This window comes from Chenopodium quinoa, unplaced genomic scaffold (genome assembly GCF_001683475.1).
Source record: "Chenopodium quinoa cultivar QQ74 unplaced genomic scaffold, ASM168347v1, whole genome shotgun sequence".
NCBI classification, from domain to species: Eukaryota; Viridiplantae; Streptophyta; class Magnoliopsida; order Caryophyllales; family Amaranthaceae; genus Chenopodium; species Chenopodium quinoa.
Genome location: NW_018742556.1, coordinates 1,891,416 through 1,963,504, shown reverse-complemented (window position 1 = coordinate 1,963,504; position 72,089 = coordinate 1,891,416). Strand labels below are relative to the sequence as shown.

General features: G+C 33.9%; 6 protein-coding genes across 6 annotated transcripts; 2 read left to right on the top strand and 4 right to left on the bottom strand.

Moving 5' to 3' along the window:
- Positions 1–20,762: 20,762 nt before the first annotated feature.
- Positions 20,763–28,061, bottom strand: LOC110720501 (ATPase 7, plasma membrane-type-like). The gene is made up of 21 exons (XM_021899537.1): positions 27,965–28,061; positions 27,744–27,863; positions 27,351–27,449; positions 26,695–26,832; positions 26,419–26,553; positions 25,294–25,473; positions 24,987–25,193; positions 24,764–24,883; positions 24,563–24,682; positions 24,308–24,430; positions 24,114–24,218; positions 23,779–23,923; positions 23,509–23,673; positions 23,181–23,419; positions 23,040–23,072; positions 22,805–22,886; positions 22,546–22,706; positions 21,812–22,024; positions 21,472–21,654; positions 21,170–21,354; positions 20,763–21,041 (listed from the first exon to the last, which is right to left on the bottom strand). Exons 1-21 carry the CDS (start codon positions 28,013–28,015, stop codon positions 21,005–21,007), a joined length of 2,841 nt encoding a protein of 946 aa, XP_021755229.1. The 5' UTR covers positions 28,016–28,061; the 3' UTR covers positions 20,763–21,004.
- A 6,118-nt stretch (positions 28,062–34,179) lies between these two features.
- Positions 34,180–40,067, bottom strand: LOC110720500 (probable WRKY transcription factor 12). Its single transcript, XM_021899536.1, has 4 exons — positions 39,555–40,067; positions 39,163–39,251; positions 38,274–38,435; positions 34,180–34,658 (listed from the first exon to the last, which is right to left on the bottom strand). Exons 1-4 carry the CDS (start codon positions 39,924–39,926, stop codon positions 34,493–34,495), a joined length of 789 nt encoding a protein of 262 aa, XP_021755228.1. The 5' UTR covers positions 39,927–40,067; the 3' UTR covers positions 34,180–34,492.
- A 7,752-nt stretch (positions 40,068–47,819) lies between these two features.
- LOC110720499 lies at positions 47,820–52,799 on the bottom strand. Its single transcript, XM_021899535.1, has 5 exons — positions 52,215–52,799; positions 50,900–51,310; positions 50,288–50,380; positions 49,690–49,829; positions 47,820–48,449 (listed from the first exon to the last, which is right to left on the bottom strand). Exons 1-5 carry the CDS (start codon positions 52,650–52,652, stop codon positions 48,011–48,013), a joined length of 1,521 nt encoding a protein of 506 aa, XP_021755227.1. The 5' UTR covers positions 52,653–52,799; the 3' UTR covers positions 47,820–48,010.
- A 2,569-nt stretch (positions 52,800–55,368) lies between these two features.
- LOC110720497 (ribosome production factor 2 homolog) lies at positions 55,369–59,879 on the top strand. The gene is made up of 7 exons (XM_021899534.1): positions 55,369–55,601; positions 55,810–55,886; positions 55,974–56,177; positions 58,429–58,674; positions 58,765–59,007; positions 59,156–59,221; positions 59,349–59,879. Exons 2-7 carry the CDS (start codon positions 55,818–55,820, stop codon positions 59,475–59,477), a joined length of 957 nt encoding a protein of 318 aa, XP_021755226.1. The 5' UTR covers positions 55,369–55,601; positions 55,810–55,817; the 3' UTR covers positions 59,478–59,879.
- A 2,326-nt stretch (positions 59,880–62,205) lies between these two features.
- LOC110720495 (ELMO domain-containing protein C-like) lies at positions 62,206–67,315 on the top strand. The gene is made up of 9 exons (XM_021899532.1): positions 62,206–62,777; positions 63,543–63,652; positions 64,036–64,104; positions 64,287–64,402; positions 64,482–64,536; positions 65,671–65,791; positions 66,365–66,412; positions 66,508–66,602; positions 66,903–67,315. The coding sequence occupies exons 1-9, from the start codon at positions 62,696–62,698 to the stop codon at positions 67,002–67,004; spliced, it is 798 nt and encodes a 265-aa protein (XP_021755224.1). The 5' UTR covers positions 62,206–62,695; the 3' UTR covers positions 67,005–67,315.
- Positions 67,316–69,295: 1,980 nt separating this feature from the next.
- On the bottom strand, positions 69,296–71,670 carry LOC110720496 (nucleoside diphosphate kinase 1-like). Its single transcript, XM_021899533.1, has 4 exons — positions 71,491–71,670; positions 71,186–71,234; positions 70,368–70,599; positions 69,296–69,646 (listed from the first exon to the last, which is right to left on the bottom strand). The coding sequence occupies exons 1-4, from the start codon at positions 71,539–71,541 to the stop codon at positions 69,532–69,534; spliced, it is 447 nt and encodes a 148-aa protein (XP_021755225.1). The 5' UTR covers positions 71,542–71,670; the 3' UTR covers positions 69,296–69,531.
- Between the last annotated feature and the right edge of the window lie 419 nt (positions 71,671–72,089).

Below are 72,089 nucleotides of genomic sequence, written 5' to 3'. Positions count from 1 at the left end.
AGAGTTTTCTAGGGCTTAAGGAGAAAACTAATGAAAAACTAACTGTCTAAAAGTTAATTACAAAAGGGTATTTATACCCCCAAAAGATAATATTTCGGAAAAATAAGAAAATACGCGTTCTTGAGCTTTGCCCGGTCTGACCGGGCGGACCTCGCCCGATCGGGCGGAGGAAGGCTGCGTAAAATACGACAGTTTTCCTTCTTTGCCCGGTCTGACCGGGCGCACCTCGCCCGGTCGGGCGCGCGTAACACGTTTCCAAAATTGCATCTCATAACTTGATTTCTTCATCGCCCGGTCTGACCGGGCGAAGCCTGCCCGATCGGGCGCGCGTTGCACCGTTCAGAATTGGGCTTCTTCCTGTGAACTCCTCATTGCCCGGTCTGCCCGGGCAAGCCATGCCCGGTCGGGCACTCCACATAAATTGCAGTTCTTGGCTATCAACTCTTCCGAATCTACTAAAAACACGTCCAATTGCCTAGAAACGCTTCATATTCCTGAAAAGCTTACTAAAACAATCGAATACACTAAAGAAGAGATTGTTAGCAAGAAATGGCTCCGTAGAGCTCAAAACCATATAAAATTACTAAGTAAAACCGGGGAAAACCATTGTATAAAACACGTATATCAAATTCCCCCAAGCTAAACCTTTGCTTGTCCCTAAGCAAAGCAATGAATAAATAAATCAATACTTCACCCCAAAAGCAATTCAAATCAATAAATACGATTAAAGGTAAACTCGACAGTTATGCATCAAAGTCAACCAATCAAATCCATCTGACTACTCATCCTGTCTGACAATAGTCACATAGAGTAAACCACAAGAGCATATAGAATTCAAGACTAGTGTTCACACACTCAACTCTCATTTATGTGGCGAGTAAAAGATATACTCGATCGCTCTCCATCCAACTCCTTTAAATGTGAACAATGCCCTCCCAAACTCACGCACTCGTGTGTTTAAAGAAAACAAGCACTCAACCTAGCAGTCGACTCGAAATATATCAAATCATTCTTTGCATTGGAAAACAACTAATTTCACATTCACACAACTCTATGCACAAAGGTCAGAAGGTCTTCAAAGCTTGTAATGTAAGGCTAGGATAAAAGGTAGGAAATATTTGGGAAAATGTAAGAGTAAAGCTATGCTTAAGGGAGCCAAAATCCTAATAAATAAAACCAAGGTCAAAATGAATTAATGACCAAATCATCTCCAACACAACTCAACTCTACCAAAAATTCACCAAACATCCAATTATATTAAAAATTTCCAACACTTAAAATTTCACTCATATATACAAAATATAAAATTATAGAACTTGAGTGAACAAACAAACTTTGAACTCTCCTTTTTTTTCTTGAGCAGCCTTCAATTAGAACACTTGAACATTGAAACAATTTTTTCTTTTGCTCTTTCTTTTTCTTTTCTCTCACATTGGAATTTTTTTTTTTTTTCTTTGCACAATAAATTTTCAATTTTTTTTCTTTTTTTCAATCCACAACAATAAGAACAAATAAGAAACTTCTCAAATCCACCCAAAATTGTGCAAATTACATGCACACTACAACTCCCTCGCCTCACTCACTATTAGCTCCCCCAAGCTAAGCTTGGGACTAGTAACCAATGGGGCTTAAATAGGCTTGTAATGTGGCAAAATAAACAATAAAAGGGCACAAGCAACAACATGGGTAGCAAGAAGGGAACAAATGTATCTAATATCGTCTGAAGGCCACCTAGAGGAACAAATGCCTTCGTCCTCCTCAATGTGCATATTAATGAGTCATGCAAACATTACTCAAAGTTATAAACCAATACTCAACTTCATTGACATACCAGGAACTAACACACATTCCTAACCAAATCAACTAGTCAAGCACTATATTTACAAGTAGTTGGGCAAAATTGACTCATGTTAAGACATCCAAGTAATCAAACATCAAATCATGGCTAACCTATCCACAATACTCGTCATCATATACCAAGAATTAAAACAATTTTCATGAATGGGGCACAGGGAAGCATGATTTATTATTCATTGGATCGTATTTTTTGTATGTTTTTTTTTTTTTTTTTTTTTTTAAAAAACAACTAAAATAACTACACTAAAATAAAACAAGAAAGATAAGAGAGATAAGGAGAGAGAGAGTACCACATGTACGAAGCAACTCCCCCAAGCTAAATGCGGCAATGGCCTCATTGCAGCTTAAGGAGAGCATAGGAATCTCGACGGCTCCTCAAAAAGAATCGGGTTGCCTCCCGCAAGCGCTTGTTTAGAAGGTCATTAGCTTGACCGTATTCATCCTCATTGAGTTTGTGGTGAGGAAGAGAATGTGATATCTGACTTTTCTTCAATAGGATCTCCCGCTCGATAGTGCTTCACCCTTTGTCCATTGACTTTGAAGGTGCCCCCGGTGTTGTTCCATAATTCAATGGTGCCATAAGGATATGCTTTGTAGACCGTGAAAGGGCCCGACCATCTTGACCTGAGTTTCCCTGGAAATAGTTTCAACCTTGAATTGAATAGAAGGACTTGCTCTCCTTCTTTCACAGAATTTGGAGGGGGAAGTTTCTCTATTACCTCTACTTTGGCTTTGTCCACCTCAATCCCTTTGTTTGAAACTACATGGCCTAAAACGATTCCCTGTTGTACCATAAAATGGCACTTCTCCCAGTTCAATATCAGATTGACATCCTGGCATCTATGGAGCACCTTTGTTAGATTATCAAGGCAAATATCGAAAGATGAACCATAAACAGAAAAATCATCCATAAAAACTTCCATAGAATTTTCTATGAGACCTGAGAAAATAGCCATCATACACCGTTGGAACGTGGCTGGGGCATTACACAGTCCGAATGGCATTCTGCGATATGCGAAGGTGCCATATGGACATGTGAATGTAGTCTTTTCCTGATCACAAGGGCGGATGGGGATTTGAAAAAAACCGGAATATCCATCCAAGTAACAGAAAAAGGAATGGTTAGCCAATCGTTCGAGCATTTGATCAATGAAAGGCAAGGGGAAATGATCTTTACGGGTGGCTTTATTTAATTGTCTGTAATCAATGCACATCCGCCACCCTGTAACAGTTCTTGTGGCAACAGGCTCGCCTTTGTCATTCTTGACAACTGTCATACCTCCTTTCTTTGGTACTACTTGTACAGGACTAACCCACTTACTATCTGAGATAGGGTAGATTATTCCTGCAGCAAGCAATTTGAGAACCTCTTTCTTGACTACCTCCATCATAGTTGGATTTAGCCTTCTTTGAGGTTCTCTAGAGGAGGCATGATCGTCCTCAAGAATGATCTTATGCATACAAAAAGAGGGATTAATACCCTTGATATCATCAATGGTATACCCAATAACATTTCTATATTTTCTTAAAACAGCGAGAAGTTTCTCTAATTCAATGTTATTAAGCTCAGCATTAACAATAACAGGGTATGTATTTTTGGGACCAAGATATGCATATTTAAGATTAGATGGAAGGGGTTTCAACTCTACCTCGGGAGGCGTTGAACTCTCCCCAACACTCGATGTACTAAGGACTTCCTTGACTGGAGCGATGATTGGATTAGCTTTTGCGTCTTCTAGTAGCCTCGTGTACTCCCTTACTTCCCAATCTTCATCATGGATACTTCCTATCAACACCGTTTCAAGAGCATCTTCCTTTTTGATCAGGGGAAGTTGTTCTTGTTGTAGATCATCGAGGACATCCACTTGACAAATAGTCTCACCCATAGACGGATTTCCCATAGCATTCAGTAATGAATACTCCATTTTCTCATCCCCTACTTCAAATGTTATTTTCCCATTCTTCATGTCAATAATTGCACCTGCAGTAGCTAAGAATGGTCTACCAAGAATAATAGGGACATGGGCATCTTCTTCCATTTCCATAACAACAAAATCACATGGAATAAAGAATTTACCAACTCGCAATGGAACATCTTCAAGTATACCGAGGGGAAATTTAACTGACCTGTCTGCAAGTTGCAGAGATATCCTTGTAGGCTTTAGCTCACCCATTTGAAGCTTTTCGCAGATGGAGAGCGGCATAAGGCTTACACTTGCACCAAGATCGCATAGCGCTCTATTGATCTCTATATCTCCCAGCTTCACTGGGATTGAATAGCTGCCTGGATCACCTAGTTTCTTAGGAAGAGTGTTTTGCAGAATGGCACTACATTCTGCAGTTAGAGAAACAGTAGCATTCTCTGCAAGCTTTTTCTTGTTAGATAGCATGTCTTTCAAAAACTTTGCATAAGAAGGCATTTCAGAAATTGCATCCAAGAACGGTATATTAATGTGAAGTTTCTTAAGGATGTCTAGAAATTTACCGTACTTTTTCTCTAACTTAGCCTGGGCTAACCTCTGTGGAAAAGGGACGCTTGGAATGTATTCCCGTGGCTTTTCTTGAACATCATTCCTTGGAATTGGGCTGTCTGGATCTCGCGCCCGGTCGGGCAGTGATTGCCCGGTCTGACCGGGCGAAGAAGAGCTGCTTATGTTCTTTTGTTTGTCTGGAATTTCTTCGTGCGCCCGATCGGGCGGACTTTGCCCGGTCTGACCGGGCGAAGAAGAAATTCGCACATTCCCCTGTTTTTCGTCGACTGCTTCTCGCGCCCGATCGGGCGGACCTTGCCCGGTCTGACCGGGCGAAGAAGAATTTTGCAAAATCCCCTGTTTTTCACTCATTCCCTCAATATCTATCGTTGATGGTTCCCTTACGGGAAGGCCTTCCAACTGTTTTCCACTCCTTAAAATTACAGCATTCATGTGCCCCTTTTGTGGTTGCTCTGTTTGGCCAGGAAACGTACCCGGTGTTTTTGAAGATTGGCCGACTTGATGAGCAAGTTGGCTTATTTGATTTTCCATGAGCTTACTCTGGGCTTGTAACTGTTGGATGGAATTATTTGTGGTGTTGATGAAGTTCTCCATCATTAGTTCGAGATTGGATTTTTGAGGGGGTGGTTGCATGGGTTGCATGGGTTGTTGTACTAGGGGTGGTCTTGGTTGGAAACCAGGTGGATTATAATTGTTGTTTCGAGGTGGGGGCGGAGGTGGATTTTGCTGAGCTTGGGTGTTTTTGTATGAGAAGTTTGGGTGATTCTTCCAACCTTCATTATAAGTATTAGAATGGGGATCGTATGGTCTTTTAGGGTTGGAATTGTAGAAGGCATTGGCTTCCTCAATTGATACCTCATTCGAATTTCGTGGGCAATTAGGTGCGATGTGACCTTGAGTATTACACATTTGACAAGTTTCTAGCACATTATTGGAAGATCCAGTTTGTAGTCTATCGAACTTGCTTGAAAGTGCCTGCACAGAACTAGTTAAAAGAGTTAGAGCATCAACATCTAATTTACCTCCTTTCTTGACATTATTTCGGCCGCCTGGGTGATAGTTGTCATTGGCTGACATCTTCTCAACCAGCTCCTTTGCTTCGGTTGGATTTTTAGTTAGAAGGGAGCCTCCAGATGCGGCGTCGATATAGATCCGGAACTCATGGGTTAGACCATTATAGAATGTTTGGATTAACATCCATTCAGGTATGCCATGATGGGGGCACTGTCTCTGTAACCTCTTGAATCTCCTCCATGCGTCATATAAGGATTCTTCATCTGATTGCCTGAAAGTGGATAGCTCGTTCCTTAATCTTGCAGTCTTTTCTTGTCCCAAGAACTTGACCAGAAAAGCTTTTACTAGTTTATCCCATGTATCAAAGGAACCAGAACCCTCATCTCTTAACCATTCCTTCGCCCTATCCCGTAATGAGAATGGAAAAAGGCGAAGTCTAAGAGCATCATCTGTAACACCATTCAGCTTCATAGTGTCACACTTTTCCAAGAAACCATCTATATGATTCACTGGGCAATCAAGAGGTGTGCCAGCAAATGAATCATTGGATATGAATTGAATAAATTGCGGTTTCAATTCAAAATTCTGAGCGGTGATAGGTGGTCTAATAATGCTAGAAAGGAGTCCGGTTGTTGTGTCAGGGATACCGTACTCCAAAAGAGACTTTGTTGCTTGGTCTTCCATATTTCTGTTACCTGCTCTTCTTCTACCTCTTCGTCTTCTTGCAGTCGCTTCAATTTCTGAATCGAGAGGCACTAAGTCGTCTGACCCTGAGTGACGTGTTTGCATACAACAAAGAACTAGGCAAAGAACATCAAAAACACAGGAGACAATAGCCGAAGCAACAAACAACGCTTAGTATAAACGAATCACGAAAAATCAATATGAAACCGTTAGTCCCCGGCAACGGCGCCAAAATTTGATAGGCTTATCGCGTACCTAACAAAAATAACCTAACTATTCCTTCTAACTGTGTAGTAGGGCAAGTAAGGATCGAATCCCAAGAGACTATGGTTCATTCAATTAATCAGACTCAATTAATCACTAAGCACGTGACCAATCAATAATGGATGATAATAATCAACTAATTTATTAAATAACACAATTAACTAGAGGAAATATTAATCAATAAACTAAAGCATCCAAGATCAAGCATCACCACGATTATGATTGATAAACTAATAAATCTACCCCCAATATATAAATCAATTGACAAGAAGAAAAGCAATCCCTAATAATAATACCAAAGGTCTCTTCCGAGTTATCAATGGCTTCCCAAATTAACTATCAAGCCTACTTCCGTGGAATCAAGCGAATAAGGGACATTAAACACCATGCCTAGATTCCTAATTATTCAATCATCTACTTCCGTGATGATCTTCAAACCCTTAATTGAAATAACCTAATCCCGTTAATACCCAACTTCCGTTGCAATAAGAACAAAGGGATGATAACAATACTAATTATCCCTAATCTAGTATTGGCATAAACACAATCAATTAAGCATGTCAATTGGGATTATTATTGGGGAATTTAAAGATCTACTTTATACATCAATCATAATCGGGCTTAGCAAGATCCCGGATTAAGGAAACTACTCACAAATCATAATTAAATCAAAAACAAGATCTAATAGAGAACACATAATTAAAGAACTATAAAATAAATAAAAGAGATGGAAAGTAAGAAATACCAAATACTTCAATTGATGATCTTGAATTCTTGAGGAACAATTAATAAAACTAGGATTAAAGATTGAAATTGCTTAAGAAAATAAAACTAGGGTTCTTGAGAGTTTTCTAGGGCTTAAGGAGAAAACTAATGAAAAACTAACTGTCTAAAAGTTAATTACAAAAGGGTATTTATACCCCCAAAAGATAATATTTCGGAAAAATAAGAAAATACGCGTTCTTGAGCTTTGCCCGGTCTGACCGGGCGGACCTCGCCCGATCGGGCGGAGGAAGGCTGCGTAAAATACGACAGTTTTCCTTCTTTGCCCGGTCTGACCGGGCGCACCTCGCCCGGTCGGGCGCGCGTAACACGTTTCCAAAATTGCATCTCATAACTTGATTTCTTCATCGCCCGGTCTGACCGGGCGAAGCCTGCCCGATCGGGCGCGCGTTGCACCGTTCAGAATTGGGCTTCTTCCTGTGAACTCCTCATTGCCCGGTCTGCCCGGGCAAGCCATGCCCGGTCGGGCACTCCACATAAATTGCAGTTCTTGGCTATCAACTCTTCCGAATCTACTAAAAACACGTCCAATTGCCTAGAAACGCTTCATATTCCTGAAAAGCTTACTAAAACAATCGAATACACTAAAGAAGAGATTGTTAGCAAGAAATGGCTCCGTAGAGCTCAAAACCATATAAAATTACTAAGTAAAACCGGGGAAAACCATTGTATAAAACACGTATATCACAATCAAAGGAAAAACAGAAGAAATTTGTACGAACTATAATTATTGTCTTTGACTGTGAAAACAAGGAAGCTTTAGACTTTAATTAAGGCATTTGACCCCACATAAATATGTACATACATATTAAACATACATACTACGGAGTATGTAGGATGGATTCAATCTAAGTATATATTCTAGGGATCAAATTTCATAGAGCTTAATTAAAGGTTTTCGTTATTTTTCTCCCTGACCATAACCACACTTAACCCGATAATCAATGTTTGTAGTAATGATTATTTTATTAAATTAAACTAATTGACAATAGAAAAAAATAACACGACCCAAATCAAAATCTACCTTAATGACTCGATTGTCATATCTAATAAGTCAAAAATTGTAAAAATAAATGACCAAACAATCATTGAAATTGTGAATCTAGTAGATAAGTATGTGAACAAGATCATCTTTATTCAAAAGCATCATATATGTCCATATTATAGAAGCCAAAAAAATTTTATTCCATGTTGTTAGAGAATATACCTTGAATATTCATTTACAAAAGTGTATCCGAAATTGCAACATTATTAATGCATGTTAGTGTTTTCATACATACATAAGTATATATGTAACACTTAGAACTACATAAGGATAAAATTCATTTAAATAAAATAGTATAAATTAAATTGAAATTTTATGATAAAAATACGCGTCAATCAATTTGAGTAATTATTGATTTTAGGGCTTGTTCACATTTACTGAACTGAATATTTTATGAGAAAGAGAAATTAAGAGCTGAACTAAATTGAAATAAACTGATTGGAGCTGAATTGAACTGACATGAAATTAAGTAAATATGAACATATCCTTATTTATTTCTTAATCTTTACTTTTTTTAGCTTTTTATCTAAACCCTTTAGGGCTAAAATTATCATTTTCCTACATAAATACCTTATACTACAGGACAATAGCAAGTACTCTATATACTTTAATAAAGTTTAAATTTCTTCACATAACTCATTGCACAACTTAAAAGGTAAACATATAGAAAGTTGAAATCTACATGCCCAAATCACAAAAGGTAAACATATAGAAAGTTGAAATCTACATGCCCAAATCACACGGTTAAACTCTCATAATTATTGTTAAGAAAGAAGTTAAACTTATGATTACAAACACTTAATTTAGACAAATTAAATCAAAGATTATCTAACCAAATCATCATTTTTTAAAACATTTGAACTCAAAATATTCTTGTACAGAATCAAGAGTAAAATAAATGCAATAACAATGAGTAAATAGAACATTCTAATTTTTTTTTGAAGAAGAAAATAGAACATTCTATAGAACATTCTAATTGTAATTATTTTGTTATAACTTCTTTCAGACAAATGACACATCCATGATCCATTGTATCTTGGATTAGGGGTCCTCTTTTGCGGCTAATTAATTACATATGGTAAACTTTTTGACTAATAATTTTATGTTACGCATAAAGTGAGATATAATCACTTTAATAATAATAAATTTACACCAAAGTATGCTCCAATTCCTCCGAAGGTGTAGTCAAACCATTAAATCATGCATATATATTAAGATACATGCCATAAAAATGTGAAATACTCCAAAAAAGTTGTTGTCCAATACATGTAATAAGATTGACCATATTAGAGATTATAATTTTTTTTTGAAAGTTAACAATCCTCTTGAAACTTAACATTCCAAACCAATGGCAACAAGATGGTGCAGTGCAACCATGCATGTAGACACAGAAAAGGGATTTGTTAAACGTCGCCCGCAAATCTCCACATAAAGCCCACAAATATTTTTACTTTGACTCTTTTGCCCTTTTTCTAATTTTTACCGAAACCGTAATTCACTCTCACGAAGAATGTGGAGCTGGAGTGGATCGCCGAGGGACACCGAAGAGCCGTCATCGTCGCCGGAAAGCGAGATAATCCGGGGGAAAAATTACGAAAAGTAGGGGTGGCGTCTGGTAGGAACGCCGCCACCATGGTTGTGGCGTCCTGGCCAGACGCCGCCACCATGGCTGTGGCGTCCTGGCCAGACGCCACCCCTACTTTTTGTAATTTTTTTTTTTTTTTTTTTTAATTTGTTATTTTTTTTATTTATTTTTTTTCTTTTTTTTTTTGTAATTTTATTTAAACTTTTTGTAATTTTTTTTAAATTTTATTTAAAGTTTTTGTTTTTTGTAATTAAACATTAACACAAAAAATTCTGATTTAAAAAAAATATATACATTAAAAATAAAAACATTAACACATAAAACAAAAATATTAAACATTAACAAAAGAATTCTGATTTTCCAAAAAAAAAATATTAGACAAAAAAAAAAAAAAAAAAAAAAAAGTGGTAGGGCGCCTGGCCAGGACGCCCAGCCCCTGGTGGTGGCGTCTGCTCCGGCCGCCGGGACCAGGGGGCTGGCGTCTGACCTGGACGCCCAGCCACGGCGGTGGCGCCTCTGGAAAACGCCACAACCGTGGCTAGGCGTCCAGGTCAGACGCCAGCCCCCTGGTTCCGGCGGCCGGAGCAGACGCCACCACCAGGGGCTGGGCGTCTTGGCCAGGCGCCCCACCTCTTCTGTTTTTTTTTTTAAAAAAAATTTTTAAAAAAAAACCTGCCACCGTGAGCCGTCCTTCCCTCCGCCGCTGTGGCCGCCAAGTCCTTGCCTTGCCGCCTCAACATTGCCGTATTTTCGGGTGATTAGAGTGTGGGTATGGGTTAGATTTTTTTATTTTAGGTTTAGGGCAATAAGGTAAATTCAATATAAATTTGTGGACTTTATGTGGAGATTTGCGGGCGATGTTTAGCGATCCACAAAAATAAATGACACAAATGGTGAAGATGTGCAACAGATACCAAAGCACATTTGCTTCATGCTCAAATAATTCCTACTTAGATATGGAGTATCACGATACTTAGACCTTGTTGATAATTGACTTAAATGGACATTTTTTTCATCAAATTATATAGATGCTTAAATAGCTAGGTTTTTATATGGTTATCAATTGACTTCTTGACTATTTATATACCAATTATGTAATTTAGATCTGCTATCATCTTATTAGGTTCTTTACCTCAACAGTTGTTTATTTACTCGCTATATATCTTTAGAATTATATGCGACATTAAGCCAATAATATCAACTAACCACTTGACTATAACATCAAAAATATATCAGGTGAACCAACAAACACCTGCACAACAATAACGTGAGACCTATATATGTTTTACGTATATATTTCAAACTTAAAAGTATGAGGTAATTCAAAAGTCAAACGGAAAAGAAGCTTAAATTTGAAAATTCATCACAAAACTTTCAATTTTCATCAATTAAATAATATACGTAATTACGTAGTACTTTCAATGTTAATAATTTATTCTCTTTCTAGTTACATTTTTCGATTATGGCAAATGCATTACAATTGCATTTATAGAATAGTACAATAGAAGACTTACAAATGTACTCAATGGAGCAAATGTCATCTAACCTTATTGGTTAAAGTCTTTGAAGCTAGTACATAAACATGTAATCAAATCCCGTCTATATAATTATGGCACATCACTGCCTGCACCAAAAAAGCAAATGCATTCAATAGATAATTATGAAATCTAATTGAGTTAAATAGCAATGTTGGAACTTGGATAGTCTTCCCGTTGGGTAAAAGGCACTATTAGCGTAACAGTACCACGAAATTCGAAATGTCATATATAGTCCACTGGAATCAACCATATAACTAGCATGCAAATGCTGCGAACCATCAACATAATTATTTATTATTACCAATTTTTAAAACTAACTTAACAAATTAATTGAAGACAACCATATAGTTGACATGCATTCATGCAAATATGCTTTATTTTGTATAAATTACTTCAATTTTACTATTTTATGGTTTTATATATGAAGGTATATCCCATGGTAAGTTATTTATTACTTATCCGTGTAAGTGTATACATGTGTTCTTACAAATCGTTTTTGAACAATTATATTGCAATATAATAAAATACTCGATAATTAAGTTGTTTTAGATGATAGCTATATGGTTGTACAGAATAAATTATACATACATTCACTTTAAAAGTCATTTATAAAGAAACGAAAAATTATACATACATTCACTTTAAAAGTCATTTATAAAGAAACGAAAAATGTACACTCTATATTCCTAAACTTTATAATATTGTATTTTATCTCAAAATTTAATCCAAATAAGAAAATCATATCAAATAAATGATGTTAGTTTTGAAACTTAAAGCAAGTTCTCTCGATCATGAAACATTGTATGCCCTTTTCAATTAAACTTCACATGATAAAATATAGCAGCCACAAATCCAAATAGTAGTGAATCAAACATGCTTAAAACCCACTTCAAATAGAGATAAGATGTTGCAAAATAGGACAATTGAATTTGACAAATCATAATCATTCAATGTTCTTCAAAAAAAATAAAAAAAAATAAAAATAAAAAATCATAATCATTCAATGTGGATACTTTTTATTACTAAAAATATCAAGGTATAAATCTTTGGTAAGAAGACAAAACTATTATTATGATATATATAAACATTTAAGTAACTACTATACCAATATTATTTTCACAATGATTAAAAACTTGAATAAAAATAAAGACTTATACAATAATAATTCGACTTCATTTGCTAAGAACCAATAACTCATTTTTCTATTTGTTAACAATGAATTGCTATAGAATATAGATGATGTATACAAAAGAAATTATTTTTAATTTAAGTTTTTAGAAGATAGATAGCAATTAAGGGTATTTTGACGATTGAACAATTTGCAAAGTAAACTTAATGGCCATTTAAAGATGATTAAAGCCTACAAGTTCCTAAAGAATAAGGGATTCTTTGAAAAACAACAGTTATTTAGTTTGCATTAATCAAGGATATTTAAAAAATCAAATCACTATGACAATTAGAAATTTTTTAATAACCAATAACCATTATTTTGCTAGTTTTAAACCATCATTTTTCCACTAATAAAGCCACACATAGAAATAGATCTATGTATATAATTTTCCGTACACTTTTTAACCTACTTCCTTAATAACATTAAGAAATTCTATACCACCACTCTAACAAGGACAAAACGTCAATTTCAAATTATGTTTGCATCATTTTCAATGAGAGGCATTATTGCTTTAGTAACAAAGTTAACAACACGTTTTGAAACGCACTATCCATGAGACAACACATGCAAAGTTCTTTCAAACTTATAAATAATTAGCAAAGCAAAGTTAAATTTAGCAAAAGCAAGTTGAGAAGTACCTCATTCCAAAAATTCAAAAATCTAAAAATTGCATCAAATCATACTCTCGAAAGAAGATCAGTATATGTTTCATAAACATCTAATATTCTTATTTAAATATCTTTATCTATGATAAAGAAAACAACTATATTCTTTATATAAATACTGAAAACTTCAAAAAAAATCACCCCTTTTCAATTATCATAGATTCCCTGTACAATGTATGACCTACCATTACTTGTGAGTTAATACACTAAGAAGTGGAAATTTAATACACACGGATCGACTATGAGACTCAAAGGCTATAAGTAAACACTAAGAACATTTGTGGTAAACCTTAGCTATATTGATAGAAAGAGTGCACACAACTATAATGACCAAATTTCCATGGCTACATTTGGATAAGTTGCAATCAAGTAGCCCCCCTTATGGCCAGCCAAAATGCAACTTATCTACTAGTAAAAGAGCAAAAGTATCAATCATTCTAACTTTAGCTATTTTGCACATTTATCATACTATTTCTAGGATCTATACACCAAATATAATATATATGACATACGTGGCAAAAGTTGGGGTCAAAATTATTCTTATAGGCCCAATATAAAAGGAGTGTACTCCAAAAATAAAGGAGAGAAAAAAAAAAACTAAAAATATATAAAAAAAAAAAAAAAAAAAAAGTTAAATAGTGCACTAACTATAACTGACGTCATGCTAAGAACATAATTTTTCCTTTTTAATATATCCATACATTGAAGATGAATGATTACAAGGTTTGACCAAAATCCTTTGCCAACTATAAACTATTGTACGGCATAATATATTTTTCATTAGTTTTGTTTTGTTCTTCTCCGACCAAGTTATATATTAAAAGAAAAAGAAGGGAGTATTGACAATAAGAGTCGAAAAAAAGAAAAACATACAAAATAAACAATGTATAAATTCCATTGAAAACTTGACTAGACCAATTGGAAGGGAGTGTTTTTTATAAGCCAAAAAGCTTGAGTGTTAAAGAACCTTAAGAATAAAAAAAACAACAACTATGCTTTTACTGGAATTGTTTTCTTCACTTGTTTGCTTTTCACCAGCTAATGGCTTTTTATTATTGATAGGGTTTGGCACTTAGGCCAGAACCTAGTTAGGACGGAATATACACAAAAACTGAAAAATAATAAGCCTTGTATGAACCGATTTAATAAGTTTTTTAATTGAAATAGTAGACTATAATAATTTTGAAAGAAAAGTGATTTTATTTTTAAAATTAAGGTAAGTTCTAAGTGTATTAATTTTGAATTAATGGTCATTATTTTTTTGTAGGTGCATAATAATTAACCCTAAATTCTTTTTTAGATACATTTTGCTTGTATTTCCATTTCAGTTATTTGGACATGATTTTATTATTATTCTAGATCATAGCTAACATATGTAATCAAAATTTTATTGCCATGTGAAAAAATGGAGACAAATGTTTTTTCATAGACCATTATGGAGTACCTTCACCAATGAAATAATAGAAAAGTGTATTTTGATCCAAGGTGCATTGCTTTTAAATTTGTGTTTTGGGGTCTTATCAAGCAAAATAAAGGCAAAACTCCAATGGTTTTGAGATAGGGTTTCTATGGCTTGTAACAAAATAAAATCTGGTTCCATTTAATAATACTCCCCAATTCATAACAATTAGGACCACAATGCTTCATTGTTCAATCTAAGTTAAAGTATAATGATAGGACAAACAATAACGTGAGCCATTTATATTTTAGGACATGTGACAATCTTTTCAAGCATCTCAAATAGAAAATGTGACTATTATATATATTATCTTTAATTATAAGTGGATGGAATACTTTTTAGGCTTCAATAATAATCACCAATTCAAAAATTAGGCCACAATGCTTCATTGTTTCAATCTAAGTAAAAATATAATGATAGAACAACCAATAGCACGAACCATTTGTATTTTAGGACATGTGACAATCTTTTCAGACATCTTACAAAAAAAAACGTGACTATAATATTGGTTTTAATTATAAGTGAATAGAATACTTTTTAAGCATGGGGAGGTTTTATTTTTTTATTTTTTTATTTTAAATAAAAAATTATTGAGGAAGTGAAAATAATTTGTGATGATTGATGCTTAGCTTTTTAGGTGTTTTCTGCTTATGCCACCAATTGTCTTGTTCATCTGATCTCCCACTTTAATACCACTTCATAGCTTTAATTGAGGCCTTTGCTTTTAAGCTTAATGATCTTTTAGTTACAAAACGGTGAGCTTTAGCTAATTAAACCCTTTCTATTTGAAGCTGTTAACTATATATATTGAGTTTCAACTATCATACTTTTGCAGCTCCATATTTGGGTACAGGGAGCTTTCAAGACATACAAAAGATGCAATGCAATTCAATTTGTAGGTTAGTTAAAGTTTGAAAAAGGATAATGGATAAGAATACTTTAAAGTTTGTACCTTTTCCATTTTATAAGTATTATTGCTATATTTTAATTGACTTCTATCATTCTATGCTATTCACATTCATACGCTTAGTTCGTTTTGAACACCCATGGTAATTTGTAAATAAACAGAAGTTAACGATTTGTAATGTCATTGGACTTGCAGAGATTGATACTTTTTTCAATAAAAAATAATTGTCGAATTTTTACCTACTAAGAATTATACAGTAGATGTTAATACTCAATAAATGTTGTGTATTGTCAAGTGTAATTCTCTACGTGGTGTAGTATTTATGAAATGGAGGACGGATTAAACTTTTAACTCAACAATAAATTAGGGGATATAGGGAGCGTCTTACTACTTACTAATGCCTTTGGTGTAAATTATTATGGTTTGTGTTATTTAAATGATGCTTTTTTCTTAGATTTTCTTGCATGTGTTCTTGTATAGGAATGAAAAGGCACATGATGAATTTTGGTGCATATAGTTTGATAAAATTCATACTCAATAATCATGGTGTGAGTGCTCACCCTGTGTTCATTACTGATTGGTATGTAAGGATTAATAAATATATTTAGTGTTTAATTGTAGATTAAATGTAGTATATATTCAAATATTGACTTATTACTCAAGCCATTAAATCTAAACTGTTTTGTGTGTCATGTTTCAAAGTTTTTAATAGGTGGTTAGGTTTAACTACTCATAGTATTTCAAGTTTATATTTATGGACGATTGTGCTTTTGTCTCAATTTGAAAGGATTTAGAGAATCAAGCACTTAGGTGAATTGAGTCCTAAAAATTAAGCACTTAGGTGACTTGAGTCCGACGCCTTCCTATTTTATTTAAATGAAATAAAATTTTAACTACCAATACAATAACTTGGAATTATCTATTGGTGAAAACAGAATCTAACCATTTAAGTTGATATTGCCATACCCGAGGAAGCGAAATTGGGGGGTGTCACCACCTCACCAACAAATGTAGCTAGATTCTGCGTACCTTGACAATAACTCCTGAAAGGAAGCACTGAAGAATTGGTAAAAGGTCAAGACTAAAATTATATCATTAACAAGAAAATTAGGCCATGACTCAATTGACTTGTTCCATAAAACACATGCAACCAAAATCGGCAACAGATATGTTTATACGTGCAAAATCCGCAAATAAAAATTAAAATTAATAATGTATTAGAAATGACATCACTTGAAATTGGCTACCACCAAAAGTGCAGATTTGCCTCAATTTTGGACAAAACTTAACTGAAATGTTGCTATCAATTTCAACCTCCACCAACGGCCGCAAATCTTGTATTTAATCTCTTTTTTCCCCTTCTTTAGAATTAAAGGTAAGGAAATTAATCGATACATATAACCCTGCGTTGCGTGTCTCGATCATACACATAACACATGTAATGGAGCATAAAAATCAATTTTAGACTTCAATAAACTTAAGTTTTTAACTGATTAACATGCTGATATTGAGTTAAGCTACATCTACATTTCAAATACTAATCTTGCTATTAAATTACGGTTATGATTGTGTTGATATTTTTATAGTATAGAGTCAAAGGTGAAAATACAAAATTAAAAAGATTCCAAATAAGAAGAACAAAAACAACAGGATATAGGCAGTCGTCACATATACGAGAAGTCCATAACCTTTGAAAAAGCAAATAGTAGTGTGGAATTTTTAATGGCAAGTTAGATAATGACGCCTATTCTGTCTATTGTAGTAGGAGGGTGAGTATTGCACCACACACACTAGCTTAGCAGAAATGATAACGTGTTCATACTCGTTTGTTAATTTTAGTCTATTTGATTAGAGCTTCAACTATAACTTTGACTATTAACTTCTAACTATTTGTTTATCAAGCTAACTCCTCTAGTTTCAAAACATTTTAAAATTATACGCAAGATCTCAATGAAGGAGGATTAATATTGTTGAAATAAGTTAATTAGAACAAGTATATTTTTGGATGTTGTGTGAATGTCATCATGTATATAACACTTATGCGGTATACTATGTTGCAGCAACCATGAGCGATCTAGTTCAAACACATTAGAAAATAAAAATAAAATAAAATAAAAATAACTATAAGTAATAACTCACCGTTTGTTATAATATCAACCAAAATCAATATAATTGGGGTCGTTTCTTATCTTAGTATATATTACACGAAGAGACACTTTATTAGGTTGGGGTGAAGTAGTGATATAGCTCCATACATCACCTTGTCGTTTAGGTTTTGGTTTTAAATTACACGAAACTCATTATAGAGACTCTCATTAACTTTTTACATTATTAGAAAAAAAAAATACTAATAAATAATTAAGTCACACCTTGTTAGAGGCAGGGATACAAATAATTGAACCCTAAAATCATTTTATTGAAAAAATATGTTACTAAATACACAAATCAAAGTCCTTTTATATTAGTTTCACTTAGGAGCCCTGTACCATCGACCACCCTTCGCATGCTCCTAACCACACCTTCACCTTGTTTTCCAAATGTAGTTGTTCAGCTCAATATCTCTATTGGTTTATAAACTTAGAATGTTTCCGAGTGTAACATGGTTGAAGGACTATAATATCCAAAAGTATTAGAGTAAAGTTATCCACCATTCCAACTCTTATCAATCAAACAAAATCCTTGAGTCCTCCTTAAAAAAAAAAAAAAAAAAAAAAAAATCCTCTCTCTCTCAAAAAAGAAAAAGAAAAAAGGGGAATTAATGGAAAAACAATAGAAATAGAAACCTGACTTCATTGGCAACCGTGTACATATTATGAAATCTGTGGTACTAGACTACATTTAGTAATTGTACTAGGAGGACCCAAAGTTAATCTATCCAAAAGGCTGATAACTGAACGCATGATCGAATATAATACAATTAGCTTATCATATTATTTCTGACTGTTTTTGTACAAATCCAATTTTGCATACATATCCTTTTCTTCAAAGCCCGCTTTTGCATACATATGCGGATGAGGGAGTTATAAAAGACAAATGATTTAATTTAAATGTTATTTAATGATACTCGATATGCAATTGATTGTGGAGAAGAGGATATGGGAAGAGAGGAAAAAAGGGAGATTAACTTCAAGGAACGAAGAATAATGCTTCAAAAAAGTATTTTTGCTTTAAAAGCTCATTTGATTTTTACCTCATTTTCACTAATTTTAGAAAAAAAGTTCATAAAAATTCATAAAGTTAAATAAGATAAGGTAAAATATGTTTATAAAATTTAAGTAAAAATAAATTTTGATAAAATCAATAAGGCTACCTATGTTCAATTCAAATAAGTTGATGTAACTTTAGATAAGTTATAATATGTAAAAATCAAGTGAGTAGACCATATGTTAAATAGCTTAGAATAATATATGTCAATACTAATTTTAAATTAAATTATAGTTCATCATTTATATACTAGCCTTTGTTAAGCTAAAATTTTCAAATCTCTTACTTCCCCTCACTCCTCTAGCTTTCCTCAAAATTCACTCACCAAACAAATAATTACAAGTAATTAATCCATTAAACTATAGACAAGAAAACAATTGTTCTAGATGATGATATCATCATGTAATAAGCCACTATAGACATCCTCATAAGTAAAACATCCTCTAATTGGGAAAACATCCTCAATTCTAAGCTTGCTATCCTACTAAATAAACATATACAGGTACAAAAAGTGGCAAATGAATACTTCTAAAATTAGGTTTGGTATGTATAGTTCTTTAAATCAATCCTACATTAAATCCATCTCAATTAAGTCAAATTTGGGCTATAATCGATTATTCAAATTGTAAATTCGATCACATTGATAATCAATACAAATCACATAACGCCAAACCTTTACTGTTAAAGAGACACACCTCTAAATTAAAAAAAAAAAAAGTAAATAACTCATTTTCTATTCTTTTTCCTTGATCCCACTTGACACCAAAAAAAAAAAGAGGATGAAAAATAAACAAAACAATTTAACAGGAAAGATATATAGTTCATAGTACTATTCAAAAATAAATAAATATAGTTCATAGTAATAATACCTTAATAAAATAATAATATGCAATTAAAAAATAAAAAAGAATTAGAAGGGAAAGAACTAACAAAAATTGATGACCGTAGGTAACACATTAGAGGCCAGAAGGCAGGAGACTTCTGCTGTCCAAATTTCATAAGGTTTTGCATCATATACAACCTGAAAAATTAAAAGCATATAAAAATAAATTATATCTCCTATGTTTATCACTAAAAATACATACAAAATTTTAATGTGTATATAATTAGTATAGATCTAGTCTCCAAACCTATAAAAATCATAATATATATAATAAAATAAATTATTAATAAACTTCAAAAATATGCATATCATAATAATTAGTAAATCAAGTTTGCAACGATAAAAAAAACATAATCAAACAAGAAAAAAAATGGACTATGATATATTTATAAAATTGGAAAATCATATGTGATTTAAATATAACAAGAAGGAAAAATATAATGAGAAAATTAATTAAAATCACATGTAAAATAAATTAAAGGGAAGAAAAGTACAAACCCTAGGCAGCAGAATGTTGGTGTTGATCGATCTATATTATTGAGGTTCTCAAGAATAGTTATAGAGTTTTTTTTTGTAGGACTATCAATCTTTCATCAATATCTCTCCATTTTTAATTTAATTTTTTTATGGATAATATTTGTTTCAATATTTTATTGTTTTAATTTCAACTTTTAATTAAAGGTGCAGAGTAGTGCAGGAAAAAGGGTCAATAGTTCCATCATTTTATTTTTTGGGTGATAAACGACGGTAACAAAGGGTGTACAATTCTATGTGTTTGGCTACCCCTCGTTTCATCACCCCTTCCTTATCATCTTATTAAGCTCGGATGGGTTCGGTGGTACCACATATACGAGTAGTTATGGTTGTACACGCTTAAGGTTAAGATCGATGATATCCTGAATGGTTGTGGTGGTCGCTAATATGACCGGTAACTTTATGTGAGAAATCAAAAGAGCAAAAATGTTGCAAATATTAAGTTGCAAATTATTAGTAGTTTATGAAAGTAATACGCCGTACCATTAATACTACTACATTATTGCTATTTGTTATCTCCTTGAATTTTAAACATGTTTGTTGTGATGGATACACGTGAAGAAAATGTTGATTAACATACATGTAACATACATGTGCATTAGTTAGTCCATGTGTCACATACTCACATGGCACACTACGACACTAGTTTGATGACGAAAACGAAACTCATTCAACCATGTCCTTTAGGACTTTACATAATAACGTTCTTCATATGAATTGAAAGTTGATCTCCATTAACTTGGTAAATGTCAGAAAATGAACGAACGTATCATAAAAAAAATTAAAAAATTAAGCAAAACTTCGAATGTTATACGAAGTAACAAACCAAATTATACATATATATTTGTTAGTAAGAGTAATTCATCCCATCTACACATAATAGTTAGATAGTGCTGAAGTAGTGAAATAGGAGATCACTCTAGTTACTTGAGTTGTTGCCTTGGAGTTCTCTAAGCCTGAAAAATAACCATAATTTAACACGATAAGATTCATTATTCAAAATTGGGTTTATACGATATTTTGTGCACTAGCTATATCATACTGTATGAAGTACGGAGTATAATTTAAGGCAGAGGAAAATAACCTAGCAATTTCGGCTCTACGCTTAGCTTCTTCAGCCATGGAATGAAGTTCCCGGAAAGAGCGTCTCTCACTAAACAAACCCTTCATGTCTTCAGAGCTCCTCCCACCACGTTCCGTCCACCTTTCCGCTGCCCACGCTGCCTCCCTTTCTCCCCTTCCAAAGCTCTTTTTATCCGTAAACGCAGTCTATCACCACCCAATACAAATTCATTTTTAAAATAAGTTCAGAAAAAATAAATTCAAATTTAATACTCGTAATTAATAAAATGATGTGAATAGTTAGTATAGTATAGTACTCCGAACCTTATTATTGAACATTTGATGCCATGCTTTTCCACTAATTGCATATCTAACCGCGAATTTTAAAGGATCTAGAAGCATGTAAGTCACAATGTTGTACAACCATATTACCCCTGTCCAACCCCATCCAATTTTCCTTATTCCGCCCAAATCCCAGTTTGCTTCTGCCGAAATTATGCTAGCAATCTGCATTTCATTACACGATTTCGAGTTAAGTCGAAAAGAACACATACACATTTTTGTAGTACAATAGCATACAATAATTTATGTCTATCCAGATTTAATTGTCACGTTGATAGTGTAATTTATGTGAGCCAGTAATGTGACAACTAATGTTACGTACCAGTTGGGCGATGAGGAAGGCGACAACAAGGAGAAAGCCGGGTCTTTCGGTGAAAGACCAACTCCTAGCTCGTGTAACAAAGATAAGTGCCTGACTTATAATGCTAACTTGAAGATAGATAGCTGATGCCATTCTTTCCTTGAGATCTTTTTCAACTCCTGGAGCTGATAAGTTGTGTTTGTATTGATTTAAATCTCTTACTCCAAATTTTTCCTGCTCAAATTAATAAATTGAAACCAATTACATTATATACATAAATAAATAAAGTTATGAAACACGGAACAAACAAAGTGTTAAATAAATAATAATCCGTATAATTAATAATATAATGTCCATTTTGTAATTATTCTAAGGCCGGATGTGGCTGATACTTTGATCTGTTACCGTTCAAATGTCCATTTTGTTCCAAACTTAGTTAACTGTGTACAACTAATTGTAGGGGGTATCCTACCAAAAAAAAAAATGTACAATCTTATTACTTGTTAGATTTATCTCCATTTTAACAAAGACGTTGACGTAGGATCACTTTTAGCTTCATCAAATAATCAATTTGTAACTTTTTTTTCTTGGTAAGGAGAAAACCCAATTTAGAAGGGAAATCCCTCCTAAAATGTCCTTAGTGAGATTCAACCTCTGGCCTCATGCCTGAAAGTAAGAGAGCTAGCCAACTACTCTAGCCTCCAATCTCAATCAAGTTATAACATGAATGGCATAATTAAGTAGGTTTTAGGTACCGCGAAGAAGCTGGTGTCGTAAGCTGCCCAGTAGAAAACAATAGTCATGGTAGCAAGGTAGCTACCAAGGACAATTCCAGTGGTAAAAATTTCCTTGAGGTTCCATCGATCTGGTGTCGGCGACGGCTTCACTCTGTCTTTGGATATGGTCATTATGGTACCTACATTACATAAAAAATCACTCATTAAATCTATTAATCACAATTTATGAATATTGAAAACCTTATACTATAATTGTAGCAAAAGTTCATCAAAATACCGTCATTAAGGATTGCAATCACTAGAATCATGGTAGGTGGGAAATCAAATTTCCAAATTACACATAGCATCATGAATCCCAACTGCCACATAACAACATTAACATTAAGAACACACTTTTACCATGACATAAATTAACGAGTCATATCAAACTGTTGCAATATTAAAGAAACGGAAGAAGTAATATTGACTTATGTTTAGGTTATAAGAAACAATGACTAGAAATTACTTCTTACCACGATACGAATTGTAATGGATACTGCATATATCTGCAGGAGAAAAATGAAAATACAGTATCAGAATTCATACTATGACTAGAATGTTGTTGTACATGATGTTGAATAATAATTTTTCGTGTATGAGTACTCGAGTAGTACCGTGTAGTTTTTCATTCTTTGGAAGATGGAACGGCTTGTAAGAACAGCACTAATGATAACACTAAGTCCGGGTTCAGTTAAAACAATATCAGAAGCACTTCTAGCAGCATCAGTAGAATCATCAACCGCGATACCAATGTCAGCCCTCTTTAATGCAGGGGCATCGTTCACTCCATCACCTGTCATCCCAACTATGTGCTTTCGCTCTTGCAGTATCTTTACAATATTGTACTTGTGTTCTGCAATTGAAATAAACATCTTAATTAAACAATATTGACATAATATGTTGAAAAACCGGGTTTTGTGCTGAAAAAAGCAGGACAGTTACCAGGAAAAACACCAGCAAAACCATCAGCATTTTCGATTAGTTCCTCGATTGGTGGCATATCAGGACTTCTGTCTTTGTTGTCACCTAAAATAGTTGAAGAAGGGTACATGTTTGTGCCCATTCCTAGCCTCCTTCCTGTTTCTTTCCCAATCGCAAGCTGATCCCCTGATTTATATAACAAAAAAGTAATAAAAAGCGAAAATTATGTTCATTTCTCTGCTTTTGAGTTAAAATGTTTTTATGCAAATGTTGATCAATATAAGTAGCAACCTGTAATCATCTTAACACTGACACCGAGGTCTAGAGCCTTTCTGATGGTCTCAGCACTATCATGACGAGGAGGGTCAAAAAGTGGAAGAAGCGCGACAAATTCCCATGGACCACCTGGGCTTTCTTGGGTTCCTTCAGGCACTTCCTACACAAAATTACAAGAAAATATAATGGCATGTTAAGTAGTACTAACAATGATGCCTTAAAATAGTTGTGCACTTTATGAAAAATAACATTATATTGTACCTCTTTTGCAAGATAATTAAGTCTACTAATGTCAAAAGCGTTTAGCTTAGAAACACATAATTGATGAAACAAGATCATGCAGTGGTTACCTGGCGAGCAACACCAAGAGAACGAAGTCCACGATTAGCAAAATTGTCGATTACTGTATGAACTCTACGTTCAATTGCTGATTGGTTATGAGCTAACTCAAGAATCTGTTAAGGTAGACGTATAAAGTAAGCTAGTGAAGTAATGTAAATGCAGATTTTGATTTCTTTTTCTGATTTTCTGACAATGTTTATACCTGTTCTGGTGCACCTTTGCTAACCCTGTGCATTTTACCAGCTTCATCAATGTAAGTCAGCGCGGTTCTTTTATCAGTTGGATTAAACGGTAGGAAATGAACCTCTTTGATCCCTTCCCTTGCCTTCTCTCAAAAACATAAAACAACTTAGATCAAAAGTCATATTTCATATAAGACTACTTGTAACTTCACGTGTATTTATATGTCAACCAAACAACCACCTAGTAGCTAGTCTACACGTATATAAAGATGTACCTGCTTAGAGTCAGGCAACATTGATACAATAGCACCATCAATAGCATCTTGATTTTCTGTTCTCGACGCTCTAGCAGCCAATAACACTACCATGTCCTTATCCACACCTTTGGCAAATACCTGCAATAAGCTAACAATGTCACTATTTTGTACACAAGTAGTACTTAATTTGTGACATTAATCAACGAAAGTGTGCAAAACCTCGATCAAATTTTTATCAACAGTTAGCTTGTTAAGTGTCAATGTGCCAGTTTTGTCACTACAAAGCACATCCATGCCAGCCATTTCCTCAATCGCAGTCATTCTTTTTGTTATAGCACCCTGCAAATTTAGACCGTCTTTATCAGCTCACATTTTTTAAGCCATGGTCCTAGGACTTGTGATAGTACACGCGACTATTAATTCCCAAACTAAAATTATAAACCTGTTGTGCCAAGCGATGTGAGCCAATGGCCATAGTAACAGAAAGAACAGTAGGCATGGCTATAGGGATCCCACCAATAAGCAAGACGAGGAGATTGTCTATGCCAACGCGGTATGGCCTTTGGTGCAATGCATATATTACAATGATTTCAATCAGCATTCCAACCGCAATTGAGCATATACAGAAGTTCCCAATTGAGGTCAAAACCTGCAGCCCAAAAACCGAAAATTGCACATTATAAGACTACCAATGATCACATAAAAATTAAACAATGCAGCCTTGGAATTAAAAGAAAATAACACTTAACCTTTTGGAAATGACCAACATGGTTGGTGTTTTCTACAAGATGAGCAGCCTTGCCAAAGAAAGTGTTGATGCCGGTTGCGATAACAACGGCCTCAATCTCACCTTGCTTACATGTTGAGCCTGAGTAAACTTGATTTCCTGGATGTTTAGTCACTGGAAGTGACTCTCCTGTAAGTGCTGACTGTTACATTTTCAGGGAAGCCAATGTCAAGAAAAAAAATAAATAACAGTAACAAAATTTCTTATACTTGCTAAGAATTATGCTACCATAAGGCAGATATTGATAAGATATTTGTTTTGGTGTACATAAATTTTTGTTGATTAAGCAAAAATATTAACCATGTGTAAAGTTCAAGTTATTAAGGTTTTGAATATACAGGGGAGGTTTTGAGCATGTGCAGGGTGGTCGATCGCACAGGACCCCTAAGTAAAACTACTATAGAAGGACTCTTGTTTTTAAAATTTACTTATATAAAGTAATGAGAAAACTTAATCAATAATCTATTATTTGATTTCACAAAATATTTTTCATTAAAAAAATGATTTTAAGGCCCAATTTAACAAAATTGCACATGACCAGTGTTAGCATTTGTAGTCCCGCCTCTGTGAATATATATGTATATAGCCTAATGGTGCAAAGCTAGCTAGTAATTAATGATTGTCTTGTATGATAATTGAGTCACATCATATTCATCTAGCCAACAAAACTTTGTATTAGCTTACGAAAATTTACTCTTACAAAGAACAATTATCATGATTATGGTAAATATTGTCTTGGTAAAATCTTTAATTCGAATATTCATAGAGTTTAGTCGACATCAAAACAACAAATTAAATAACCCGTACTAATCATGAGAAGGAATTTTCTTTATTTTGTCACAGTCTTTCATTTTCAACAATATTGAAAGGATTTGAAACATTATTATATTGATCATTTCATAATTAAGACAGTTGCAAAAATGAAATACAATATACATTATAATCAATGCTTAACTACATGTATAGCACTTTAGCCGGCTGACTGACTGACCAAAAATAAAATTAAAAAAGGAATAAAATTAACCAAATAAAATACAGATTGGCAAATATATAATGTAATAATTATATAATTAAGAAGATAAATAACCTGGTCAATTTTGAGAGGGTCACCATTAAGAAGACGTGCATCAGCTGGTACAATATCTCCAAGTTTGATGCTAATAATATCCCCTGGTACCAATCTTATTGCATCATCTTCATTCCACTCCCCATTTCTCAGGACCTACTTGAATATATTTATTAATAATACGACGTAACAATAACAATATGACACAGTATTGACAATTTTGTTACTTTCTTTAACACGTAAAACTTAGCAATGTTGCAATATTTATGAAACTAAAGAAGTGTAATACTGATTTACCTTAGCTTTTGGTGCTAGACGAGCCATAAGAGCGGCCGCTGCATTACCGGCATTGTTTTCTTCTATGTAACTGATTGTTGAGTTTACCAGCAGCAACACTACTATTCCTATAAAATCTGGATAATCTGGTCCTTTCCCCTGTTTTTTTTTTTTTTTTAAAAAAAAAAAAAATAAAATAAAATAAAAAATACCCATTAATTTCCTTCAGTTTTATTACATTAATGTTTTGTACGTATGTATATGTTACACTAGTACAGTCCTACTCTTTTTGAATTTTAATACTGATTATAAACAAAAATTAACTTTTACTATTACTAATTATAGTAAAATAAAAGAGGAAAACAGAGGAGCAATCATTTTCTAATTTAATTTTTTTATGACATTTGTTGGAAGTAAGAAGATAATAAGTTAGATTATAGCTCTAATTTCAATTTTGACCAAAATTAAATTAATTTAACGAATTTTATAACATATGGAGTATGAAGTACTTGTAATATATATCATACATGACAAAGAAGTCTAGTGTTAAACAAGGCTTTGAACTTTTTTAACATGAAACCTTAAATCAACTTAAACTTATGGTTAAATTAGGTACGTCTGACATAAAATTATCGTCCTGAGCATGAGAAGAGGGAGAGAGTGAAGGTAGTAATTACCCCTCCATGAGCAAGAGCAATAGCCATGAGAGCAGCAATTTCCATGACCCATGATAGAGGATTCCACATAAATCCCAAGAATTTCAGTATCTTGCTCTCCTGTCAACCAACAAAAATTACATACCACGCAAATTAATAGATACTCCCTCAATTTCAAAATAATAAGACACATTTTATTTGTGATTCATCTATAACAACTCGTGTTAGATTATACGAGTAGGCTGGAATTACAATGTCATCACTACCATGCCTAAGTGGATACATAAAAGGTAAAAAGGGAGAAATTTGTAATTTTACCCGCTACATTTGAAACCATGTTTATTATATCGCGACAGCATAAGATAGAAGTGTGACCTACTCTTAACGAGTATACTAAAAAAAATTACCACTTACCTTTTTCTCCTCAAGTTTGTTGTATCCGTATTTTGCAATTCTTTGCTCAACTTCATCAGAGCTTAACCCATTTCTGGTACATTGTAGACTCTCAAATACTTCTTCAATTGGTACATTTTCCTGCACATACAAATTAAAGAAAAATTAATTAACATTTCAAAAATCATATGAAAATTTGCAATTTTTAATTAAATATAGACTACAACTAATTAATTAATTACCAAATCAACATCTTCTGCAGCTTCACGAGTTTCCTCTAACTTGGAAGCCATATTTAACCCCTCCAAAATCTCTCCTTCTACAAGATTTTTCGACGAAAATCTGCCAAACGAACAATATTTTAGCAATTTCTTCATCATTAGACGTTCTAAAAAATTGTATACAGATAAATGGAACCATTTTTTAAAATCATATTTACATGTTCGAGCCCATTCCATGGCTTGGACCAATTTAATTCATATCGAATATACATGTTATGGTTCCTTTATTTTTCAAATATTGAATAAATGCACGATTATTTGATCAGTTCTTCTCTATATAACAAGAGTAGAGATAAAAAAAATGTAACCGAAAAAACTTTATAATAAGTGATAAATGCAATAAAATGATGCATTTAACACTTGCATTAATTTAAAGTCTAGTATTTCTTTTTCTAAACCAAATTAAATTACGGAGTATGTATAAAAAGAAAAAAAATAGCAATATAATACCTGAATCAATGCTGTGAAGATTAGTTTCTCAACAAAAACATGAAGCTAACACTAATAAATGAATCAAATAATGGGAAATGAATAAATTAATTTTTCTATTCAAAAATTGATTGTAATTTGAATTAAGTTACGTTGCTAGATATTTATATGATCTATAAATTTGAAAGTTTCATGAACGAATCTTAATTGTTTTAAAAAAATTAAAAAAAAATGAACAAATCTTAATTAATATAGAATTGGGCAGCTCTAATTAATTAAGGTTCAATTTATCATATCAAGAAGTACTCCGTCGCATATAAGCCGGCCCACTATCAACGCATGCGGGGAGTTCTTCAACTGACCAAAAACCCACGTCAAGTGAAATTCTTCTTTTTTTAAAAAAAAAAAAAATTGAATAAATTTGTATACTAATCCGTTGTCAAAAAAGTACAAACTCCAATATTCCGTACATGGTAAATGAATTTTTTTTTTTCTTGATTGTTATGAACAATTTCCATAAAAATTGTTGAATTGTAAATTAATTCCCTATTTGCGTCGGTTTAAAAACTTATTCCCATAATATTGTCCATAGAGGTGTCCACCGTGCGAGTCGTGCGAGCTGGGTTAGGGTTAGGTGGGTCGCGGGTTGGGGTTTCATGACACACGGCACGACACACGTAGGGTAGGGTGGGCCGGGTCGTGGGTTGGGTCGGAGAAGTTGGACACACCAGGGTTAGGTTCGTGGGTTAGACGAGTCGTGGGTGGGTCGAGCTGGGTTTGTGGGTTAGACGGATCGTGGGTGGGTCGAGCTGGGTTTGTGGGTTAGACGGATCGTGGGTGGGTCGAGCTGGGTTTGTGGGTTAGACGGGTCATGGGTGGGTCGAGCTAGGTTCGTGGGTTAGACGGGTCAAGGTGGGTTAGTGAGTTAGGGTGGGTCGAAGGGTGGGTTAGTGGGTTAGGGTCGGGTGGGTTTGTGGGTTAGGTGGGTTAGGGTCGGGTGGGTTTGTGGGTTAGGTGGGTTAGGGTCGGGTGGGTTAGTGGGTTAGGGTCGGGTGGGTTTGTGGGTTAGGTGGGTTAGGGTCGGGTGGGTTTGTGGGTTAGGGTCGGGTGGGTTCGTGGGTTAGGGTCGGGTGGGTTGTGTGGTGTTTTAATTTTTACAAAATTAACAATTTGATGGCTTGCTCTTAATTAAGATGCCTACGTATCCTTATATTATAAAATAAGGAATCAAAGCCAGCGTAGTTCTTATATTGTACTTCTTTTGAAATTTGGGGGGGGGGGGCTTGGACCTATCTTTAGAAAACTAAAATTTAATTTTGCAATTAAATTGTAATTTTCGAAAAATAAGTTGCCTACGTATCCCGAAAGAATCAAAGCCCATGTAGTTCTTAGCGTACCTGATTTAGACTTTTCTAGCCACCCATGTTTGTTGCATCATCATCCCCGGAAGCTGCATCATCCGTTGACGACTCCAATATCATCACAGGATCATCTTCATCGTCTTCGTCTTCCTTTAAACCTTGAGTTCTTCTTTCAGCTTGATCCCAATCTTTCTTACAAACACAAATTTGAATGCTTTCCGGAGTTAAGCGAGATCTTTTTTCATCTAACACTCTTCTACCTGCACTAAAAGCAGACTCGGAAGCAACAGATGAAGCGGGAACTGCAAGTATATCTTTTGCAATTCTCGCCAATATAGGAAAACTTTTTTTATGTTCTTGCCACCATTTTATAATTTGAAAGTTGTTGTTGGTCTCATGTTGATATGACAAATAATCATTAATAGCAAGTGTTGAAGAAGATGATGATGAGAATGATGTAGATGCTTTGTGTTTTTTTTTCATAACTTTATCAAGAAAACCAAAACTAGAATCGGAAGTGCTAGTAGTAGTTGGTGTTGCCAAATCAAAACCATAAATAGATGCATAATGATCATAAAGGTCTCCCAAAACAGATTTGCATTTGTTAATATATTCACTAACATCATAATCGATACTTAAACTTGTATAATAAAATTCTAAAAGATTTTCCAAACCTTCAGCTTTGACACCGGGGTCAAGAATAGCAGCAATTCCATAAATGATTGGAAATTCACTAAAATAAGTATGCCACTTACGTTTCATGCTATCAAGAACGGGACGAAGTCCATCAATCTTCATATGCTCTTCGATGGTGTGAACAACTTTAACACACTCAATTATGACTAAATGAACGTTAGGCTCATAAATATAAGAGAAAATATGAGTTGCACTATCAAAAGCATTTAAAACATCACGAACAAAAGAAGCATTAGTCCAATGACTTTCGGTTATTAACTCAGTAGGATCAACACGAGTCTCATTGTAAAGTTGGGTCAAAATATCACGATACTTTATAGCATCACTCAACAACTTGAAAGTAGAATTCCAACGGGTAGGGGTATCAATAGACCATTGTCTTTTCTTAAGACCTCTCTCTTTACACATAGCTATGTACTTTCTTCTAACTGACTGAGTAATCCTAATCCATTTTATAACTGTTCTAATTGGGTTTAGCAATGGTTGCAACTCAGCGAGACCCTCTTGAACAGACAAATTCAAAATATGAGCACAACATCTAACATGCAAGAGACTACCACCCAACAACAAATTCAACTCGGAGTCATTTTTCAAATAGTCAATACACTTTGTGTTTGCAGTTGCATTATCAAGAGACAAAGAAAAAACTTTATTATTCAAGTGAAATTCTTTTAAACAATCCAAAATACGAACTTTGATGTTAAAACCGGTATGCCTTTCTTCCATAGCTTGAAAACATAGTATACGTTTTTGAATAAACCAATCATCATCCACCCAATGAGCAGTAATGCAAAGAAAAGGTTCGCCAAAACTAGAAGTCCATGTATCACTTGTAAAACTAACACGACCATCAAAAGTACGAAATAATTCAATCAAACCACTCCTATACTTATAATAAGAAGTTTGTGTATAACGTCTTAGGGTATTTCGGGGGACACGAGTAAATGCAGGTTGTAATGCAACTTTATTAAAATGCTCAACGTTTGCATTTTCACCGTAACTAAAAGGGTATTCATTAGCAATAACTAAAGTACTCATTTCATCAATCATTCTATCTTTATTATAAATGAAAGGTGTACCTCCGCCGGGTTGGTTCATGTATCCACCCAATTGTGTTTGGACGCCACCCCCCGAAGGACGGGGGCCATTTTCGAACAAGTCGTGTTTATTTTGCAAATGCCGACTCAAGGTTCCGGTTCCATCTCCCGTTTTCCAATTATATGACTTGACATTTGCACCTAGCGCCTTGCAAACTAGGCATGTACACGTGAACCTCTTTGGTTGACCAGGTTGCCATCCCGGGGGTGTGACCTCAACTCGTTCAAAATGTTTCCACACCCAAGAAAAATGTGCTCGACCTCTACTTTCACCGCCACCACCTTTCATAAATCAAATTATTAAAATTAATTTTTAAATGCTATTCATGAAAATAAGCTTTTAAATTTTAAATATTTTAATTATACTTATTTAAACGCATTTTTCATGGTAATTAACTAATTGTAAATCATAGAAAATTGGAAACTAAACTAACTTTATAATCATTAATAATAGTTTTTTTAAATATTCATAACAATAAAAATTTAATTAGAAATTACCTTGAGATGAAGGTTGAGATGTTGGTTGCGATGGAGGTGGCATAGTTGAACTTGATGATTGGTGGGACTCGTGGGAGAAATGTTGTGGTGGAGACGTTTGAATATTTTGCCTATCTCCTAAATCATAATCTCCATATTCATTGACAAATTGGTTTAAATTTTCCGTATTAATTTCATACGAAAAATTTGCACCACCACTCCTTTGGTTACCACTTCGACCACCACTTTGACTCCTTCCCATTCCTCCTCTTGAGCTCATTTTTTTTTTGTATGATTACTAATTATAATATGGAGAAGAACTTTTTTTTTTTAGAATCTTAAGAATACTAATAATAATATTAAGGAGATTTTTTTTAACAAAAATATAACTCTATATAACACTTGAGAATTTGAGAACAATAAGAATTTTTAAGTAAGAGAGAAAGAAAGCTTGAATTTGTGTGGAAATTTGAGTGAAATGGAATTGGTATTTATAGGAAAAATAGAATGGATGATCATACACTTAAAAAACTAGCCGTTAGATACAAAAAACTAGCCGTTAGATACAAAAAACTAGCCGTTTTTTTTTTTAAAATGGATGTTAGGCCGTGCGAATTGTGCGGGCTGTGCGGGCCGTGCGGGTTGTGCGGGCCGTGCGGGTCGTGCGAATTGTGCGGGTTGTGCGGGCCGTGCGGGTTGTGCCGGCCGTGCGGGTTGGGTGGGTCATGCGTGCGGGTTGGGTGGGTCATGCGTGCGGGTTAGGTGGGTTGGCTCGTGCGGGTTGGGTGGGTCATTCGTGCGGGTGGGCCGTGCGGGCTGGGTTGTGCCAGGTGGGTCGGGTTAGGTGGGTTCACGGGCTAGGTGTGTCGAATTAAATGAGTCAAAACGGGTTGTGCGATTTGGGTCGAATCAAACGGGTTAAACTGAGCTGGGTTGAAATGGGTTGTGTCGAAAATTTTGGACCCACGACACAACCCAGATTAAATCCGAGCTGTGCCGGGCTGTGCCGGATTGAAACCGGGTCGGACCCACGTGACCCACCAGCCGTGCGAGTTAGGGTGGGCTGGGTCCAACCCGGCCCACTGGCCACCTCTAATTGTCCACATAGGATTGTAAAAAGGTTTGGTGTTTTTTTTTTTTTAATTTTTTACAAAGAACCGCTAACGGTGATAGCGGTTCTATACTTGTTATAAAACCGCTAACGTCATTAGCGGTTCTTATATTAAGTTTTAGCTTGTGAAGTTTTCTTATACAACAACCTAATACAAGAACCGCTAACGACATTAGCGGTTTTATAAGTATAGAACCACTATCACCGTTAGCGGTTCTTTGCAAAAAAAAAAAAAAAATCTACCAAACCTACGTGGACAATATTGTGGGAATAAGTTTTTAAACCAACGCAAATAGGGAATTTATTTACAATTCAACAATTTTTAGGGAAATCTTCCAAAAAAAAAAAAGACAAATGAAATTTTATTTGTTAAATAAAAGTATCTTTAAGGGATTTGGTAGCGTTACCAGACTAGGATGATCCCGGGTTCTTCTTAGCTTTAGTGATGGTTTAAGTTTTTTGTGGTTTTCTTTTCTAACTTTAGATTTGTACTTCTTTCTGAGGCTTTCCCCTAGTGATCAACCAAAAAAAAAAATCGCTAAGTCTTACTAAAAGTCCTGTTGTACAAGAAACAAATACCGCGATGACAATTTTTGTAAATAGTATAAACTTTTTATTATACTACGTACGTATTATATATATCGATGTCTCTGAAGATACACGTATTAGACGCAATTGAGTGAATAAATAGTATCTTTCTCTGTATGGCGTCTTTTTTTATCTTTTAATTTTAGGCGCAACACACGATACCCTACATACCCAATAAAATCCTTGTAATTAAAATTATGCCCCTGAGCCTGGTATCAAGTATGCGTTACGATAGCCTCCTTAATGAAATGCTAAAATAGTCTTGTTGCAATAGGTGGTCTATTACAGCAAGTTTCAATAGTCCAAGATAACTTCATTTCAATGTACTCTGTAGTAAATTTGTTGCAAATCTCAACGAACAAAAATTAGTAATCAATTTAGTGTCGATATTAAAAAATTGTTTAGAGAGAAAATAAATGGACAAACAATAACCACATGTATACATACAATATGTATACATACTTGTATACATACTATATTGATACCTCAATATCACCATTATACTATATGTTATCAAAATTGTACTACACACCTAAAGACTAAACAAAATCAAATACTATATATCTTATACATATGCATGCTCTCTACTTTTTCTTTACAAATAATACGTACGTACTACTAAATATTTGGCATCATATTATTGTATAATATGATACTATATAATATGATTATAGACATGATAGAATAAGCTAAGAATAATACCAATAACATAGAATATCATTGCAATTAACTAAAAAGAAGAGAAGCATTGATCATGATCGGAAGAGTTGGAGTCGTCACAAGGAGAGTGATTATGTCTGCCTTCGTAAGTTGTTATTACCATTCGACAATCTTCGGATAGTCTTTCCACTCTTTTCTTCACTCTACAATTGCTATGTGTGCATCGATAATAACTCCTGTAATTTCGAATTATTGTAATTAGTAATACGTGATAATAATTAACTAGATCGAGTTGATTACAACAACAATTATGTATTGTGGATGCCTTCCACACATACATATAGATTTTATTCACCAATTATGCTTCCATGCCTTTCTTGGTCGGACCAAACCAACCGGTGATTGGTTTAGGAAGACATACCTATACTATAATACCATGATCATAACCTAAGGGGGGTTTATTATGGCCTTATATTACAGCCTATCAAAACAATATTCATTCAATTCGAAATCAATGGAAAATCTAAGCAAAAACCAAGCGTATTAAATTTTCTTCAATTGGCATGGTATGTAACATGACAATCATACATCTGAGTGTACCAATTTCTCTAAATAAAGCATATACAGTATAATTTTGACAGCTAGTCAACTACGTTGTACTTAGTTTGCCTTTAAGAGCATTATGTTCTAATTAAGATAATTACCTCACTTAAAGCATTGTCTAGATTTTAAACCTTCTCCACAACTACCTAATCATCAATCGATCTATTATGACAGGAAAACCTACCTTAGCTTAGACGACGAATAGTCGAATACTAGCTATATAATACGATGTATAACATATTTATTCTACTCTATATGTACTGTGTTAGTGGACCAATTCAGCTAAAAGGTTAAACTGATGGTTGAGGGCCAGGAATATGTTTTATACTCTATCATTCATTGTACCATTAACATTAATATATATGCTCAAGATCCTTAATTAGGTTTGATCACAATATACCTCTTCTTATATCCCGCTTCTTTATTTTGCCACATAATTAATTAGTAAACGCGTGTGTTACCTTGAAATATTTCCAAAGACCACTACCATGTAATTGTATGCAATATAACTACATAATGTGGCAAGATGAAAAAGACATATAGTAGATCAAATGAGTAGGGATGACAATGGGGTGGATCGGATGCGGATGATGGTACCTCCATGCTCATATCCGCCTAAAAATCTTAGATCCATCCCCGCCCCACGACCCATGGCGATTATAATATCCACATTTATACCTGTCCCGCTGGGTACAAGATAAAATCCATCTCCGCCCTACCACCCACCTCATACTCACCCCATACTTACTCCAAAATCGTCCCAAACCCATTGTCATGATATTGTACTGTGTTGTATCTCATTAATGACAATTACATCAAATTATGTTAAAAAATTTGGGACTCTTATAGTAATTAAGGGCGGATTGGGCCTCAAGAGGTATCAAAATTCATAATTCTAAACTCTTCTTAAGAAAATATGGGCGGGTATAAGCTAGGCGGGTATGAAGTGGGGCGGATCTAACCTAAAACCCATACCAGCCCCATCACTCATAATGGGTACACATTTTATACCCATGGCGGGTCTCACATTAAAACCGACCCATTGTCATCCCTACAAATAAGACACAAATTGAGAATGCTAATAAGTTGTTAACGGATCCAACATCCCCAAAGACACTATTATCAAATACATGTGTAACAGTGTTAAGAGTATCCTTTAGAACGTACGAAACCCATGATTAACTGAAACTTTGTAAGAAGAAATCAGAGTAATGCACTTGTTGATTGAAATCAGAGTAACATATATTCTAAAATCAACAATATTACAAGTACAAAAAGACGACCTATGTATGGTTGTTAGTTGCACGCCCTCTAATATGATTCTATAGTTAGTCCACTGATCCTATTATCTTGGGTTACTACTTGAGTATTTCTACCAGTACTCCTGACCGTATATATGGCCTTCATTCAGTCGTCACACCTCGTGAATCAATTTGATTCTTTACCAAGTTATGAACTCAATGGGGGTACATTTTATATCGTGCAACTCTCTTTTTGCCCGATCAATAATATATTTTTTTTGGTTGACTTATACTACCTCCGTTACAAGTTATGTGCAACGATTAGTCATTTTCCTTCTCTGTTTCATGTCAAATCGTTGCACATAACCTGTAACGGAAGTAGTAGTTAAAAAAAAAAAATCAATTTATAACAGAACTATATTATAAGGGTAATAATCATGACTTTTGCATTAAATATGACTTTTTCACTGAATAACCAAAATTAGGGATTTTTCTGAAGACACTTGAACCGATCAGAAATACATTGTACTAACAATCAAATAATGTGTTTATAATTTGAGTGACGAAATAAAGTATGTAGCATGAAATAACTTGGGATGAAGCAATTCAAGCAAATAAAATATTCATATAGCTATATAGTGAAGTAATATAGACCTACTAGTCTCATAATTAGTTCAGATCACAATATTAAGCAACTATAAGTCATCTTGCCTACATTAAAAGCTACCTAATTAGTTATACTAATGATGCTTTTGTTGATTTTACAGCTATTGATCTTATCTAAGTCCATCTATCAGCAGGTAATAGCCAACACTTAACAATTCAATCACCAAATTCTCCTTTCTATCATGTACTACCTGTGTCCGTAAATAATAGTCACATCATCTAAACTTCACGTATCCACAACTAAGGCATGTGTGAAACGCTATGTAGTTGGATCAATCTCATATTGACAACGTTACGAAGTCAATAACTCTAATTGATAAAGTATGTGACTAAATTTATTTTTTCCCGCGTTCTAAAAAATTACATTTATAATTTTTCGGCGTTTTTGAGAGGGGGTATATATACATTTATAGGGGCTCTGTGGCATTACATATATAAAGCAGTGCACATTCTAGTATGTGCCTATCTATGTGTACCACTTTCTAATTACCACAATATACGTATACCACACATATATTGTGGTCCAAATTGGCCACATTTATGGACTAACAATGTTTCTCTTATGTAATGCAGTTAATATGTGAGCTTGCGACACATTATTTTCTAGGATTTGATACTGGATTGGATATATTATGATACAGATTGATCGATGATTATGGAAGGATGATGAGAATTTTAGCGTAACCAATTATAACATACATTTTAAGATCTTGTGTTATCCAATTCCCGAAACTTGATCCCTAGTTTTTCAAGGGTATCAAAGAATTGCACTACTAACATGATGCAACTGTTGTACTTAGTCCAACCGTTTATTTTTAGTTGCAAGACTAATTTTAGTCAAACCGTTATACAACTAAAAGTGAGCGAAAAAGGCTAAGTATATTACGGAGTATTATGAAAATTGAAAGAACACAGTTAGTGTACTTCGTTACTTAAAAGACATTTCTAGTACATTCTACGGTCGAATTAATGCATTACAATGTTAAATGTTAAAGATTACCCATATGAAAATTCTTATAGTATAAGGATAGGATATTACAATTGACTTTAATTTGTCGTCGAAATTAAAGTCAATTCGTCATTAATAGTAATATACTATAGACAACCTAATTGCTAACTAATGATCCCTTAATAATTGTTAAACATCAATCTAATAGTGTATGTAATGTACTAATGTGCACATAAAACTCATTAAATAATATTGGATGGTTTGATATGATATTTTTTTTAGAAGAGTAAAATTGAAGCTAGTAAAATGCGCACATTTGAATTAACAAAGCATCAATCAAAATGTCAACAAATTAACTAAAAATGAAGCAAATTAAGTATGTGTTTAACTACCTTGGATGAAGACTATTCTTGACAACTTTCTGACCATATTTGCGCCACTTATAACCATCATCAAGTACGTCGATGTCACTCCTTGTTTGAAAACAAAACCTTGGCTCCCTTAGCTTCCTCCTTATCTTCATCTTGTTCTTTTCTGAGCTCGAGTTCTTCCACCTATATCATTACGTACAATAATTTTGATAATGTATAGTACAAGGTGCAAAAATCGAATAATCGATAACTTATCATATGAAAATGCTTATTGCATTGAAAGTATTAGAAGATAACATTATTGACAATAATACGCATCAATTAAATAAGCACGGACATTATCTTGTATAACCACACCATTTATCAGACCGTCCAAATTAAATGTAACATTAGCTGAGTATGTAATAACTTCAACTATTAATGTGACAGTTAATTAAATTGAACTAATGTAGTAGTGAACCATATATACAACGTGACATGGCACGTGTACGGTCAAGGTAGTCATGATTCTAACATGTATTGTAGTTGCACCTTATGCAAAACAAGTTCATGAATTTGTACGCGTAATGTAAATGACTTGTCTTAGCTCAATTATTAATTATCGAATTTTATGTTCAAGTTCAATGCCTAGGGCAATTTAATTTACATTTGATCTCGTGCATAAATAATAGTATTTCTTCAAATCGAACCAATAATTATTGTTTTTTGGAGTAGAAAAACATTAACAGTATAACAAACAACTGAGAAGGATAGTAAACTTATTTGTTACCCTTCTCATTTACTCCCTCTGTTCTTTTTTGTTTTTCCTCCAGATTTTTTTTATTTTTTAATTTTATTTTCTTAAAGACAATAAAATAAAACAGAGGAAGTATATATAGTATTATAACTTAGAGATGAAGATGGCAAGTACCAAGAATGTTCAGCTCCATCGTTACCGCGACCATTACCACCATTGGAGTTGTCCCCAGCAATAGCTTTCGGATCTGATGATCCTTCCACCTGAATATTCACCATGTAAGTTATACATTATTGTTAAACTTAAAAAAAAAAAAACATATATATACTACTATAATTATGTATCATACAAATACAAAATATATACTATACTATATAAATAATAATAATCATTAATTTAACACTTTGGATTAATAGTGCAATTTTATATAAACATAAAACATAGCTAGGTATATATCCAGGGTTTCCAATATGAAAAGAACATAATATATGCATGTCATAAAATTTAAATACTATACATAAAACTATACTATATATAGATATTAAATATTAGATATTGATATTAACCTGTTGATCAGTAGTATTGTTACTACTATTCCAAGACTGCCTTGTAGTAGTGACATAATTATCAAAATTACCAACAAGCCCTTTAGTGGTGGTGGTGACGGCGGTGGTGGTGTTGTGTGAATCGGATCCCCGATGATCCGTGATCTGATACGGAGGCGGCAGCGGTGGTGGTGGTTGGTGACTCAAGAAGGTGGTGAGCATAACATGATTAGAATGATGAGATAATTCTAAGGATTGAGGAAACCCTTGTAAATTAGAAGGATTATTATTAGTATTATTAGAAGTAGAAGGATTATTATTTGAATGAATCAAGGACATGTGGAGGTCATAGTTTGGGAAATTTGTGCTACTTCTAGTATGATCTCTTTCCATGATATAATGATAAAAATCAACTAGGAGAGAGAAAGAGGAAGAGATGAGAAATATTGGGGGTTTTCTTCAAGAAGTAATAATATAACCCTTGAAAGTAATCATGGAATATTTTAGTACACACACATAATACAAGCACTTTAGTTTGATTTATACTATTTCAAAAAAGAGAAAAATAAAAGTCACAAATTACTGTTTAACCTCTTTTTGCTTTTCATTTTTTATTTTTACCATGACACAAAATTTATATATTTTTTTTCCTTAAAAAACAATTTATTTATTTTTTTTATCTGTGATTGTTATAATTCAATAACTCGGAGTATTGCTCAAAACCAAATTGTAACTCGTTTACTACTCCGTAGTTATCATTTCAATACGAGGTATATATATAATGCAACTTAAAATTAACTTTATTGATTATTTGTATTTACTAAAATGGCAATGTAGTGAAATTAAACACCTGATATGGATATGTTGTCTGATTGGACTAATTCCCTCAAAATATATTAAGTTTGACGGAACTTAATTTATACTAGCAAAACTATAGGTGCACAATTGACAAATTAGAGAGAAATATAGAATAGAATGGCTTTTGTATTGCTTGATATTATTCATCAATAAATAATAGGTTGAGTATTTATACAAAACCTATGCTCATAAGATAGGAAACAATCTTCCCAAAAGATATACCATATATCCTAATGATATATTCACTAAATAATATCTTAACATAAAATATACCTAAATATATTATTCCTTTAATAATATCTACGGAAAATATATCACACATATACATAATTAAAATAATTAAAATGCATGCATGAACATATACAAGTATATTATTAGAAGGTCCATATGATCATCATATATACCGAAACAAGTTGTGTTTTGTTATTTTGTACATTTAACTTATATTCAGGAATCTTTTTATTTCCCTTCTCCTATCTTATGGCTTGCTATATATTATACCTAAATATCTTCTTACATTTCGACAAATTACATTATTTGAATTACTGTTGTGAATTAGGTTTCTGCCCTAAAAAAATATTTTTCATGCTTTCTTGCTTTAATTTGGTAATGATTTATAAACAATAATGGCGTTAGCCATGATCTAAGACGAACTAAGCTAGCTAGCACGATCAAGCAGCTGGCCGGCCATGACCCTTGGCTAGCTAGCTACGTGCTGCATGGCTCATCACTTGACCATGCTAATTAAGTGCATGCGTGTTTGGGAGTTTTTGTGACTTTGTGGTAGGGAAGAATGTTTATATTAACCAATTAGCATTTATACCCCTTGTTTAATACTCGTACTATACAAAAATATGTTAGTACTCCGTAATAAATTAATACTTGTACTCATAAATCTAGATCGAATTTAAGATTATTTTCTTTCCGTTGTAGTAATTTGTTAGTATAAATTAAAGAAACAATTAAAAAAAAGTAGATAATACTATACAAAAATAATTTTTATCATAATGTTCACTATCATATAACTTTGATCATCAATGTAAATATGATATTTTGATAATATGGAGTATTTACTAATTTAAAATTAATTTAATAACGTGGTGCAAAATAACACTTAAAATCTATTCCGTATATCTTACGGAGTAGTAAAGAAAGTATAATTATGATTGAATTTATTTATTATAGTGATAAAGTAAAAGCTAAACAATTACAGAGTAGAACTAAAATAGAAAGATTAAATTATAAAATTAGGGGTATGAGAAAAAGTATTTTTCCCAATTACCAAGAAACATGAAGATCTTCTAGATGAGAGCCCAAACAGTGTTAGAATAGATGAATAAAGATGTGATATAATGACCATTAAGAATTAGCTCAAGTGGGAAGCTACTTGATATCACTTAAGGGAGGATTTTGGGTTCGAGCCTCACCGTATCAAAAACTCTTGTTGGAATACTCACCCATCATAAGCCAGGTGTGCTACCCGGGCCCAATTCAAATGTAGTCGGAGCTAAACTTCGGTGATTCGGGTGGACATACATCCTTACAAAAAAAAAGTGATATAATAATGTTTAATTTGGACAGTCAAAAAGCAATATATTCCTAATTTGTTTTTTCATTCAGAAAAAACCCTATTCAAGGCCTGTTGAAAAGACCCTCCCAACATCCATATCCTTCAAAATGGCAACAAAAAGCAATTACCACCCTCAACCTTATTAGTATATTTCACAATATATTTAGAGATTTAGATAGTGACTTAATTCCAAGTGAACCTATTAGCTAGCTACCAATCTCTTTCCTATTATTTTCCAAGAGAGAATCTAATGATAGCTGCTAAACAAACGACAATGCCATTTTCCTAACAATTTTTATTTACACCTCCTCATCGATCAAGAGAATCGTAGTAATATGCTACTAATGGAACTTACACAGAACCAATAAAGTATGTAGATGGTGAGGCTTGAACTTGTAGCATCAAAGTCACAAGGTGGATTTCTCATTATTATCTCCACCGAGCTGAGGTTATTTGGTTTTAATAATCGGAAGTACGTATAATATAGGGTATGCTTCATGTTGAGTTTTTGTTCTCTTAGTCTAAAATAAGGTGTTTTAGTCTAAACTTTATAAAGTATGATCGGTTTGATTTGAATTTCACTAAAAATATAATTTATTTGGTCTTATCTTATCATCTTATTCAACTAGCTAGATTTGATTGTCTTTGAATTTACGTTAATGTATAAGAAAAATATACTACTCTGTATCAAGTATGATCTTCTAAGATTTCTCTTGATATAATTTTAATTGTAGGGTCAAACAAAGACAATGTACGTCTATCAATAGTTAACAGGATGGCAGATTTAAAATGAATAAAATGAGAAGTTGTCTTCCTATTCAATTCCTAAAACAAAAATGCATTTTATTAATGATGACTACATTCCATCAACATTAAGCTGCTAATTAGATACTACATGCAATAGTATGTGAACGAACATGAATAATGAAGAGGTCAAATTAAATTTTGTGAATGATTTCGAAACAGATGGAGTATCATTCACATAAAAACAACGGTTATATGATAAAAAAAAATGTCATAATCCGGGAGAAAACCCTTAGCTTACTTATAAAACGGAGAAAATCCTTAGCTTACTTATAATAAGATCGAATCCATTCACAATGCAATTGTCACACTTAATCATACAAGAGTACAAGACTGGTGCATAAACCTTGCAATTATTCTAGTAGCCCAAAAATGAAACACATAATGAATTGCTTGACCATTAAATACAAAGCTCAAGTAAATAATCACTTAAACATGAAATTAAAGAAAAACAGAAGTTGACAACTGATAGACTAGGAAACCAATAGAATTGTCATTTTCTTGGCCACGTGTAATTAACCCCATCCTCGTGCATCATTGATTTAATTACTTGTATGTACGAGTAAAAAATTAAAAAAATCTGAATTTTGTTTTTGTCTAATTATGTAAGAAATACTAACTCAAAATTCAAATATATAATATAAATAAAGGAATATTATATATCAAAATGATTCGAAATTAAAAATACAATCGTAAATTACATATGAAATGATATTTAGAATAATGTATGTGTTAATTCATATAAGTATTTAATATCCTTCCTTTTTTTTTTAATTTTTTAAAAAAATCCATTCCTTTTACTTTTAGCTTCTTATATGCAAACCTTAAGGCTACATATATCTTTTTCTATTCTTTTTAATACACTTTATTTTCTTAAGTATTATAATTCCACTTTCTCCTTAACTCCGCGTCAGGTAGCCTTATGAAAGTCCCAGCAGGGGGATCACTCTTCGGCCTGGTTGCGGACAGTCCTGATATCGGGTATTAAATATCGGCACAACGTTGTTCATGACACCCTTGTTGATATTTGTTTTCGGTCTGGGATTTCTGCTCGAAAGGAAGTTAACGTTGGGTTGACTTGAGAGAACGACGGGGCTCTTCGACCAGCAGATGTGTTGCTTTATTCCTTGGATAGAGGCCTTGATGTATGTGTTGACTTGACGGGGTCTTCACCTTTAACGCAATCAGGGTTGTCTGACTTCGTTCTTGGTCGTGTTGTGTCGGCGGCAGCTCAGCGGAAGCGGGACAAGTATGGGGCGTGTTGCTATAGCTATGGTTTTCTTCCTTTCTCCTTTTCTTCGTTGGGGGAATTAGAGAAGGATGTTATTGCGTTGCTGAAGCGGGTTCAGGCATTCTCTAAGGCTTAGGATATTGGTGCTCGTGCGGCTGCTCACATCTTCAGCAGGATCGGGTTCGCAATAGCTAGAGGGGTGGGGGCCCAGATTTTATCTCGGCTCCCCACCAATTTCTTGTAAATTGATTGACTTTGTAGGGTTTTTTTATAATAATAATAATAATAATAATAATAATAATAATAATAATAAGTGAGTAGCTGGAAGCAACAGTGAAAAACACTCGATCTTGTGTCGAGTGATCAAATTTCATTAAAATGAGTAATATTTGGATTTGAGATATACAACCTAGTAGAGTCCAAAAAATGAAAGAAAGAAAGACGGACCCAAGGCCCTACCAAAAAAAAATGTTGATGGTAATGACAATTTAAGTAATGATAAAAACTAGGGTAATTAGAGGACAAAAAAAAAAAAAAATTATAAATTGGGACTCTTTTGATTATCGAGTCATATATAGACCCGTCATGTCTTGAAAATAGAATACTCTATAAATCTTGACTTACTTTATTTCACATTCTATGGCATCCAACTCTCCAAATTAAACACACATTTAATTTGACCTTTAGATATTTTTAAATTTTTTATACTCTGTATATATAATCACTATTATAAATTAATATTACAAAACACATTATTGAAACAAATCTAAGAAGACAAATGATTTCTTACTTAAAACGGAGTGCATACTTCATATTTAGCAGTGAAAATAATAGTCAAAGTAAAATCGAATAAGTAATATGAGATGGAATATAATTCTTTCACTATTTGATGGGGCTTGATTTTGACACTAAAATGTTTAAAATTATGTATATCTTGATTATGCTAATCTAGTAATCTTTAAACCATTTGTGTCTGGTACCTCCTTTTTCCAAATAATTAAAGTTTCATTTTGCAGCCTAAACACGGCCTATTAGTCAAATCACACTCCCATGATTAACAATTAGAGAGAATTATGCCCGTAATTTGCGTAGGAAATATCTAGATGTAACCTAGCTTAAAGAAGAAACGTTCAATTTTAGTAACAACCTAACGGCTAACATAACGGTTAACCCCCAAAGATTAAAAAAAATAAAAAGCATTTAGTGCATAGGGAATGAAGAGTGGTTAGGGTATCTAAACTTAGTAATAGTTTAACTAACTAGTGGATCCCCAACTATTTAATACTCCATATTTCTCAACTATCTTACTTTGTTCTTCCACCAACGCAACTTCCTTCATATTTTGTTGCTTTCAACTATTTCTCTAAAAATTCCGCACATGGAAAAGTAGAGCAAATAATTAAATACAAAGATGATGTATTATTGGAGGATAAACCTCCTTAATTAACTCGTGTATTTTCTTGACTTTGTTTTAATCTAATTTCCTGCCCCCAGCTTTGCATCAAAAAATTTAAATTCAAAGATAGTATTCAATATTAAGCCCTTTTTTAAGAAATATTAAGCCCTCCTTGTTTAAATGGACTGAAATGTAGTTTTGTTGTTCAATAGAAAAAGTATAACTATACTTAATAAAGTTTTGTTTATGACTATACTTAACATGAAATGAAGTTTTGTTTATGACTATACTTAACATGAAATGAAGTCATTAAAATTTTAAGCTTACTACTTTCACTAAATCAATTTGTTAAATTGATATTCTTTAAACTAAAAATGTCTTGGAAACTCACAAATTGCACAACTCAAGTTTTCAATTATAAAACAATATTGTTTGGTACTCGTAATAAAAGTATAAGAATCAAGTTAGAGCTTAATACTCTGTAGAATGATTCTCATAATCTTGCTACCCAGTGATTAGGGGTATTGAGGTAATAGTTAGCTTGTGGGTAACAATATTTAGTTGGTTTTATGAATTCGAGTTCTCTTATAAATTGAAATTCATTTCTTACTTAAAAGCATCTCAATAACACGCACTTTGAGAAAGTAATTATTAAATTATTTATACACGCACCTCGTATCCTTATATTTTGTTCTCTTACAGGTGTTTAAATTACTTTGATATATTCGTATCTTATCTACTTTAAAAGGTGTGTTACAAGACTATGTAGCAAGTTAAGTAAAATAATAAAAACAGAGAGTATAATGTATAAATCAATAAAGATTGATAAAGAGGTGGGGAAAAGAGAAGGTTGAAACCTAGGAAAAAAGATTTACAACTGATTTATCCTTCACTCGTGTGAAGTTAAAATCAAAAGTGACAATTAAGCAATTAATCAACCAAAAGAAGAACAGTGAATAAAAATGAAAAACTGACAAGAAGAAGAAGAAAAGAAAGAAAATAATAAGTGGAACAGAACAAACTCCACTGAATTCCATGCAGCAATTATAACATTTCCAATTAAACCTAAAAAGTCTTCACAAATCTAATGATGTTATAGATTGCTCAATATTTCTCCTAGGTCCCACTATGTGTCAACCCTCTATTTTATGTCTAAATATTCTCTTAATTATTGAAGTAAAAATAAATTCTATTATTATTATTGTGATTTTCTAATATTATGCTTCATTTAAACCTTGATCAAGGTATTCATTGGTTGAGACTTAATTTTCAATCACCAAACTATGGATTTGTTATACTGTTTGGAATGCTCAAAAATGGAGGCAGGATAATTTGGATGTTGAAGTTTATTCTGATTTTATAGGAAGAAACTGTTGTTGTAAAACAAGGTTCTTTTTTTTAGTGAAGTTTCTATTTGGATATAAAAAGAGGAAACATTGAAAGACTTTAGTGGTAGACTTGTAGAGATAGATTACAAGGTAGTCACCCTTTTAACCCCATGACTCAGACACCAAAGATTTTATCAAATGCCTCATCATTATTCTATATTTATAAATAAAATAAAAAATTAATAATAAAAAAAGGTGAGATTGGTTTTTTTTTTTTTTTTTTTTTTTTGTTGACCGGGTGAGATTGGGTTAATTTGATAGACCAGTGTAATTGATTGAAGGCGCAAATGCAATTTAATGCTTAGATTGGAAAATAAAAATGTAGAATTAAAATTCTAAAATTGTATAGTCATAGTAGGCAACAACTTGTAGCCGAGTGCCTGAATATTAGTAATTGACACTGTACTTGGTTGAGTTCATTTTTTTCTATTGGATCACAATATTAATTACTTTATTTTCACCTTTGAGAAAATGGGAAGAGTATGTCAAGAATAGTGCAAAAAAGCATGCATCATTTTCAATTTCAAAGCTTTCATACAAAAATTTGAGTTGTTCTTCTAATTTACCTTTTTTACCACACTTACAACCTGTTAATCCACCATCTAGAAATATGGAGTAAAGGATATAAATAAATAAATAACCATTTGAAATTATTGAGTCGAATTCCGCTATATATTTCAGTCTCTCTAATGTGTTTTTTTGACAAGAACTAATGTGTATTGGGCTGATTGTTGATTGACAAAGTTTTTTTCAGGGCAAATCCAATCCAAGCCGGAAACCATGTAAGACGAAGTATGGTAGTGGATAGCCTTCTCGCATAAGTTCAAAGGTTAACATGACTAATGACTATTGTGAGTTTGTGACAGTGTGAGTGAGACTAGCTATTGTGGAAGTATGATCGAGCTACTTCAGAAATTCATTTACTTGTAAAAATAAGCCCAAGGCCAATTTTCGGGCTTTGGGCAGTATCATCAACTTTAACCCTTAAGCCTCCCAACTCACCAAGTCTACAAGTTTCATTACCTTCAATACCAGATTACTTCTCTTTCACAAAACAGCTATCTAATTTTGCTTATTGGATTGGAACATATACAGAGTTACAGTCAATCCATCCATCCAATATTATGAGAAAGATGGAAATAATTTACTGTAAGAAAAAAGAAAAAAAAAATAATAAAGGTAAATTTACACTAGGAGTAAAACAGTGTAACAAACCTCGTAGCAGAAGATTTACACAGGAGGTTCTGACCACCTCCTCTTAACCTCAGAATTATACCGGACCTCTCTGAGTTTCCCATCTGTTTCATAATCTCTTTCCATTACAAGGTTGATCCCTTCATCAGAGTACCACCCAACTCCAATGCAAAGGATTCCATCATTGTCGACATCAACATAAGCAGTCACACCACCTGGGAGCCAAAGAACAGCCACATCCTGCATGTCTATCATCTCTTCTTCCCCAAAGTAAGCAGGAATCTCTGGCAAGTTTCTCTTTTTCATGGTCTCCATGCAAAGATGAACAAAAGGAGGATTGTTGCTTATCTCTGCTGTTGTCTCGTCAGCAAAGATGGGTGTAGCACTCATCTCAAACACCTTCCATGATCCTGCAAGCTCTGATGGCCGCGTTCTCTTTCTCTGAGAAAATGGCTTCATATCAAGCTCAACCTCACTGTTTCAAATAGATTCCGGTCAACGGACTTGTTAGACTTCAAGATAAGAAGTTCAATGAGTAGTATGACTGTAATCTGTAGAATAAGCCTACATTATTTATACTTCATACAAAGATGTATAGGGGCAACCCTGAGTCCCTGACTGCCCGTCTGCTGCCCATATTATCAGTGTTTCACTGAGTTACATACAGAAGATCAACAATCCTACATAGCAAGCACAAGTTCTAACAACTTTAAGATGGCATTCTAGAGCAATCTCGTCACATATAGCAGACCAAGTGTCCAAAATATGCAATAAACCCAATCATGTCTTTAGGTGGGATAAAATGACAAAACATACAAATCTATAATCCCGCTAACAGTGAGTTATTGTGACATAAACTGATTTCCTAAATGAAGTTTTTCAATAGAGTTTTACTGAATATCTTTTCTCGTTATATCCACCAAAAACAGAGCCATTCCTGATTTTGAAGTTTTAGAGCATTTAAAACCAATAAATCAATACATGAAATCTTTTTACAGTATCTATACAATGTGAGTATGATGTTAAACATAGCTATAACTATGCAATTTGAACTTTTTTTCTAAATAAGGATAAGATTTCTATCACAAGTCATACTATGTAGAAGTATGATAGATGTCAGAACAGCCTACACAAATGGGAGCAAAGAGGAAATAGAATTGCTAAGGTGCTTTAGATTTATCGACATCCTTCCTAGAAAAATCACATTCAAAAAGCCTCGAGTGTTTTGCTATGCAAAAAATTTCTTCACCAACATCAAAGTGACAAACACAAATTTTTAGTACATGCATCAATTAGAATAAAAGACCCCAAACATATTATGTATGAACTTGTTGATCAACAAATCAAACCTGTACAGAAACACTTGCTAATCCACTCACAGTATACCATGCTAACTGTTATAATGCAAAGAAGGGAGGCAAAGATAAACAGCATTTAGAAGTTTCAAGACCATATTTATGGGTTAGTAGACTACTTAAAGATGTAAAACAGATTTAAGGAGGTCATAGGGTCAGTCCAAAATTGCTTCACGTCATAACCCACCCACAAACAAAAAAGATGAACAAAATTAAGAGCAGAAATATAACCCACTGATAATCACAAAATTCCAGCTAAATGTAAAACACTAAAACTCATCATGAAAAAAGAGATAAAACAAACATGACAGTGATGTCTAAGTTTCTTCGCCTACTCAAGAATAAAAGAGGTACATGTACCTTTGCTCCTCAAAGTTAGCAGGACCAACCCATTGCTCTTCATATACAGCAACCCTTAGTATCTGGATGTCTGCGCCACCATTACTAAATTCAATAGTATGCACAATACGCAGTCTCTTGTGGCATCCCTTAACTAAACACTAAGAAAGAAAACAAATTTAAACCCGTTAGACAATCACTCATATATTATTCAGGGAAGCATTGTTTAAAAAGAACACTATAAATCTTGGAGCATCTAGAGTTTAAAGGTTGACTGATGAACTTGAGTATTCAAATAAAAGTATTATTGTTAGTACCAAATCACCAATCATAATAGATGCCCATAAACTTTATCAAACAATGCATTTCCTCACAACATAATACCATAGGGGCATATAATTTGACATGAAGATTATTTACTCCAAGAATCAAATGTAAATAAAAATGTAAACTGATCCCAAGAGAGAATGAAAAATATCCATGAGTGCTATATGAATTGGGGTTCTGAATTCATGGGGTTATTTTATTGGCCACTCCCTACAGCTAACTTTTACAACAAAGCAACAAGGTCTACTTGACATCATGTTTCACACAAGTATTTCATAGAATCAGAACCTACTTGCTCAAACTTGTATGTTGGTGAAAGATAATACTCAGACTCATCAATGTCACCAACTGGAATGTCGACTGGTCCTCTAGAATAAGATCCATCCTGCAGAGGAAAAAAAATCATAGAACTTATCAGCCAGTTGTAAAGAACAAGCACACAACCACATAATACTACTGAAAGCTAATACACTCCAAGGCTCCAAGCTAAAGGCCAGTAAATCAAGCTTGCCATTCAAAGCCTACTGAATAATATAATTTGTACCTAAAGATATCCATTATTGTGGACAATGAACAAATTAAAAATTCCATGTGCATTGAGCTCTTCATAATCATATTTCCAGTTTGATATTGCTCGTAAAATTAGTAATGGTCAAGCAGGGTTTGAACGTTGAAAATTAAGCATTTTCTATATGTAATGCGGATAAGCTTCTTCCAGTATCAAAATTATAGCAGCCAATATCAACAACTTCACATAAAGCACTGTAGTATAACATTCCATAAGTTATCACACACACACACACTCCATCTACTGCAGTATAACATACTTTGTTTTTTTTTTTTTTAAAAAAAAAGTTAATACTAATAATTGGGGGGGGGGGTTATATAATGTAATGAGATCTACCTCAAAGAAAACAAGACCAGGTTCCAACCCCACGATATCCTCTTCCATCACATCACTCTTCGTAAAATCAAAAGACTCAAATTTTGGCAAAATATGATCTGCCTTGCCCTTGTGACTTTTTTCTTTCACGCCACCATTGCCATTGTCACTGCCTCCATTTGCTTGTGCTTTCTCACCATAAGGATTTAGAGTAACCCAATTGGTTTTCCGTTGGACTTGAAATGTATTCTCTCCAGCTTGCACAGCTTGGACACGAGAAAGAGTATAGCAGTCATACAAATACTCACTCTTACCTCCCAAGTCAACCGGCTCCATTTCAGCCGTGATTGGTGAAAAGATTGCTCCAACTCCCTTCCAAATCCCACTTAAACTACTCACAAATGTGTTCCATGCTGGTCGAATAACAGGCTCCTGAAAAAATAACCCTCATCAGCACACATAAAATCGATAAATAAAAGTCTTCAAGGACCCCAACAGATCAACATAAATGCCAAAGTTTGCAAGCCATGATAGCACAACACCACCAAACAAACAAACAAGACACTCCAAGTTCATAATTTTCATACTAAATTTCTTTGCACATCTTTTAAGCCTAATAGGCAATAAGACCAAATAATTTGGCCTGAAAATAATCTACTTCTGCACAAAATCCTAATCTTTCCAGTGTATGCCACTTATGACTAACGAGTATCATATTACATCAACAAAAAACCCAAAACCACAAACAATTTGGATGTTACTACACATAGAGTCAATGCAAACTCTAAGATAAGACAGGTGTATACAACAATAGTCAAATTCACCCCATTTTCATCAAAAATACCCAAACATCTTTAAAAGACACCCCATATGGCCATATCTAATAACGAACGTTCTATGTCATCACGAGAGTAAATCATAATATGCTCCCTGGTTCGGTGGTTCCTAGTTCATACCAAGACATCTAATACACGTGCACGTGTGAGGAGGGGTGCGTATTATATAACCGAGGGTACACAAACCTCACAAAACGACGAGTGTGAAGCACTAGCCGGCAGATTATGATGATCCTGGGAGCACGGAGGATCACGGCACAGGCATTTTATTACCTTATAACTACATTTTGATCATAATATAACACTCCCATTGTCTTAAACTACAGCTACAATTTGATCATATAACACTTCCCCAAAACTAACAACACTACTTCATAGTACGAAGTTCATAATTCAACCAACCGAAATTTCATACAATAACAAAAATTCAAATAATTTGACATCAAAAATTCACAATATACTTAAAATTAGACAAAAATTAAAATGAAATTATTAGTTACCTGAGTTTGCAAAACAGTTTCAAGCTCCATTAACATAGCACCAGAAACCATAACATTAGAGCCTTTAGCAACCTTCTTCACTCTCTTACCACTCTTCCCTCTTCTCTTCCTTCTCTTCCCCTTCTCTCTCTCCTTCTCTTCCGCCACCTTATTGTCGACGCTCCAAACATTGTCCTTCGCCTTCGCATCGACCTTCACTCTCTCTCCTCGATAATTCTCTCTCCTAGGGTTAGGGTTATAGTCGCTGAAACTGCAGGAAACCCTAGGATGATGACGATGATGATGATGATGATTCCGGTGAACGAAGAAAGCGGAATTTGGAATTGATTGGTGGTGGAAGTGGAGAGAGTGATGGTGGAAGAGAGGGAATTGACGGCGGCGGAGAGAAATTCCGGCGAAAGTGTTGGATGCGTCGAGAATTCTCGTCGGAGTTTGCATATCGACGGTGGAATATCGCCGGCGGAGAACAGTTATTGTAATTAATCGACCTTATCTTTAAAAGAGGGAAATTGGGTCTTGTACTTTTGGCTATGGGCTAAAGGCTAATGGTGGATTGGTGTCATTGGTCTAGCCTCTTGGGCAAGTTATTGGATCCGGGCTAGCATTTAGCAATCTAGAAATCGTTTACGTGCCACGAAGATCTGTACTAACATTGCGTCACGTATTCACGGTACCATTTAAGTAGCATTGTAACAATTATTCCATGTCACTATTAATAAGAAAATAATATTTCACAAGCTTCAAACATGTGACCTTATGGAGATGAGATTATATTATTACGAGTATTGTCTTAGCTAAAAGTAATTCATGTCATATTGTCATTTACACACATAAATCAATATATGTTACACACAAAAAAGGAATAAAAATAATTATGTAGCCTAGAAAACACGCAAGAATAGCCTCAATAAAATAAAGACCATATTAAGAGAGTTTTTTAGAGGTGAACAAAAAAATCGGGTCGGCCCGGGCCTTAACATGATATCTCGTGCCAAAGCCCGCTACTTCGGGTTTGGGCTTTTAACAAAATATACATTTTTAAGCTTGCCCAAACCCGCTCTGTTTTCGGGCCGAGCTGATGTTGATCACCTTTAGATTTTTTTTACCAATAGTTTCTTCATTATATTTCTAGCAATCTAGCATTAAGCAAAATAATACTCTTTTTTATTACTTGTTCGGATTAATTCTCATCACCCTTCTTAAGGATGGCAACGGGTCGCATCTGGACCATCTTATTGCTTGTTCGGATTAATTCTCATCACCCAGTTAGGGATGACAACGGGTCGGATCTGAACCAACTTATACACTCATATTTTAAATTAAAATTATAAACAACAAAAAAAAATACGATGTTACATATGAGCTAGTGAAAAAACAACGATGATGTATATAATATGAGCATCCAAAATTCATCTCTTGAAAGGGTTAGTCTTTATCATTACTAACATTATCAACATTTTTAATTCAAAATTTTTAGTTTTTTTAAATAGGAAAAATAAAAAAACGGGTCCACGGATCTGGATCCGGGTCTAGGGCCCAGACCCAGATCTAGATCCGTTTTTGTCAGCAGAACCCGGATCCGTCGGGTCCAAAATTTGAAGACCCAAATCCGTGAAAAACGGATCTGGATCCACGAATCCGGGTCGGATCCAGATCTATTGTTATCCCTAACCCTTCTAAACACCAGAAAAAAAAATAAAAAATAAAAAATCATTTGACCTATTTTGACTAATATTTGTGATTTATATATAATTAAAAACACACACAAATCAACGCACTAACCGACTTAGGACCTGTTTTCTTCAGCTTAATTTTAGTCCAGTTCCTAATTTCCTCCTCACATAAACAATTCATTTCAGTTAAGCTCCAATCAGTTCAGTTTAGTTCAGTTCATATTTTCCTCCTCACATAAACAATTCATTTTACTTCAGTTCATTTCAGTTCCTAATTTTCTCCTTACATAAACAATTCAGTTCAGTTCTGCTCCAATCAGTTTACTTCATTTTAGTTCTTAGTTTCCTCCTCACATAAACAATTCATTTTATTTCAGTTCAATTCAATTCCTATTTTCCTCCTTACATAAACAATTCATTTCAGCTCAGCTCCAATCAGTTCAGTTCAATTCAATTCTTATTTTCCTCCTTACATAAACAATTCATTCCAGTTCAGCTCCAATCAGTTCAGTTCAATTCAGCTCCAATCAGTTTAGTTCAATTCAATTCCTATTTTCCTCCTTACAAAAAAAATTCATTCCAGTTCAGTTCAGTTCAGCTCCAATCAGTTCAGTTCAATTAAATTCCTATTTTTCTCCTTACAAAAAAAATTCATTCCAGTTCAGTTCAGCTCCAATCAGTTCAGTTCAGTTAAATTCCTATTTTTCTCCTTACAAAAAAAATTCATTCCAGTTCAGTTCAGCTCCAATCAGTTCAGTTCAGTTCAATTCCTATTTTCCTCCTTGCATAAACAATTCATTCCAATTCTGTTCAACTCCAATCAGTTCAGTTCAATTCAATTCCGATTTTTCTCCTCACATAAGCAATTCATTCCAGTTCAGTTCAGTTCAGCTCCAATCAGTTTAGTTCAATTTAATTCCTATTTTCCTCCTCACATAAGCAATTCATTTCACTTCAGTTTAGTTCAGCTCCAATCAGGTTCAGTTCGATTCCTATTTTCCTCCTCACATAAACAATTCATTTCAGTTCAGCTCCAATCAGTTTAGTTCAATTTAATTCCTATTTTCCTCCCCACATAAACAATTCATTTTAGTTTAGTAAATCAGAACATGCCCTAAGTAACCTGGCGAAAACGTACTAATCGATTGAGTAGCCCCAAAATAAGTAATTCTTGTCCGACTGAGTAACCCCAAAATAAGTAACCCTTGATCGACTGAGTAATCCTTAAATAAGTAACTATTGCCACAAAAAAAAAAAAAAAAAAACCGCTTATAATCTTATGGATACCTGTCGGAATTGTTTTAATAAATAGATAAAAGCAAGTAATAAAGATGAAGGACTTTACTGACATTTCTTGATTAAGGCTCAATTTACTTTACACTGTGCTTATATTATATTTTTTTTATTGATAATCTAGCTTATTACTGATAGAGTTTTTTATTTTTTATTTTAACTATGAGTATTTTTTTTTGGACCAACACTAAAATTATGTTCATGGAGTGAACAAAGCCTCTATTTCAAAAAAAAAAAAAAGGAAAATTATAGGTCAAGTGGTAGAAGCAAAAACCCTCCTTGTACCCTTTGTTAACAAAACAATAGCCTCCGCCTCTCTCTTTCTCTTTCAGTTAAACCTGCTCGCAGCCGACGACCAAACACCCTTTCCGCTTCCGCCTCGACGACCGTCATTCACCGTGCTTACCTCTGTAAACCCACTGTTCGTACCTTCATTTTCTCTCTCCTCCCCTTTATTTTTGCACTTTTTATTTCACTTATTTTCATTAATTTACCCCCATTTTTGCTCCATAAATTCATGGAAACGCAAATTCAATCTCGACTTAAACCTATTTAAGCATCTAATTAATGTAAGAATTCCATTTTATTTGATTTTATTTTCGTTGATTCATGGGTATTGATTGATACAGTTGTAGAAATGTTGGAGATTAAAACAGCTAAAACTCACAGAGGTAGACGAATCCTTGAGAAACGAGCCCCTAAACTTGTAAGTTATGTTGAGATTTGCTATAATTTCCCCATTTTTTGTGTAGTATTTTGGTGGGTAATTTCTGGAATTTGTTGATTTGGGTAGGTTGAAAATGAGAAGAAGACATTGTTTGTTCATGGTACAAAAACAAGTAATGTGCTTAATTCAGTTTTAACTGAGCTTTATCATCTTAAGAAGGAGAATTCAGTCAAGTATACTAGAAAGAATGACAAAATTAGGCCCTTTGAAGCTGGGGGTGAGACTAATTTGGAGTTCTTCTCTCAAAAGACTGATTGCGCCCTCTTCGTGGTGAGTACAACGTTTATTCGTTTTCTGATAAATTTCTGATACTGTCCCATGTTTATATAAGTTTTATAAGTACCTATTAAATTTTGGTCTCTTGGAGTCGTGGAAAATGGTTGTGTATATTGATGTGCACCTATTCATGGGGTTGTGTTGTATTAGTTTTTGTTAGTGCTCATTATATGTGGTTAGACTGTTAGATTGGTATTTGAAAATAATGATGTTAACACATGCTTGCTAGTATTGATGCACTTCAGTTAGAAATTTATTGTCAAACATGCTGTAAGAGGTGTGCCGTTTACTATAGCTGTGTTGCCTGTGTAAGTTCGTTGGCGTACTTTGGCGTAGTACAACATCTACTTGCTCTTATGACAGTCTCTTTTCTTCGAAATTTGTAGGCTTTCTACCTCTCTGTCAAGTGTTGGGTTGACTAACCAGCTAATTGAGCATAAAACACCCATTAAAGTAAATCAAACTGATCAAAGCCTAGCACTCAACAATATATATGAAGGAATATAATAACATACAATCACATAGTCCTTGGGTCATATCCATTCCTTACACTGCTCTGCTTCTGCATGTAATGAAATTAAAACTTCTGAACTTCCAGGGTGGCTCTAAAACTGTTAGCAAGATAAAATTCCATAAAGAATATGGACCTTGCTAAATCGGTGGGCTTGGATAATTAACCACATTGAACTGCAAGAAGGCTTTATAATCACTATCCTAGTGGTCATGAATCTTGGGGGGTGTTTGCATAGTCACTTGGATTGATATTTGCTGCAAAATTTGTCCCCCAGCATCAAGTGGTGCAACAATTTTTGCACCCCAAATCCAGTGTTATTGCAAATTTTGTACCCCAAAATCCATTGTTGCAACAATTTTTGTACCCCAGAAGCCCCAGTTCCATGATATTATTAACTTTTCGTACTTTAAGACACACAAAGTATAATTCAACTGGGGCTTCAACTTGTACAAAATTATAATTCAACTTGTAAACAATTTTGTGTTATGTATTTGAAGTTCGAAACTACATTCAAGTATACTTTTATCGGTAACAACTAACGAGTATGTTGATACTAGTGGCATTTCCTTTTAAACGAACTGGGATAGAAGTAGTGACATTACTTTTTGGAACGGAAGTGTGAGATATAAACTTATTTCCATGCTTATCGAAACATGAGCTTAATTTCGCAAGTGCATGGCTAAAAGTTTATATCCTTTTGTTTCAAAAGTGAATGTCATTTCTTCTGTATTTGGTCGTTCAAAAAAGAAGTGTATTATGTCAAAATTGTAGAGCATCGTCCTAATGCCTTATATGGCAATTATTGAAAGAATTCTTGCCATTGAAAAATCTCTAAATCTTAAGAATTTGTGTGCCCTGATAAAAATGGAGGACAAAGTATTTTGAAATACTTTAACAACATTTTTAAAAGTAATTTGATGTATGTGAAGTTCAAAAAGAAGTCTTTTTGGTTTGCTTAAGTGAGTCTAGTTTGGTTTTTTGTGAGTGGAGTTTAAAAAGATAAACAACTTTCTTCTGGAAAACTGATATATTGACATTATTTTTGGGATGGAAGTGTGTGCTATAAACTTGGTTTTTTAAATGATGACTACATGTTATGACGAAACTTGTCAGTGCTGCGTTGCATCTATATTAGGTCTTAGAAAAAGAAATGTAACTAGTCTAAATTGTGGACAGTCACCATAATCTCATGTACTGGTAAAGGTTGAAAGAATTCTTGCTAATTGAAATATTCTATGGTCTCAATGCTCTCTGTTCTCTGTATAGTCAGTTCTAAGTTTCCCTGTAATTTTATGTCCTTTAGTTTCCGGACTTTGCCCCTCTCTCTCCAATCTCCATATAACTGATGGAGAATTGAGAAGTGGATGTCTGTGTTCCTTGTTTATTTATTGTGTTAGTAGTGAAGCTTTATGTTGGGTGTGGCTCCTATCTTTCATGGAAAAGGTAGTTATAAATTTAGCTATATTGTTACCTCACATTTTTATGAATTGGAGCTGAATCAGGCTTACAGAGGACCTTAAATTTGGTATTGCTTGTTAATGTGGTTTTGCAAGACAAAAGTAGAAAATTTGTTACTGATATACACTCTATATTGAATAATACTTTTGTATTGTTTTGCAAGTTACTACTGAAGCCGTCTGAAGGCATGCTATTAGCCTATTATCAGCTTCTAGATGTTTATTGTCTCATCGACCAGCTAATTCATTTGTTTGTTTAATTGCTGTTTTGCAGTTTGGTTCTCACTCTAAAAAGCGGCCTGACAATCTTGTTATGGGGCGATTCTATGATAATCACGTCTATGACCTTGTAGAAGTTGGGGTTGAGAATTATAGATCACTCCAATCTTTCTCATATGATAAAAAGATTTCCCCGAAGATGGGGTCCAAACCTTTAATAGCTTTCATTGGTGAAGGATTTGAGAGTGTTGACGAGCTGAAGCATTTGAAGGAAGTTCTCTTAGAATTGTTGAGAGGGGAGGTATTTTCTCCAAGACCTTGAATATATTTGTTATAATTAATTGTGTTTACTATGGTGGCATAATATGTTTGTTGAATACAACTTTTGCAGGTAATCGAAAATTTGAATCTTGCTGGAGTTGACCGAATTTACGTATGCACTGCTATTTCTTCAAATAGGGTATACCTCAGTCACTGTGCTTTGAGACTAAAGAAATCTGGAACTGTTGTTCCAAGAATGGAATTGGTTGAAGTTGGCCCTTCCATGGATTTGGTAGTTAGGCGACATCGTCTTCCTAATGAAGGTTTGAGGAAAGAAGCTATGAAGACTGCCCCAGACCGCACAAAGAAGAAGGTTGGCTTCACTATATTTCCGCATCATTCCTCTGATAAGGCCTAATCGCTAAATGAAAAGAGAAAACACTAAAATCATTTTTTTTTCCCTTTTCTTTTTAATGCCTTTAATTCATTAACCTTTGCGTTTATTAATTCTTATAATGCAGTTGAAAAATGTCAAAGGAGATCCTTTACTGGGCAAGACAGGAAAGATTTACATTCCAGATCAGAAGGTTAGCTTAACTCATTTCCATTTTAATTATAAAACATCCCTGTTATAGTGTTACATGCCAAACATTTGCAATTTCATGAAACAATCCGTGATTTCCAACAATCTAAAATCTAATCTTTGATATTTAGTTGGGAGACATGGCAATTCCTTACAAAGCCAAGGGAGTAAAGAGGGAACGCCGAGAAGCCAAGAAGAACAAGGGGGATGCGGACACACAAGCTTCAAAAAAGCAGAAGGGAGAAGAAGTTTCTACCTGAGATGCCTGTCACGCTTGGCAATCACAATTTTGACTTGTAATCACAATTATCCCAACTCTAATCAAAAGATGTTTACTTTTAGACATGAAAACTTTGAAATTACAGAGCATTCTTGTATGAGGTTTATGATGATGGATGCGTGTGGACCAAAAGAAAGAGACTTTTTTGAGCAACTATATATTATGAGAATAGATATATGATCATGCGCAAACAAGAAGAAGCAAAACACTTTCGGTGGGGTAAATGGGGTGGGGTTTTAGCATCATATCCAACATGGTGTATGTTATCAACAACCCATGTGATAGAAACCCTAGCTTCTCTAGTTTAAAGTAGTTATGTTCTTTTGTATTGTTACAATCTATTGCAATCCCAAACCTAACTATAGATCATTAGATCCTCTCACTATCATTAGTACACTCATGGTGGTGCCTATGCACCTAAATCTATCATGGGGCATGCCGCAATGTTCCGTGTTTGCCTTTTCAGTTTTCTTATTATTATTTATTTTTGTAATACCATGATTTTGCTATTTTTCATATTAAGGTAAGCACAACTATCCTATCTGGCTAGAACCTTACATGAGTCAACTCGCCCTGGATTAGTGTTCTAAGCACTTTAGAAGTGGGAATTAGGGTTTCCAAACCTCAAAGTTAAAAATTACAATCTATACAATTAGTCTTAATTATGTTTGATATAGAGTACATCTTTCTCATCATATGAGCTTATGAGGGGAACATCTTTATGTCTATGATAATAGAAAGGTTAACTTCATTGGTCCCTATTGAGCTTTAGACTAATGTGTAAAGATAGTCTTTTACTCAATAATGTAATGGCTATTTGCATTTTATTGTATTGAGTTTGCATATACCTCGACAATACTGTTTGATTGAAAAATACTGATCATTTAAGTAAGTTATATTATTTTACACCCTCTATTATAAGTCATGAAAATACTCTCATTTCTCATTTGTACTTCGTACTAATGAACAGGATATATTTTCCGTGTATTAATAACATAAAATTAATCTTTAACATAAATATCCTACGAAAAAGGGACAACTACTTTGATGACGATTGATTCATTGCAGTCTCATCATAATATATATTATGACTACAATTAGTACCTCCCTATCGGACAATTATCTCTATTAATATTAATTAAGTTAGCATCAAATCAAAATGAAATTAAATTCTCAAGGTTTGTTCTTACGAAAAAGTCTTAGACCACACTTGACCACCATTGAAAAAGACCATGGTCAACCATGTGACTGTGTCATGTTTGAATTAGTGTCCTATGCATTTATAAAGGCTACTTAAAAGTTAGACCATGTCTACCCTACCCATAATTTGTTTAGTGTTTTGCATTCATTATTTTAAACTAATTATATACTTGAATTTATATATTGCATTTGTATTTTAAAGTGACATTGATACTCCATAATATAAAATAAAGGTATTATGCTTCTAAAGACTAATATTCCATGATTTAAAATAAAAGGCATTGAATTTTTTGAAACATAATTAAATAAACATACATTACTTTTTTATTTACAAGATTTTGCAAGAGCTACCAGTATTATATTTTAATAATGTAATTTCAATACTTGCACTTCTCAAAATATAAAGCACTTGATTACTTTATGTCTCAAGTTAAATTTTGAATAATTGCATATTTTATTTATTGATACAAGTAACGAAAAGCTTTATAAAAGGTTAACTTATGCGGTAATTGAGATGTATGGCTATAAATCAAAATAAATTAATTCAAAAACGGAGAAAGTAGTTTATACCACCTGATTTTTAAACCAACATACTTTCCAATTTCCATTCCCCAAAGCCTAGCAATCAACTTTGCTTTTATATCACACCACCTCTTGTAATTTGTAACACATACATGGACTATAATACCCCCATTATTATGTCCTTACCAAAGCACTATTAATAATTATCATACCTTTTAGTACCTTTTTTACAAGTCAAAAAAATCATTACAATATAACATTAAAAAACCAATTAATTAAGAAACTTTATCATAAAATTGGGATGGAAATCCAATATATACATAATTAATTTACATGATTGCTAAAAGCAACCTCTAGTTACTACTATACACCCCTCCTAAATACCATAAATACCCTTCTAAGCTAAAATCATCTTCACGACATTTTTGCCTACTATCCTTTCCACCTTCTTCCACACCTAATTTCCAGAAATTTATACCTTTGTTTATTCGAGTTACTTACATAATCAATTAGCGAACAATATTCCGAGATCTAATGAATATGAACACGAATCAGATGAAGTTGGGTGACACACGAAATAGGCTCAATCATTTCATACAATTTGAACGAAATATAAAAAAGTGGTTTTATTTTATTTTTATTTTTTTTGAAGGATGAAAAGTGGTTTTATTGATTCTACACATAATAGTTTCGTATGATTCTTATCAAATTCGAAGAGGCTAATGTAAAAATCATTACCCATTGCAAATTCAATGTATTTTAAGTTAAATTAATGCACTCTTGTTATTAGAGATTACTTAAGAGGAAAAAAATATAAAATGGTTATTTTTTCCCTACATCTAATAATTAAGTGGAATAGAGGCTGCGCTAAGTAAAGTCAGGTTGCGTTTACCACTCCCCTTAATTTAATTACATATGTTTACTATAACTAACCAATAATTAAAATTTTAAAATAAAATAAAAGTCGTAAAACACTGCGCTTTACTACACCTTCCTAACAAACAATTAACGCCTCCGCGCATATATAGAGAGAGAAAGAGTGCGAGTTTGAAGAGAGAGAAAGCACTGAAATAAGAGAGAGAAACTTTCAAGCTCCAACAATGGCGATTATATTGCAGATCTCGAAACCCTAATTTCTCTCTCAGAAGCTAATATTTTCTCTTTTTTTCCTCGTTAAAGAAATCATTTCTTGATTTCTGCGTTGAGTTTCAGTTCGAGATCGGCGTTTTTTGGCGGTTCGATTTCTTGGAGAGTGTCATTTTTCTTATTGCGACACTTTACAGCGTCGATTCTTGCAGTTTTCTTCGCATTATACTTTGTTATTTTCGCTTTTTTTTGCATTCGTCTAAACTCGCAAGAGTTTCGCATTTTTTTCCTCCATTTTTGTATTGATAATAAGTTTTCCGGCGGAAATTTGCCGGAATGAACTGAAAATTTGAGCTCGCTTACGCCGGAAAATAAGGTTTTCGCCGGAAAATGGACGACCGCGGTGGTTCGTTTGTCGCTGTTCGCCGAATTTCTCAGAGTTTGGACCGTGGCTCTTACCATACGAATTCCGGTACTCTCTCTCCATTTTCTCTCTCCTCTTTTATGTAGATAACAAGTGGAATGATGCAAGTATGATTAATTCATAATTAATTGAATGTTAATTTTAAAATACCAGTAATAATTAATTAATTCGATGATGTAATTGAATAGTTGATGATGTTAGTTTATAGTATTGAGTCAATTTGATGGTAAAAGCTGCGAGTTAGCTGGAAATTGAATGTTGAGAGAATGACTGGAGTCTTCATTATTATGTTTGGCGTCACGTTCGTCATTTACTGAGTCTTCAACAAATTATTATTTATATGAATATGAATTTGTATGTGGTAGGCTAACTGCTCTAACGATTTGTTGAAATAAATTTTGTGTAATAATTGTGGAAGAATTGTTGCTGTTGTAATGATTTTTTCTGATCATTTGTCATCAAATTTGAGTGGAAAAAATATGGATCAACTGCATCCACCCATAGTCTTATATAGAAATGGTGATTTCCTTATTTTATAGAAGGAAATGTTTAGTTTTATATATTTTTTTGTTGATTTGTTTGGTAGATATTCTGCTGTTGAGTGGATTATGTTTGGTTTCGTTGTTGCTCGGAACGATTAAATAAAGTTGGTGCTGGATTAGTTTGAGAGAATGAGTTAGTTGATTTTGATGTTTATTAATTTAAGGGGTTTTGTTATCAATTTGTGTCAAATTGATTGTGTTTGTTTGGGTAGTTTTTAGAATTTAGTGTTTTTTGGCATTTTCTTACATCAGCGATGGTTATTGTTTGCAGCTGAAGTTGTTGCGGGATCAACAGCTTGGATAGGTAAAGGTCTTTCGTGTGTTTGTGCTCAAAGAAGAGATAGTGATGCTCGGCCATCGTTTGATTTGACTCCAACACAGGTTATTATTTTGAGATTAAAGCAGCTAACCAATTAATATTTCTCCTTTTTTTAGTGTCACTTATACCATTGATCTGTTGCTCTTAACATGATACCTTTCTCAGCTGATATCAATACGAATTTGTTGTGAAGCTTTTTCACTAGTCATGTTTCCGGTACCCATTTGCTCGTGTGAGCAGTGATGTACCAGATAATAAATGTCGTATCAAGACAAATTAGTTTTATGTCATAAGTGTTTTAGATTTACATCTTGTTTCATTGAATTAGAAAATTAGCTTTTTATGTGTGTCATCTGCATTCTTTCTCTCATTTGTAGAACATGCTCATATGAGTTGTTCTCATAGGATATCTGAGTTTCTTTGTTTTTGGCTCATGTGTTTTCAGGAAGAGTGCTTGCAACGGTTGCAGAGTCGTATTGATGTTCCCTATGACAGTTCAAACCCAGAACATCAGGTACCTCCTGCCATTCCCATCGTAGGGTTTTCGTAGAGAACTAATATAAGTAATGTGTCGACTGTGATGGGTTACTATATTTTTCGTCTTCTCAAACCTGTTTAGCTAACATTAATTTGTAACTAGAGACTTGGAGAGTAATGCTGCTACTGACTCTAGTTTCTTGGTGGTGATTTGCGAAGGAAGCTTTGAGGGCGTTGTGGAATGCTTCCTTTCCTGGTGAAGAACTTAATGATTTGATATCTGAACAATGGAAGGAGATGGGATGGCAGGGGAAAGATCCATCCACAGATTTTAGGTATCTCAGCATTCTTTTGTTCAGTCTAACTCTGTTTTGTTAAATCATAGTACTTGACTTAATTTTCAATGTTCAACAGGGGTGGCGGCTTTATATCATTGGAGAACTTGTTGTTTTTTGCTAAAAATTTTCCGGTATGTTATCATTTCCTTTTCTTTCCACTTTAAACATCAGATTACTGACTCAAATCAGCTTTTATAAAAGACATTACTAACATTTATGTGTATATCGTTGTAAATTTGTTTATTTTGTTAAGACTTTCGGTCTGGATTTAATGAGTTAGATATGGAGAAGTTTGCCTCTCCTTAGTTTCCTTGTCATGGTGTTTTAAATGATGGAGGCATTTAATGATTAGATTTGTTTGTATATATCTTGGACAGTTCTGAATGCTCCAGTATCAAATGCTCTTTGACTTTTTGGCCATGGTATCTTGATTCATCATTTAAACTATCTCTGACTTCTTATTATGGTATTTTGACACTTCATTCTGTATTTCCCCAGTTTTTTAGTTAGGGGGAGGTTATTTTATGGCATTTAATAGATATGGCGCAAATGGTACAAGATCCTATTAAAAAGCGATATTGAGGGGGTTCTTCAAACCAAATAAAAAGGTGTGAATGAAAGTGCATGTTGACTTTATGAGAGTGGGAACTAGTAATTGCATGCTTGGAAATATCAGGCTGTTAAGTGCAGTTTGTCACAAAGGGCACTAATGCACATGAGTTATTTTAGTTATTAAGCTGTGATTAACTATGTGATATTATGGTGTGCAGTAGTTGGGGTATGCCACAGGAACACTTGCACTCTAGCTCTAGCTCTAGGCTCTGGTCCATGAACAAAATCAAATTAAGAGTTGTTTGATTTTGAAAGTATTCTAGGCTATGAAGAATTGATGCACACTTGTATAATGCAAATTAATAAAAGGGTAGATCATTTTATTACATGCTTGTCATTTTTAAATTATGATGAATATATTTTCATGGTGTTTAGTCTGGTTCTTTTGAAGTTCAATGCACCTTTTTTTTTCCATCAGCTCTTTTCAATGTTGTTTGATGTATGTTAGTTATTTCTTAATACTTGTGAACATAATGTCAAATTAGTCATATGGAGAGATTTATTTATGATTACAAACATGGAACATCATTGCATGTCTATACTCTATACACAAGCCAGTTTTAGCTATCTCACAGCTTAAATTCACTCCCCTTTCTGCTTTTTACTGTTTTTAATAGGTATGCTGACATGCACTATCTGCTTGTGTTATCTAGAAATCCTTTCAGGACCTTCTGCGTAAGCAGGAGGGAGATCGGGCTATGTGGGAATACCCATTTGCTGTAGCAGGTGTGAATATTACCTTCATGCTGATCCAGATGTTAGATCTTGAAGCAGGTGCATTTTCTCTATTAATTTGAATTGTGTTATTAGCTGTCTGGATTTATAGGTTCTGATTTTTGTGTTCATTATTTTGCTACTTGAAGAGAAATAACTTTGTAGTTTTCTTTCGACGTTTATAGTTCTTGGCCTTACAATATGAAATGTTTTGTCCAGATTGAGTCATGTGATTGCTTTGTATTGATATTTAAAAAGGTTTCTTCTTCGAATTGTTTTTGTAGAGCGATGTGACATGGTATTGGACATATAAATTTCATGTACCATAGGATTTGGTGGTTCCACAAACTCGTTTTCTCTTAGTAGAGTTGTATAATTAAACTTAAAATTTATCCTAGATACGTGTCAATGCTTTTGGTATATAAACAATTATGTTTGATGTAGAGAACATTGGCCTTTCTCCTTCGGTAAGTTGGTGTCTGAAAATTTTCAATTCATCTGTTTAAACACTGCATCTGCACTATAGTTCCTAATTAAATGTAGAATTCACAGTTTCTCTGTGATAATTAATCAAAGTAATGTTCTCACTCAAACTTTCTAATTGTGCTGACAAATCATGCTTCATTTGTCCAGTCAAGCCACGAACACTGGTGGGAGCAATTTTTCTAAAATGCCTATCCGGTAATTTCATCACCCTTACATATCACCCAATTTTTTTGGGATATTGACTTGTGTGATCAATGTTACTTAGATGACATTGCCTTTTCCTTTTCCAGAAAATGATTCAGCATTTGATCTGCTCTATTGCATCACCTTCAAGCTGCTTGACCATCTTTGGCTTGAGATGCATGCTTCGTACATGGACTTTAATGTAAGTTCTCTTCAGCAAAAATCTTGCAGTAGTTGAAAACGGGTCTTTTGCATTTGTATGTGTCATCTCTAAACTCATTTAATTTTTCAATTGCCTTGGCGTAAAGCTCTATTTTGCTATTTTTGTACTTCTCTGTCTTTGGACCCAGCCAACTTGCAAGTCTTTTTGTACTTCTCTGTCTTGGAATGCTTGGTTTTGGTCTATCTTTTACTGCAATGACTGAACTTTGTTTAAGTTGGTTCTAGTTCGCTTGAAGTCTGACGTTTGCTTATCATTTTATTTTATATTTGGTCTTTGTAGGCGGTGATGAAGGCTACACGCCGTCAGCTTGAGAAAGAAATGATGCTTGAGGACATTATTCGGCTTGAAGACCTGCCATCATATAGTCTTCTCTCTAAATAGGTAGCTTTCAAGAGAACTAAGATGAAAGTTAGATGCAAGATGTTGGAAACCTTTATTCTCTTATTGAATTAGTCCATTCCTTCCACGGGAAATTCTGTCTTTGATACCTAACTGGATGGTGCTGGTCCTAGAAGATTTGGTGTGCCATCTTGAAACCCGGATTCATTGTCAATTTGATTTTAGGAGTGGCTTTTGTAAGCACACACGGTCATAAATCAGCAGTTCTAGTACCTAACTGAATTGCTATAGGTGTGGCCAGTTTTTATCTTGTCAATGAAAATATGCCATTTTTAGGGCTTGGGTATTCTTAATTGGATGTTTACGTCGTCGCTTTAGTGCGTTTTTCTTAGAATTTTCTAGAGGCAAGAATGTTAATGTTCAATCTCCTGGAAGAGGAAGCAGAAGCAGCTAGCAGATCTTCATTCTCTGGTCAGATTGGCGAGTGGTAATGGTGATGGAAGGAGTGATTTGGAGACACTAGCTCAGGGACCGAGTTTATCTTTTCTATCATGCTTTGATGGGAAGGTGTGAAAGGTAGATCGAACTGTCAAGCTCAACTTTCTAACCATGATAGGACGATAGGAGCACCTTGATTTTTAATCAGAATTCTTTGCTCATTCAGAAGCATAAAATTCTATATTGTCCTTGCATGTTGGTGTGAATGTTAATCATTTTAGCTAGAATATTAATAATAGGGCTAACTATATTATGAATTTACGAGGTTTTTTATTTATTGTTGGTTATTGTGCAATGCCAATTGCAAGAACTGTGGGTCTGTAGGATGGGGGATTGAGTGCGTGTGTGTTCTTCATGTTAGGGCTCACGTCTAGCTTGAGCCAAGTTTAGGGCCTCTGGCTTTGAAACACAGACAAGCTTCTCAGAAACGTTACTGGGAAGAGGTAATATAGGAAGGGCATGCAGAGATTGGCGTGTGTGAGGGGTGATTTCTGTGTTTTGGTATGCAATGAGACTGCGATGATACAGATTAGTTACCATCAGATACCTACTATACTTGGTAACAGAACCTTGGCAAAAACAGAAACTAAATCAACCTACCACTATCAATATTCAACATTGATTCTAGCATACATGTACTCTGTTACTTGATTTTCTTGCATCTGATTTCATAAATCATAATATTGTGCCAGAACTTCCTTTAATCGTCAAAATTTTCACAAATCGTAAATTTTTTTTCGCCTTTCAATGTTTCTGTGAATATACCCAAATCATTGCTGGAAAATCTAGCTGATCGGATACTTGTTTGCAGGATTACTTTAAGAACTTGAGATAAACCTGATGTCGGCACATTCCCAGAAAGTGTCATATATCAACCCTGCTTGTAAGGCGACAAGCACCATTTCTGTATAATATATCCGTATATGCTCTGCTGCATTTCGAAAATGAATAATGTTGGAAGCAAAGTGATTGCACACTTAAGCTCAAGGACTAACTATATTTCTTCCAGGCTTGGTCGGGCGGTGCAAAATCAAAATTTCAATTTCTAACCATTGAATAACAAGTTCTAATGTAGCGTTATACAAATATATAGCACATATTGGATACACTACAGGAATGATAGTCTTTGAGGGCTCGACTCGGTGGTGAAACATGGCCACATGGGAACCGCATGAACTGATCATACTACTAGTTAGCATATCCCATGAACTCAGGTAATGATGCTTGATGCGGTGATGCGAGGGATCGAATTGGCACAATTTATAGGAACCCCTTTGTGATGAATAACGACAAGGAAACACTGTAAAACTGTGCTCAGCCTACAAGAACCTCAGAACTCAAGCCCCTAAATGAGTTAATGCTGATGTTACTCTCTTAGCTTATGTTGGTAACTTGGTACAATAAGAATAAAACCTGATTTAGAAATTTGTACTAATCCGTACCACCTGCTGCAATACTAAATTGAATTTATGCTTCTGAAAACTCAACTACTCCAGTTTGTAGACTTTGTAATACTAAAAATCACTGCAACTCTTTCTTTCTTTTCTTTTTTTTTTTGACTTTGTACTTTTGCAAGTATTATTTTGCCCATACAAATTCCTATTGTGCGTCCCATAACAGTTGTTCATCTTAAAGTCGAATATAACAGCAGTCAGGCCTTAGAAAAATACTGTAGACGTTCTTCTAAGTCGATAATTTGAAAGAGTGGTGATAGAATGAACAACGGTTTACTTTTTCAATTCATTGAAATTATGCTGACACTTTTAATCCGGGTTTTTACAGCTCTGGATGAAGAAACATTAAGATGTCAGGTCGCAAACAGCTTGAACCAGCCATTTATAGAGCAAAAATACGATGAATTTTTCATTTAATAATATAGTATGTCATCAAATGCTCCTGCAGAACACATAGTAACACACTAAACATAACACCACAATCAAAAAACAGTCTAATAAGATCAACCAACACCAAAATTAGGTCTAATTTGCCAAATATGTTTTCTCAAGATAATAGCAACTCTTAGATAGTTAAGTTCCAGATGGCAAGTAAAACATTTTAAGCAGGTATAGATCTATTCATAGATCCATGAGTGGAGGCTGCTTTGCCAGTGAACAACTCCCTCGGGGAACCAAAGAGCAATCTCCTTTGTTGCGCTCTCAACAGCATCACTGCCATGGATGACATTTCTGCAAAAATCATAGATTTATAGATTAACACATAGCATGGGAACAATAAAGCAAATCACAGGACTAGAAAGGGACAAAAAAAAATTAGCCACCTTCCTCGGAAAAATGAGGAGAAAACACGAGTGGATACCGTTGAGCTACATTGATACAAAGCTCTAACTAAAAAAATGAATGTAGAATCAAACCTCAAGGAGATACAGGACAATCAAGATTCTTTTTGGTAAAACTGACTCAATCAGACAAAAGAGTTCTTTAAACTGTTTTGCTCAATGATTACACCTCAATAAAGGGAATTTTAGTTTTTACACAATATAATTGCCGTTCATGCATCAAGACTTCTATGTCGGTCAAAATTAAGAAGTGATCATTAACACAAATCTACTTTTGTGTACAACTCTTACTGTGCCTAACTGCCTATTCATGTAAAAGTACAAAATTATACTTCATCGAGTTATTAGCAGTTAGCGCTACAGATGACCAAAAAAAAAAGGGAAGATCAAAATTCAAAACACACAACATTTCATTAAACATACACAGATCATTTATAAACTACTTTCTAATATTGTGAGTACAAATATAATTTGGGTCGTTTGTTTGGTTAAATAGAGGAAATCATCAAATGCAGGTATTTCTTAAGCAGAGAGTATCAATCATCAAAGAAGTGATACGTATACCTATTAAATAGGGAATAAACATTGAATGATTAAGTAGCTTTAAGTACCTGCCAATGTCGATGGCAAAATCGCCACGGATGGTTCCTGGCTCGGAAGCAAGTGGGTTGGTGGCTCCAATGAGCTTCCTTCCGGTGGCAACAACACCCTTACCCTCCCAGACCATAGCAACCACAGGTCCAGAAACAATGTACTCAACCAAACCGTTGAAGAAGGGCTTGGCAGACAAGTCTGCGTAGTGCTTCTCGGCAAAAGGGCGGTCCACATTCACAAATTTCAAAGCTACACATAAATCAAACATCATTCAATAGGCAGTCACATCAACCAAAACTTAAAATTTCAACTGTGCAATAGTAGACACATCAACTAAAACTAGAGCATTCAAATCCAATTCATAGACCTTAGTTCGACTAACAACTAATACAATGATTCTGAGATAGCTGCTACTTCACCCAATTGGTTCGGGGTTTGAGTTCGTCAAAACATTATTACTATTGAAATCAGAAATCAGACATGGGGTAGCAAGTAAAAAGCATAATTTCATTCTTGGAGACAATTATTGGCATCAAATAAACACACTTTTGAGCTAATATCGTTAGTTTAAGCATCATATTAATGATAATCCTTAAATTAACCTCGCAGCTAATTACATAATACCGAAAACAGAGGAAATAATTGTTTAAAGCTCCAAATTTGTATAATTCAGATCAATTATTGGCATCAAATAAACACACTTTTGAGATAATATCATTAGTTTAAGCATCATATTAATGGTAATCCTTAAATTAACCTCGCAACTAATTACATAATACTAAAAACAGAGGAGATAATTGTTTAAAGCTCCAAATTTGTAAAATTCAGATCATACCTTTCAAAGAGAAACCCTTCTTCTCAAATCTGCTGATGATCTCACCAACCTACACATTTAAAAACAATTTCAGAATCACAATTCTCAATCTGACACTTAAATCTTCCAACTCTGTATTTTACAACCAAATTAAACAAGAAAAGCTTATTATCTAAAAAACCCAGTTCAAAATTCAATCAACCCAGTTGAATTTTCCATTCAGTCAATGATTAATTATGTTTAAAAACCCAATTAAGCAGCAAAAAAATCAAAATTTTTGAAGAAAAATGAAAAATTAAATTAAAAAGGTGAAAACTGAAACTAACCAGTCCTCTTTGGACACCATCAGGCTTGATCATGATGAAAGTTTGCTCCATATTTGAATTTGCTTTAAAGATTCTTTGAAAGATGTAGAGATTAAAGATGTATAATAGTGGAGAGTAGAAAATGACGGAAGGAAGAGTATATATATGGGAGTGGGAAGAATACTGAACCCTAACCCTAGTTTACAATTGGAATATTCTTGTGCGATTTTCTTTTGGGCTGTGTTTGCAATACGAGAGTATAGCTTATTGAGGCAAAACTAGCTTATTTGACAAAACAATTAGCTTATTGACTACTCACTAAAGGTTTGTTTAGCTTAATCTCAATTCAGTTTAGTTTAATCAATTCAGTTTAATTTTTAATTTTTTTTTCCTCTGATAAATGATTCATTTAAGATCTATTCGGTTCAATTTAGTTGTTTATATATTTCGGATATTTTAATTAAGGCAAAAGCTATATTTTATTATTATTTTAATATGTCCGAAAATCCTAATTAATTAGCTAATAATTTCGGATTTTCCTATGTGAAAAATCTGATTTGTATTTAGTTAAATTATTTGGTGAATATTTGGTATTTTATTATTTAATTATTTATTACAAT

Coding starts and splice junctions, on each gene's coding strand:
- LOC110720499 (XM_021899535.1), bottom strand. CDS start 52,652: ATGCAAACTCCGACGAGAATTCTCGACGCATCCAACACTTTCGCCGGA. Junction 49,830..50,287: donor CAACATACAAGTTTGAGCAA/GTAGGTTCTGAT, acceptor TTTCTTTCTTAG/TGTTTAGTTAAGGGATGCCA. Junction 48,450..49,689: donor GCTAACTTTGAGGAGCAAAG/GTACATGTACCT, acceptor TATTTGAAACAG/TGAGGTTGAGCTTGATATGA.
- LOC110720501 (XM_021899537.1), bottom strand. CDS start 28,015: ATGGCTTCCAAGTTAGAGGAAACTCGTGAAGCTGCAGAAGATGTTGAT. Junction 24,683..24,763: donor TTGATAAAAATTTGATCGAG/GTTTTGCACACT, acceptor AGCTTATTGCAG/GTATTTGCCAAAGGTGTGGA. Junction 23,073..23,180: donor AAAGAATGAAAAACTACACG/GTACTACTCGAG, acceptor TTTCTCCTGCAG/ATATATGCAGTATCCATTAC.
- LOC110720497 (XM_021899534.1), top strand. CDS start 55,818: ATGTTGGAGATTAAAACAGCTAAAACTCACAGAGGTAGACGAATCCTT. Junction 58,675..58,764: donor TAGAATTGTTGAGAGGGGAG/GTATTTTCTCCA, acceptor CAACTTTTGCAG/GTAATCGAAAATTTGAATCT. Junction 59,222..59,348: donor TTTACATTCCAGATCAGAAG/GTTAGCTTAACT, acceptor TTTGATATTTAG/TTGGGAGACATGGCAATTCC.
- LOC110720496 (XM_021899533.1), bottom strand. CDS start 71,541: ATGGAGCAAACTTTCATCATGATCAAGCCTGATGGTGTCCAAAGAGGA. Junction 71,235..71,490: donor ATGGTGTCCAAAGAGGACTG/GTTAGTTTCAGT, acceptor TTAAATGTGTAG/GTTGGTGAGATCATCAGCAG. Junction 69,647..70,367: donor TTTGCCATCGACATTGGCAG/GTACTTAAAGCT, acceptor TGATTTTTGCAG/AAATGTCATCCATGGCAGTG.
- LOC110720500 (XM_021899536.1), bottom strand. CDS start 39,926: ATGGAAAGAGATCATACTAGAAGTAGCACAAATTTCCCAAACTATGAC. Junction 39,252..39,554: donor ACAATACTACTGATCAACAG/GTTAATATCAAT, acceptor GTGAATATTCAG/GTGGAAGGATCATCAGATCC. Junction 38,436..39,162: donor GATGGAGCTGAACATTCTTG/GTACTTGCCATC, acceptor GTAATGATATAG/GTGGAAGAACTCGAGCTCAG.
- LOC110720495 (XM_021899532.1), top strand. CDS start 62,696: ATGGACGACCGCGGTGGTTCGTTTGTCGCTGTTCGCCGAATTTCTCAG. Junction 64,105..64,286: donor GTTCAAACCCAGAACATCAG/GTACCTCCTGCC, acceptor TGATTTGCGAAG/GAAGCTTTGAGGGCGTTGTG. Junction 65,792..66,364: donor GATGTTAGATCTTGAAGCAG/GTGCATTTTCTC, acceptor TCATTTGTCCAG/TCAAGCCACGAACACTGGTG.